Source organism: Impatiens glandulifera, unplaced genomic scaffold, assembly GCF_907164915.1.
Source record: "Impatiens glandulifera unplaced genomic scaffold, dImpGla2.1, whole genome shotgun sequence".
NCBI classification, from domain to species: domain Eukaryota; kingdom Viridiplantae; phylum Streptophyta; class Magnoliopsida; order Ericales; family Balsaminaceae; genus Impatiens; species Impatiens glandulifera.
The window spans coordinates 869,173-941,261 of record NW_025919140.1 but is presented as its reverse complement, the minus strand read 5'-3'; the positions used below and the strand labels follow the sequence as shown (position 1 = coordinate 941,261).

The window sequence follows — 72,089 nt, the reverse complement described above, 5'->3', positions numbered from 1 at the left end:
AAAAATAAATATTATGGATATAATAATTAGTATATTATAATATAATATATTACAAATAAAAATGATTAATATATTATATATATATAATAAAAGTTTAATATATAATATTGAAAAAGAGAAAAAAAATGTTAATATATTTTATATAATAAAAGTATAATATATATAATATTTAAAGAGAAAAAAAAATAATATATTTATTATATGTAATATGGAGAGAAAAAAATATATATATTATATATAATATATTTTGAGAAAAAAATAATTTTTAAGGTTAATAATATGTATTGTAATATATAAAAATAATTAATAAATTTTTGTTATAAGTTAGATTCTTCTTATAAGGTTAGAATCTTATTACACTTGTACCAAATAATTCAAATATATATAATAATATCTAATAGAAAATATATTAAGTTAATAAATTGAAAACATTATTAGTTAATTATTATATATCTACGAAAATACAGTGCAAACTCTACTTTGTGGGGTGATTGACTTCGATATATAAATAAGTTTTCATTATTAAATACTTAGGTTACATACTGAATTTTATCATTTATTTAATTGATTTTTCACTTTTTGAAAAAGAGAAGACATACCAAGAAATTTTGTTGCCGGTATCTACCTTTTAAAGTAAGTTAAATTTTAATTATTTATTTTAACATTTATCGTACGTGTTATGATTGTTATGATTGAAGAATATGAGTTAAAAAAGATTAATATATTGGATGTTCAAACAATTTATATAATTTTGTTCTTTAAATTTTAAATTTTATGTTTTAAAATTTTGATTAGTAGTGGTGATTTAATGTTTTTAAATTATTATATTTTAGAATTTTGAATAAATATTTAATATGTATGAAAGTTTGATATTTTAATTTTACAAATAAATTTGATTTGAGTTCGAACTCGAGTTCGAGCTTGAAAATTTAATTTTTATTCAAACTTTCGAGTCGAGCCAAACTTGTAGGTAATATAGTCGAGTCAAACTCGAGCTCAAATTTATAAATTTATTCGAGCTCGAGTTCGAGCTAATAAAATACTTAATCGAGTCGAGCTCGAGCTCCAGCAAACTTAAGCTTAACTCGATTCATTTGTAGCCTTTAATACTAACCCTAACCTATCAAACTGTTATATCATCCTCAAGTCTACAAGCTTATTGAACTTTTTCCAACTAAATTAGCAATAAAGTTTCAGCTATCAGTTCAAAATATTGAAAATAATAACCCAGCAGATAATAAACACATGAAATTTTGTGTATGAAATTTTGTTTATGAAGTTGAAATAATCTCCAATTAATGGGGTTGCAGTTGAATATTGTACTATTCTCCTCCAACACTTCATCAAGAGAATGAAACTATATATGAATTCTAATAGTCATTAGGAAACCTTTATCTTTTCCTTCTAAAGGAGAAAATAAAAAATTACATATATGTCCTCCACATGTTAGACAAATGAGAACCCAAAAATGCTAGATAATAAAACATTCTTAACAAACACAAATTTCCCATAATTGTAGTATTTCGACATATTACAGAAATCTGAGACGGTCACCATCGTCCGAATCATTAAAAAGGATGGCATGCTATAAAGGAAAAACCTCGCCAAAATAATTGAGGCATTTGATTTATATTTAATCTCCCATTCATTCTGCTTCTTTTGTCGTCGTACAGTGGAATATAGTTCAGTCTATTTTCTTACCAACTAGTAATAAAAATCTATGTTTTCATAAGTGCTTCATTTGTAAAAAAAACAGGAAAAAAAATGAAATTGAAAAGTTGTCACATTTACAGTTGGAACCATTTCCCTTGCCAAGAGACGTTCTACTTAACTTTCCAACCATTGGTACCATATTAAGGGTGGTGATGGAAAACAATAATCAAGGTCTTTAATTAGTAAACTGTGACAGATGGGTAAAATTGATAAATGTTACATGTGAACAGCATGTTGGACTCTGGCGGTGTATGTCCTAGCAAACTTCAGTATCTGTCCGACACCAAAAAAAACTCATATTAGAATCACAAAAGTGTTGATTTCTGCTTTATTTTTCTGTCATTTTGTTGTTTCCTAAGAATATCTAGATTTAGATTTTTGCTTGGCAATAAATACATAGTAACTATGAAAAGCGGTTAACCTTAAAACGACGTCGAGAGCAATTTTCTGGCCACTTGCCTCCCTCTTCAATAATGACAGGTTGCCTTTGTTAGTTCCCCACTTGTCATTTTTATCGGTATAATACGATTTTAAACAAAACTGCACCCACGGTAGTTTCCTGCGGACGCATTGTTGTTCTTCATTGCTCCTCCCACTTGGAGTCATCACTCCAAGCAAAGCATTCCTAGTTGTTTTCAATGACTCGTCAAGAAGGATAACTCTCGAAAAAATACTTTTATCATAACAATATATTAGGAATCCAATTCAATCTCAAAAGAAAAAAAAAAGGATGGTTGGTCTGTTACCGAATTTTCTGCAAATAAAAAAGCATGGATTCTGGCAGTTGCATCCTCTAGGGTCATTTTTATCCTGTATATTACTTGTGGAGAGCAAAAATCTTCAGACTGGAATGGACGTATTGCAATAACCCTAACCGCACACTTAAACTTACCATTTCCTGCAAATAAGGCTCCAACATTAAGAGGGCTTCAATCTTTTCAATAATAAGCCTTTTTATCGATTTTTCTTTCTATTAGTTTGTGCTGAGTTTGGTTAATAAAAAATGCATCAACTTTTTGTTTATGCACAGAATTCAGTTTCCAAATAGAATAACATCTTAATCCAGATCCATATGAGAAATTGACACAAAAAAATAAAGTGACAAATAAACTAAACAACTGCACCCTAAAACCTTACTAATAAAAGAAAAAGGGCATCTTCAAAAAAATTATTTGATTATTTGTAATGGCGTGGGAATATTACAATACCTTTGGATGGGTGATAACATCCATTAAAGTGACAAAAGGCATCTTTATGTAACATGTCTTTGTAAAGAAAAATACAAATCATTAGTCCAAAGGGTTATGAAACCTCTACATTAACAAAGAAATCAAAAAATGTAATATTAAGAGAAAAACTCAGGATTATGTAACAGCAGAGTATTATAGGACAAAAAACAAAGATAACCTGTCATTATTGAAGAGGGAGGCAAGTGGCCAGAAAATGGCTCTCGACGCCGTTTTAAGGTTAACCGTTTTTCATAGTTCCTATGTATTCATTGACAAAGAAAAATCTAAATTCAGATATTGTTAGGAAACAACAAAATGGCAAAAATAGAAAAATAAAGCAGAAATCAACACCTTTGTGATTCAGATATACTGAAGTTTGCTACAAGGCATTAACATACACCGCCAGTGTCCAACATGCTGTTCACATTTACATTTATCGATTTCACCCATCTGTCACAGTTTAGTAATTGAAGACATTGATTATCGTTTTCACCACCCTCAATATGGTACCAATGGTTGGGAATTTAAGCAGAACGTCTCTTGGCAAGGGAAATGGTTCCAACTGTAAAGGTGGCAGCTTTTCAATTTCATTTTCTTTCCTGTTTTTAACAAATGAAACACTTATTAAACATAGATTTTCATTACTAATTGGTAAGATAAATTAACAGAGATAAATTTACTGTTTTTTTTCCTTTCTATAAGCTCTTTCACTGCAAAACATGTAGTAGTATTTTAGGCTAGCAGTAAAACCAGGATTACTTACTTTCGTCCGGGTTACGATTAAGCAGCCACTTCCTTAGGCAGTCCAAAACTTATTATCCTGTCTCTTGGATGAAAGTTTGCTGATGCCTGATAGGGTAGAAACTGAGTGCCATGTTTTCCCTCAAATATGGCAAATGAGGAGAACTTTTTGTTGAAAACAGCATTAACGTCACCACAGTGAGATTTTATCTGCAAAGGTTAAGCCATATTACTGGATATCCTTCTGGATAACACACACAGCTGAACAAAAATGTTAAAACAGTAGACATTGGTGACTCCAAACCCAAGAATAACAGAGTTCACCACTGTCTAGAGGCAAGGCACTCGCTACAATAATATAACTGACTTACGAAAAAGAAGGCAAAGTGGAAAAACAACATTAAAGGACAATAATAATAAGAAATCAAGACTCTGTATAAGAACAAACTTCAGCAATTTACATAAAGTATACTTCCTAATCCTTGCATCGATCAAAGATGATTACTTGAAGAAAGCAGATTACAATAAAATACCATAACACGAGAGAAGAGTATTATGTCTCCAGCTGAGTGCACAGAGGGGAGCTTTTCCATATTTTCTCCAAAGCAGTTGACAAGTAGCCCAGGAGAAGAATATGATTCGTCTATTATCTTGACAGTGCAAAAACAATCTGCACAAGTACAAGAGAGTTGGATTTTAAGGATGATCCATTTCATACCATAAAAATGGAAACTTCAATCAAAGAAGGAAACATTGAGAAGGAAATAGCAATATGTTACCGGTGCCCTTTAACTGACGAGGAATACTTGTTTCTAAAACGACACCAACAAGGTTAACTTTTTGATTGATGGCGGAAATGGCGTCAACTATCGAAGAAATCTATAATTGTCATCCCTACAAGCCAGCCATTGTTCTCGTTATCTGAGTTCAAACCCCTTGAGTTCAAACCCCTTCAAGGATTCAAGGATTGAACCCTAATATAAATGTCGGCGACTGAACAAACCCTAACAACGTAAGCCCTTTTATATATTTTTTTAAGGGCAAATTAACTGGGCGGCTCTCAAACTATCTTGATCATCGTTCATTTTTGGCCCTCAAATTAATTTTTAAAACAAATTACCCCTTCAACTTTTATAAAGGTCATCAGTGGCCCTCCGTCAACTTTTTGGTTAAACCTAACCATTTAAGTTTAAAATATTATTTTTTTATATATTATCTTTAATATTATAGTTTATATTTATATATATAATTATTAAATCGCTTATATATAATATTATATATATATAATTATTAAATTTTATATAATTATTAAATCTTTTATATAATAAATAAATAATATATATATTATTTATTTTTATCTATATATATAATTTATATATATTGTCTTTAACTAATTTATATATAATATTTATATAATATATATTTTAAAAAATAATTTTTTTAGTGTTAAAAGTATTTGAGTAATTAGAAGGTTACAATTACTTTTAATAAATTATTTTTAATATATATAAAACAAAGTTATAATTACTTTTAATCTTTCAAATTATTTTTTAAAATATATATTATATAAATATTATATATAAATTAGTTAAAGATAATATATATAAATTATATATATAGATAAAAATAAATAATATATATTATTTATTTATTATATAAAAGATTTAATAATTATATAAAATTTAATAATATATATATATATAAGCGATTTAATAATTATATATATAAATATAAAATATAAGATTAAAGATAATATATAAAAAAAATATTTTAAACTTAAACCGTTTAACTAAAAAGTTTACGGAAGGGCCACTAGTGACCTTTATAAAAGTTGAAGGGGCGATTTGTTTCAAAAATTAATTTGAAGGCCAAAAGTGAGCGATCGATATAGTTCGAGGGCCGCCCAGGTAATTTGCCCTATTTTCTATTATTGTTAAATTTAGGAAGTACTACAAAATTATTTAACTAAGTGAGAGTTGGTAAACATATCTTAATTTTTTTTTATAAATTATACTTTAGATATCGGTATTATACATTTATATTTCAAACCATTTTAACTTAAATAAAAAAATCAATTTAATATAGTTATAATATAAACTTTTCACAAAAATAAAAATTAAAAATATTTATTATAAAATAAAATATATATATTTTAAATTTAACATTCTTAAAAATAAATAAATATTAAGAATTAAATTTATTTGAAAAATTAGAATTAATCAAATATAATTAAGTATAATTTTCTTAGACTAAGGTGGAGTAAATAGAATATTTTCTGTTTAAGATGAATTTAATAATATTATATTCTATTAAATCTTTTTTTTAAATAAATCAAACACATTATAGTGAAAGTTTTATATTGTTTTATATATTGTATTGAATAATATTATAATATAATTATATTTTAATTTGATTTTAAATAATAATATTTTTATAATTAAATTAATTTTAATTATTTTTATAAATATTATATATATATATATATATATATTATTTATAAATATTATTTTAGTATTTCGGTATATTTTGATATACCAAAATTTTAAAAATATGATACATTTATCTTATCTTTAATTTCGGTGTCGATATTATACTTTATCTTTTTTTCAATATATCATAAAAATCGATATTTTCAATATACCTATAATATTAGTAATTTTCTTTACCTTACCGGATAAATTTTTTTAATATTAATATTAATTTGTATTATTATTATAAAGTTTTTTTTATTAAAGTTTGTTCTTAGTTAAATAAACTTTTTTTTATTTAAATAATATTGTTTTGATAATAATTTTGAGAAGATAAATATTTTTGGATAAAAAGATTTAATTAATATTAATATATAATTATAAAATAAATTATATTATTTAAATATAGTGTATTCTAATTAATGAATCGGTGATTCGAGACTTTATGATGTGATATTTAATTATAGTTGAATTTGTTTAAAATCAAAATAACAAGTTTTGAAAGAGTATTAACATTTATTTTAAAAATAAAGAATTGACTATAATAATAATAAAAATTATAAAAGTATTTTAACAATTTAATTAAAGAATGTAATGTGATTGATAAGAAATTAGATGAAATATTGTGAATTATAATTTGAATTTTTTAAAACAGTGAATTATGTAAGATTGAAGTCACATATAACCATTGTTATCAAAATAACTATAGTACCGATTTATTAATGGGTTACATTCATATTGTGGATTGACATTGTCTATATGTAATATATTATAAAAAAAAAATATATTTTAAGCGTATCGAGATTGTTTGATGCAATGAACTCTTCGTCTTCTACGTTAAATAGCCGGACAACTCCTTCGGAGAAGATTTTTTAACTAAGAAGGGTCCTTTCCATTGGGGTCGAAACTTTCCCTTAGTGTCTATGAGGTCCCGGGTTCTTTTGAGAACTATATCACCTTCTTTGTGGTGTCTAGGTTTTACCTTCCAATTGAAGGTGTCTGACATGCATTTTTGGTAAGCTTGGATTTTACACAAAGTGTTTAATCTATTGTTCTTTGTTAACTTTAGTTGGTCATATCGAGATTTGAGATAGTCTTCTTCAATAACATGGCTCTCTAAGAGTATTCTTAAGGTTGAAAACTCGATTTTGATGGGTTGTACAGAGTCCATACTGTAAACTAAGAAGTAAGGAGTTTCGTTTGTCGAAGTTCGAGTAGTTGTACGATATCCCCATAAGACATATGACAACTTCTCATGCTAGTCCTTATAAGTGTTGGTCATCTTCTTGATCATCCTAATCACGTTTTTGTTTGCCACTTCAACCACACTAATGGTTTGGGGTCTATATGGCAATGATCTGTGATGCTCAATCTTGAATTCGTCGAGCAATTGCAATACTTTTCCTTAGAAGTGCAACCATTATCGAAAATTAGGGCGTGAGGAACTCCATATCTAGCGACGATGCTAGTTCAGATTATTTTGCCACTTGAGATGATTTCGAGACCTTGTAGGAGGCTGCTTCAACCCATTTGGAGAAGCAGTCTATTTTGACGAGTATGAACTCTTGTCCATTTGACGCGTGGGATAGATTTTCTCGATGACGTCAATAGCCCATGTAGAAAAGGGACAAGGGGATGTCATGTTGTAGAGGAGCGAAGTTGGTGTATGCTTCAGGTTAACATTGATTGGGCACCGATGGCAGCTCCTTACATTGCTCACAAATTCTTGTTCGATGTTTTGCCAATAATATCTTAAACGGAGTATTTTTGGATAAAGACATTTCATTCATGTGTGGGCCGCATGTTCCTGCATGTACTTCTTCAATGATTCTCTTTATATTAAGATTATCTATGTAGAGCATATTTTGAAAGTCGAAAGATCGACGGTAAAGCCTTTTGGCGATATTGTTGACATTCATTAAATGTATGTTGCAGAAAATAAGATCCTATCTTAACATCTATTCAGGATGTTCATGCATTTAGCGATTAAAAGTATTATCGAAAAGGTGATACGTTTATGCGTGAATTCGGTATATCTTGTAGTATAAAGGATGAGAGCCCCACGTGTTGCTCCTCTAGTTGGTCCACATGAGCTCGTCAAGATTCAGTTGACTTCGATTGCTAAGACGAAAGAACAACAAAAGCAATCTAATTGCTTAACGGAAAAATGAATTTTTCAATCACTACTTCTCTCTCTCCCATATCCCTATTTTAAGCTGTTAAATTAGAGAGTTAGGGCAAAAGAAAACCAAAAAACCATCTATTGGCATTCCTCCGTTTTGCAATTAATATTAATGATAAACGTTTTATTTCCTAAATAAAATCTATTTTAAATCATTATATTCATAATTAATTTGATATATCATGTTTCCATAATCAATTTATAATGGTTAATTATTTTATTTTATAAATAAAATATTATTTCTATCATGTTTCCATAATCAATTTACCATGGTTAATTATTTTATTTCATAAATACAATATTATTTCTAATTATTAATAATATCTAATATATTATTAATAATTGGATTTCATTCTCATTAATCTATTATGCCAACTCTAAGTGTATGACCTCATAGGACCCAATTATAATAGCTATGGGTTTAACCCCATTAATCGTAGTTGGCTTCCAGCAAAGCACTACGACTCCTAACATAATTAGATTAAATTATTACCGTTAATTGTCTTATCCATGTTTAGTCATTGCACATTAAATTACAGGACATATTTCCATCAGATACAAACATAATTTTTGGTATACTAGCACAAAACTCATTGTTCCTTAGCTTGGAAGTGAGAAGGATATTCACCATACTCAATATACTTTTGGAGAGCATCGTACTAGGGTTTAATAGCATTCTCATAGGATGTGACTACTCCTGATTCAAAAGAAGGTCGTTGCTTTCATTGGATTTTTAACGATTTGACTTTGATTCCGTTAGGAATTTGAGTCATGGTTGTCAAAGTAGCCAGGGCATCCGCGAAGCGGTTTTGGCTTCTTGGAGCATGAACAAATGATACTTGATCAAATTTTTTCATGAGTTTGGTCAGGTGAGCATGGTAGGGTTTCAAGTTTTCACATTTCACTTTCCATGTGCCATTGGTTTGGGATATAGCCAAGTTAGAGTCACCAATGACTTTTATTTTAGTTGCCCCTTTTTCATAAGCCGATTTGATACCCAAGAGACATGCCTAGTATTCGGCTTCATTGTTGGTGATAGGATATTCGAGTTTTATGGATATTGGGTTATACGTCCCTTTCAAGTCAACTAACAAAATCCTAATTCTGTAATCATGCTTTCCGGAAGCTCCATCAAACATATTGTCTAATGTTATACTCATAATTCCTTCGTTGGGGAATTTGAGTCCGTCCTTTGACTCAAGAATGATGGGTTGGTCAGCAATGAAGTCTATAACAACACTTCTTTTGATGGACTTATGTAATGTATAGTCTGTGTCGTATTCGGATAACATCATCATCCATTGGGGTAGGCTTGGTGACAGAAGAGTTCGTTGGAATAAGAAGTGTCTCAACCTTTTGGTGACCCATGCCAAGGCTCAACGGATTTTCTCAGCTGGAGTATAATTAAGTTCACACTCAGTCATCCTTTTCTGATATAGTACACAGTCATTTCGAGTTTATCCTCGTTTTCTTGAGCCAATAGTCTTCCCATGGATGTGTCTATAACAGTAAGGTATAGAATGAGAGGAATGACGGTTCTGGGTGGCATGAGTATGACAGTGAATTTTAAATAAATCTTGATCTATGAAAGTCTTGTTGACAGTTTTCATCCCATACAAATTTTTTGCTTTCTTCAGCAGCTTAAATAGTTGATCGCATGTCATAGTAAGCTTGATGATGAATCGGGTAATGTATTAAATTTTACGAAAAAATCTATGGACCTCTCCTTCGTTTCGATGGACCGGCATAGCCATGATTGCTTCAATCTATGAGGGATCGGCTTCGATGTCCCTCTATGTGATTAAGAAGCCAAACATTTTACCATATGTGATTCTGAAGGTACATTTCTTCAGGTTGAGTCGTAACTAATATTTACTAATTCGTTGCATGAATTTCTCGAGGTTTAGGCCATGTCCTTGTCGATCCTTTGATTTGACAATCATGTCGTTGACATATACCTCCACTTCCTTGTGGATCATGGTGGTTTCCCTTTGATAGGTGGCTTCCGCATTCATAACACTAAAATTCATGATCTTATAACAGAAGGTTTTACCTTTGTTATGAAAGTGGTCTTTTCCTTGTCCTGCGGAACCATTAGGATTTGGTTGTATCTTGAAAATTCATCCGTGAATGACAACAGTTCATGACCGACAACATGATCAACCAATATGTCGATGTGTGGTAGCGGGAAGTTATCTTTAGGGATAACCTTGTTCAAATATCAATAATCTACGCACACGTGTATCTTCCCGTCTTTCTTTAGGACGTGTACTACGTTGGCTATCCAAGTAGGATATTCTAATATCTCGAATTTTGTTCACGACTACCTCTTTTATTCGTCTGAGCTTTTGCTTTATTGGTTTAGCGTTAGGATATAGAGGAATGTGATGTCGTTTGATCCTTGTATCAATGCATGGCATGTCCTTATATGAACAGGCGAAAACGTCTTTGTTGGCTTTAAATAACTCAACTAACTCTAAATGCTCTCGTGCCTTTAAACTTTATCGATCGGTATGATCTAAGAATCATCGACTGTGTTTAAATTGATTTCGATTGTCTTTTCAGCTGTAGAGACAATCTCATCCTCAGTTTTTAAAAAGTGTTTGGTTTCAAAGTTCAAGTCAGAGTAAAAATAAAGTTCATGTTTATTCATAGATTTGAAGTCTACTTTTGTGTTACATCGAGGGTTTATTACCTGTAAGAAAATATGATCCAAAAAAATCATTGTTCTTAGATTTTTTATATGTATAGTATTTAACATCTCTCTACAGATGAGGAGAAAGAGTTATACTTTCATCGATTACAATATCGACGGATGAAAGGGAATCAGTTTCTTGGGAATTGAGAGTTGGATCAGTTGTCTTGGAATTCGTGCCAAGTTTTCTAGGGTGTCGCGTCAATAGTCTGTTCTTTTCATAATCGTGCGAACAGAAGGGTTAGGATTATGAGGACAATCTGAATTTGAGACCTAGAAAACGTCTCTGTAAATTAGGATTGGTGAAGGGTTCGGGAAAATCAAAGCATATGGTGCATTGTCCTTAGCGGATGAACTGTCCATTCAAGGTTGGTGGAACAGCCGTTTGGATATCCCTTGCATATTTCTTCGAATCCTATAAAAATGTATCATAGACCGTAGTGAACCATGTTACAACATGATTGCGGGAAAGATGTCATGCCATTGGCGTTTGGGCCTAAGCCCATGCTAGAGAAATATCATATTTTGTACATCATTCTAATGGAGGGGATGCTAAACATACTAAAGTTACGGTGTTTGAATTAGTCTTTACCTTCTTAATGGAATGGACATAACTCGAACCCGCTTAGTTCAACCTTAGGAGTGTTGATATGGGTAGACCCAATGAATGTTGTGGTGTCAAGTATCGTCGTCGTTGACTGTGATAACTTGGTCGTTCACGAAGAACCTGAGTTTTTGGTGCAATGTAGAGACTAAAGTCTTGTCTTGATGCAGCCATAGTCTTCCTTAGATCAAGTTATAGGAAGGCTCATATTAATGACACAAAAGTCAAATGGAAAGGGTATGCGGGACACTCGGACGGTGCACTTAAGGCAACCTATTATCTCACGGAAAGAGTTGTTGAAGCCTCTCACACAAGTCAGATGGTATGAATTTGTCTTAGGATCCTAAGGATTTAATAAAGAAGTGGCTAAAGATGTTCAGACATGGGAAAGGAATGTTGATTTATGGAAACCATTGAACTGTCGGTCTGGTTGAAGTCACAAATAGGACCAAGCCTTCCAAATTGTGTCATCAAGATTTTCCTTTCTCAGGGAAACTTGAGCTTCCTGTCTGTCTAAGACCAGAATAAAGGAACAACCGCAAAAATCTAAATCTCAGCAAGATAACAAGATTAACAACGAATTAAACCCAGTTCACGAAAGACCTGTTAAAACGATCAAAATAATGCATCTGGTGGACTACTGAGTTCCTCCTTGGCAAAATCTATGATTAGCATTAATGGAGCTAAAGAAAACAGACCAAACTGTCCAATTTGGTTCTCTTTAGTTGCCTCACGAGACCAGTAAGATGGTCTTTTATTTATAAAGATAATCCGAAATTATAGGCCTGGTTCGTTTTGGGTTATTTAAAAGTAATCTCAAATAACCCACAATTTCATCTTACATCTTCTCATTAATAACATCATTTAAATCCTTAACCAAAATAACTTGTATTTTTTATTTTTAAATATATATTTATACCCTTTTAAGTGTTTTTATCCCAATAACTCAGCTTTTTAGTAACCCAAAACGAAAAAGGTTATATGAACAAGGCCTATACCTTAATTCTTGATGGGATCCCAGCAGGTTATTTGAGGGTAAAGTAAGTCTTCTAACACCACATTGCTATTATTTGTTTGCAATCATTTCTTTTGAATTCATATTTGATGTATGTTAATTGTGAAATACAAATAATGCCTATACCTGAAGTGTCCTTTTGCCTTCCCATGATCCATTATGGTTTGCCTTCTCAATAAAGACATATTAATGTTTATTTAGGAAGTTGTAATGTCATTTATTCTAGTATTTGCCTATATATAAATTACAGCCTTCGTTCTAATAATAGTTTAATCATCCTAAAAAATATCAAATTTTAGCATTCTCTCCAGCAATAGTATTATATGAACCACAACATTCCTGTATTTTGAAGATGCCTTCGTATACTGGCCCAGAGTTGAACGACTTGTTGTACCCGCTGCAAGAACGGCAATCATAACCACACATAAGGGTCTTGTGTTGGGTAAGTTCCATACAGGGTGCCCGACTATTAATGTACATCATCACATTCAGAAAATGAGCGGCCTGGGCGAACGTGATCTGTCTGGAAAGAGGACCACTGAGTTAAAATGGTTCCAGGATGGGTGCACGCTCTTCTTAGAACCTATAACAGGTAGAGGACATGAACAAGTAGGGCTCTTCTTTTCGTTCTGTCCCAATTTGATCAGATAGAAATGGGGCGGAATACTGGATGGCCTCTCAAGTGGGGAGAACTACACGTTTCTGTTCTTAAAAGGGGTCTTGATACTCCGAACTATTAGTGTGGCGTACTCGGTTGAAGGTGCTAAATTTCTAGGCCCCAAGATCATGCCTGTTTATGTTAAAGGTGACATGAAGGCTAAAGTGAGGCAGTTAGGTAGGGCATAAGCCTTGCTTTATTGACCTTGACTGCTTGAACAATGAATGAAAAGGCCTTAGTGGCCATGCTATGCTCACTGCAGTACCCCTCTGTTGCTGCCCGACTTGACGATGTTCCATGCGTTTGCAGCAGAATATCCCTGCCTGAGTGTTATGTTACATTCATGGGGAGGGGAGGGATCGCATCTGGTTGATGAAAAAGGTGATTCAATCGCCGGAGAGTTGGGTGGAATGCTCTTGTGGTTTTGGCTTGTAAGTTGGGGGCAGTTCAGGACCTTGTCCGTGCTTTTAGGGCAACTCGTGGGTTGTGTAGCTGGCTGGATAGGTAGTGAAGATTGTTCTGTGGGTGATAGTTTGATGAGAGAATCAGGATTCTTTGAACTGCTCTGCAGGGTTGTCTCCAAGATGAGGGAGTGTGCTGCAGGTGACTTGGCAGTTCACAAAGAGATGTGAATGCTGAAGAACCCTAGTTTCACAGCTTACTATGGAAGGCTCTGGTGAGAAAACGGGACTTGTATGGTCGGTGAGGAAGGAGTTATCGACCAACACAACTCGACAATGAAGAAAAGTGAAAAGTATATGCTCTCAAGAATTGGCTGGATGTGTATGGCTTGAGTGATGAAGTGATGGTTCTGTGGGTACAATGCAGTCCAGAAGTCTGAGCTTGATAGAACTAGTGTATCACAAACTGAGCTTAGAAAGAGGCGCCAAAGGTGTGTATGTTTAGGTGAGCGGTGAGGCGCATTGGAAGGATGTGTGGAAGACCAGGGAATTGAGGCCCCGAAAAGATATTTTCTGGTGCTTTTGAACAAGAGTTATCTAAGAATGGATGGAGGATAGAGGCAGTTATGAATGATGTAAATTTGTTTCTCCTCTAAGGTTAGGTTAGGTTGGGCCGATTTTCTTCACTAAATCTAAATATATGGAAAATGTGTGATATCGGTTGAGTTTGTTTTGTTCTTGGTCTAATGTCTTTTTATTTCTTTCATTTGATTTACTCTCAAGGCATTTCTTTAATTTCCAACAATATCACATTCATGTCTTGGTAGGTATCTTTATTGCATTATTTAGATATTATTATTTCAATTCCAGTTTAATATCTTTTGTAATAACAACAGTCATTCAATTTGCCTTGAAGATAGATAGTTGTAGTGTGGTTGGTTTTCTACATAGTTTCGATATAAACATTAGGTCGGTTTTTGGTTATTTGAGTGATCAAACCGAGTTTTCAGAAAGCTTCATGTCTATTTTTAAATCAAGTTTGTATAATTCTAAGATAGTTTTTAACAACATAATTAACCTTAAAAATGAAATAGGACTGTCTCTAGCTGACCCAGACATGATTCATACATCTTCCCTCAGTTGTCTCATCGGAACAAGATTTACAGCAACAAAAATGGAAGCATATGAAGATTTGCAACAAAAAACATTGTCAAAACTTGTTGGCAAATAACATTGGACTCCGACCTAGAAAGTTCTGCAAATATCATCATGTTCTTCAATTTGCAGAAGTTCACCCCCCATCAACAAAGTTATAGATGCATGCAAGCTGCATTACAGAAAATCAAAGTCAATAACCATTTACAAATTACTAATATATAAATAACATGGAATTTCTGCATTTCAAAACCAACCACATTTAACCATTCAATTTTTTCTTTTTCCAAATAGTTTTAACATCTGCTATGCAATACTGAGTTGAAAAGTAGCAGTTCAAGCTTATAAATATTTGTTATAATAAAAGAGAAGCTTTAGCTATGCTAGTCATACCTCTAATCATAGTGTTGAAGATCTAAGCTTGAATCGCAAGAACCTTAACTGTTAGTTCACTGGATTCTAACCCAGGAAATTGCCCAATATCTTTCCCTTCAAGAGGCCAAAATTAACTCTTCTGGGGATGAACCATCACTCCCAAAGTAATCTGCAAGCTGCATTACCCAAAATGTTCAATGCTGTTAAAAAATAATTTCTAAGTACAAAAAATGGAGATAAAGGAGAAAATAGAGGAGGACTATGAAATATTACATGGTTAGCTAAGCCCATGCCACTCAAGGGAGCTGCCTCTAGGCTCGAACCCAATAGCCAATCGCCACATATTCCCGCCCTTCCTTGAGGATCAAAGATATGGGATACGTGGACTATTAGTTGGAAGAGCAGCACCCCTACACAATTTTAAATAGAAACAAAATTACTATAGCAACTTCCAACTCACAAGAACCAAACTGAGCAAATAAAGTAAAAGAAGTGCAATTATGCTCCCATTAGCCTGTCATTTACATTTCCTTGATATATGAAAAGGAAAATATGACTCAAACTTGATAATAGATAACTGTTGTTCTCAAACGATTTACTTAACACTCAAACAGAAGTGAAAATACTTCATACTTTATTAAACATAACTTGTTAGGTTTTAAATAGCCAATAAATGAAGACTCAGTCTTCTACAACCCACGTGGTAGAACTTACGGAAACATAACAAAATAATAGGACAGTTACTTGACTCCTGATTAGCAGGAGATTATTTCAAACTCATAAACAAATTTTCACGTGTGTTGGGTTATTATTTTCAATATTTTGTACTGATAACTGAAACTTTATTGCTAATTTAGCTGGAAAAAGTTCAATAAGCTTGCAGACTTGAGGATGATATAACAGTTTGGTAGGTTAGGGTTAGTATCATCATTATCATTCTTGGTACTGAAAATTGTATAGCCTGATTTTAGATCAGACCTCCCTTTCTCTCTCTTTGTGTCTTTTGTAGATCATATTGATTGATAGTAATATTTTTGTTTCCAAACAATTTTGTTTATGTTAATTCAATCGATGTATTCTATTACAATATGAACTGGGAACTAATTTCGAGATATTAAATCTGGAAGGATCTGACATTCTTTTCTTAACTCATACCTTAACTGGGCTTCTTTGTGAATGAGCATTTTCTGCACCTGCCTTTTTGGTCAATCCTCTATGATCGGGATCTTTTGACTTTGACAATGCTTGGCACAAACCTTCGTTACATGTATCTTGCAGTATGTGAACACTTCTCATTTCTCCTTGTTGATAACTTACATGTTTATTTGATTTTTGAGATCTCTGCATGATTTTGAGTATTTCTTTTTCTCATTTTTGTAAATGTCGCTTGTTCTGCTCATTTATTAAAGAAAGACATTATTATTGTCTTTCCTATAATAAAAACCCGAGTCAATGGGTTGTGCTCGGGTCAATATGAAGTGACAAGTTAGCATCCGATTTGGAGATACAGATCATGTGTTGACTTTAGTGAGTTGGTTTACAAAAAAAGGTATGATATTCTGCAATGCATGTATTAGTATTGAATCTCATGTTGAATTGGTGTCAACTTTTGTAGTTTGTTCTAGAAAATCTAGAAGATCACTTTCTCTCTTTGTTTGTACAAATTATATTTTTTTTAGTATGTTTCTCGATTTTATTGAAAGAGTGAGTCTAAATTAACTTACATTTCACCAGGAGAGTGAGATATTAAATTCTTAGATATTAGATTTTGTGTAAATTGAAATTCAAATGATAAAGGAGCTATAAGCCTTAAAAGTTGTAAAACTCATCAAAATTAAAGATCCAAGTTTTAGTAAATTAATTTGAAAATTGAAGTATAATAAATTATATAAATTGTATATTTTTATAATTTTAAATTTGTCATGTGATACAAAAATATTGTATAATAAAAGAATGACTTTATCCTTCTAACTAATTTTGAAAACATATAATTTTATTTTTTATTATATATTGTAAATTTTATTTATTATTATATAATAGTAAAGGTAAGAATAATGATGAGAAAAAATGGAAATTTGAAGTAAAATCAGAGAAGCAAAAAAGATTTGATATTGTTAACTTCAAACAACCAACTCCCATTGTAGCAAAACAAAAATAATGTTTTACAACTTTTGTGAGCCCACTACCTTAGTTGCAAAAAGGTCTGCAGCAATTAACTGCAAAACACCAAATCCCACCGTTGCAAAACAAAACATTTACATGATTAAAAGGTCAGTCCACTCAGTCCACAACCCTAGTTGCAAAGATCCTATACTTCCTGCTTCCCCACTTGTCATTTTTATCGGTATAATACGATTTTAAACAAAGCTGCACCCATGGTGGATTCCTTTGGGCGCATTGCTGTTCTTCATTGCTCCTCCCACTTGGAATCATCACTCCAAGCAAAGCATTCCTAGTTCTTTTCAATGTCCTGTCAGAAGGATATCCATCGAAGAAATACTCCTATCATAACAATATATTAGTTAGGAATTCAATTCAATCTCAAAAGAAAAAAGAAAAAAAGGATGGTTGATCTGTTACCGAATCTTCTGCAAATAAAAATGCATGGATTCTGGCAGTTGCATCCTCTAGGGTCAATGTTATCCTGTATATTCCTTGTGGAGAGCAGAAATCTTCCGACTGAAATGGACGTATTGCAATAACCCTAACCGCACACTTAAACTTACCATTTACCTGCAAATAAGGCTCCAGCATTAAGAGGGCTACATCTTTTCAATAATAAGCCTTTTTATCGATTTTCCTTTCTATTAGTTTGTGCTTAGAGGTTACAGGCTTGTTTGGTTAATAAAAAATGTATCAACTTTTTGTTTATGCACAGAATTCAGTTTCCAAATGGAATCACATCCTAATCCAGATCCATATGAGAAATCGACAAAAAAAGTTTCATTTAATAAAGTAAGTGACAAATAAACTAAACAACTGCACCCTAAAACCTTACTAATAAAAGAAAAATGGCATCTTCAAAATAATTATTTGACTACTTGTAATGGCGAGGGAATATTACAATACCTTTGGATGGGTGATAACATCCATTAAAGTGACAAAAGGCATCTCTGTGTAAGATGTCTCTGTAAAGAAAATTACAAATCATTAGTCCAAAGGGTTCTAAAACATCTACATTAGCAAAGAAATCAAAGAATGAAATATTAAGAATAAAAACTCAAGATTATGTAACAGCAGTATATTATAGGACAAAAAACAAAGACAACCTGTCATCATTGAAGAGGGAGGAGGCAAGTGGCCAGAAAATGGCTCTCGACGCCGTTTTAAGGTTAACCGCTTTTCATAGTTCCTATATATTCAATGCCAAGTAAAAATCTAAATCCAGATATTCTTAGGAAACAACAAAATGAAAAAAATAGAAAAATAAAGCAAAAATCAACACCTTTGTGATTCCGATATGAGTTTTTCGGTGTCTGACAGATACTGAAGTTTGCTAGAAGGCATTAACATACACCGCCAGAGTCCAGCATACTGTTCACATTTAACATTGACCAATTTCACCCATCTGTCACAATTTAGTAATTGAAGACCTTGATTATCGTCTTCCATCACCACCCTCAAAATGGTACCAATGGTTGGGAATTTAAGCAAAACGTCTCTTGGCAAGGGAGTTGGTTCCAATTGTAAAGGTGGCAAGTTTTCAATTTCATTTTCTTTCCTGTTTTTACAAATAAAGCACTTATGAAATCATAGATTTTCATTACTATTTGGTAAGAAAATAGACTATTACATCAAGAGAATGAAACTATATCTAAATTCTAATAGTCATTAGGAAACCTTTATCTTTTCCTTTTCAAGGAGAAAATAAAAAATTACAAACCTCTTTAACTTTAACATACGCAAATTATGTCTTTCAAAAAAAGAAATATGTCCTCCATATGTTGACTGACACATGAGAACCCAAAAATGCTAGATAATAAAACATTCTCAACAAACACAAATTTCCCCTAATGATAGTATTTCGACAAATTGCAGAAATCTGACTGTCACCATCGTCCGAATCACTGAAAAGGATGGCATGCTCTAAAGGAAAAACCTCCTCAAAAAAATTGAGGCATCTGGTTTATATTTAATCTCCCATTCATTCTGCCTCTCTTTGTTGTCGTACATTATGTTACAGTGGAAAAGAGTTATCCAAGTGTTACATCTCTTGGAGGAGAATAGTACAACATCCAACCGCAATCCCCACTTCAATCAAGGTGCTTCCAGTGGGAATCGAACTGTAGACCCCAGCCTCTTATGTTCAATATTATTATCAAAATGCAAAGGAATACAAGATTTGGCAAATTTATCGTGGATGTAGGATAAGTTCTTGATAGTTTTATCATTAGACTAGATATAGAGATGGATTTGATTGTAAATTAGAGATTTTTGTAGTGGGCATTCCATAACTTTGTGGTAAATGAAAGAGAAACGGTGGGACGTAACTTGGAGGCAAAGACAAAGGCAACTAAATCAAAGAGCACCCACATTTTACAGTTCATACCTAACAAACTTAATCACACAACAAAACTATCCCAGCTTCCTAACTTATAGCAACAACGAAAGAGGTATCTCATGATTTATCCTTTCAAAATAGTATACATTAAAGTAGATAAGACCTTTTCAAAGAAGAGGATGATGAATTCAGAAGGAAGATAGAAGAAGAAAGGATTACATGTAATTATTTATTTTTGTTTAAACAACTAACACATGAGACAACTTCTAATGAGTAAGACATTAACTTGATTTGAACATTTTTCAACACTTTATGTCTCACTATGGGATGCAAATAAGCTCAATTAGGTATTACGGCCTTGAATTTAATAAGGATGCTATTATCTAATGGTATCCATAGATGATCTCTATTATGTAAATGAAACATATTTCTAACAATACAATTTTGTATTGATTTTCTATAATTTCAAATAGATACTCGAAAGATTTTTGTAAATCTAGACAAAGGAAACATTTAAGAAAATATATGGTATTTAGTTTCCAAAAAGGAAACAACCTAAACCCCAACAGTGATATCTGATGAACTAGATGATTGATGGTATTTTAACTGATCATATAAGACAAAAGAACACAATGTTGCCCTTCCTATGATAAACACAAATAATAAGCCTTACTTTGCTCGCATATTAGCTCGTGGAGCATCAGTGCCATCCCAAACAAAGGCCATCCATTTGTTTTCTTGAACCTTACATATGTGAAGCACCTGGTTATGAAAAAGAGTTCAATATAAAGCATAACAAGACCATAAGAAATCATAGCAAAAGTTGCCAGAAAATTCATATTGAAAGAAATGGACAAATTCTTGGATATGAACATTTTACACACTGCATAATCACTGAATATGGTAAGCAAACTGTTGCATTACCTTGCATATCAAAGTAAGGTGTTCTCCAACTCTGATATCTTCCAAGGGTAAATACTCATTCAACCCGAACAACGAAATGCCTTGGAATAAAAAAAAAAGTGTTACAAGATTTTTATCCAGATGTTACATAATGTGGCATTATGCTAGAAATTAGCAACATATTTTGCGATAATTTTGACAAAATATAAACAAATATAAGGAATATGTAAAACCTCATGCTCAAGGATATAACTCTGTGCTATATATTCATGGCCCAGGTCTGAACTAAGATGCATAATCCTAATAATTTTATCTTTTGATTAAGGTGTCGAATAAAGCTCTAACATGTTTAAAAATAAGTCACCTATATGAAATCAAGTGCTACTAAATGCATTGCCGAGGATGACAAAATAATCCTATATTAGTAAATAAAAAATAAGATAATATAGTTTGTGTTTAGCTTGCCAGCCAAAGAGAACTGGCAGGAAGTTGTTATGATCAATTTTATACAAGCACACTTTCATTAGTTCAAGGAGCAATTTTATCTCCCACTAGAAGTTTGAGGAATTATTGGATCTAATTTGCCAAAAGTTCAAATAGTCACTGAAGATGCACGAAAGACCCAAATAGCCCACTAAACTTTTTGTTCACTCAAATAACCTATTGAAGTGTATAAAAAATATCCAACTAGAATAAATGTAACTTTGCCTAAAATGTAATGTAGTCACTTATTTCATCAAGAAGTGCTCAAAATAATCATGATCAAATACAGTCACTTCTCCAGGAGCTCTTTGTTCTTATTTTTTAAGTTGATGCTTGTATTAAATGAATGATAGAGAAATGCATTCCATTGATAATCAACATTAATTTTATTTGTTTGTGGCCTATACATTCCTTCCTTTCACATCATCCTAAGGATATTACCAATAGGCATCTGGCCATATGTTACAATTACCACTCTGGCAAAGGGTTGCCATGCCATATAATGTTTGCCTCTAAAAACAGTGAATCCTTTGTATACATAAAGTAAGTAACTTCACAGCTATGTAAAAGCAATGAAAGATAAGTTAACAGAGATAAATTAACTGTTTCTTTCCTTTCTATAAGCTCTTTCACTGCAAAACATGTACTAGTATTTTAGGCTTGCAGTAAAACCAGGATTACTTACTTTCGTCCGGGTTACGATTAAGCAGCCACTTCCTTAGGCAGTCCAAAAACTTATTATCCTCGTCTCTTGGATGAAAGTTTGCTGATGCCTGATAGGGTAGAAACTGAGTGCCATGTTTTCCCTCAAATATGGCAAATGAGGAGATCTTTTTGTTGAAAACAGCATTAACGTCTCCACAGTGAGATTTTATCTGCAAAGGTTAAGCCATATTACTGGATATCCTTCTGGATAACACACACAGCTGAACAAAATGTTAAAACAGTAGACATTGGTGACTCCAAACCCAAGAATAACAGAGTTCACCACTGTCTAGAGGCGAGAGCACTCGCTACAATAATATAACTGACTTACGAAAAAAAAGGCAAAGTGGAAAAACAACAATAAAGGACAATAATAATAGGAAATCAAGACTCTATATAAGAACAAACTTCAGCAATTTACATAAAGTATACTTCCTAATCCTTGCATCGATCAAAGATGATTACTTGAAGAAAGCAGATTACAATAAAATACCATAACACGAGAGAAGAGTATTATGTCTCCAGCTGAGTGCACAGAGGGGAGCCTTTCCATATTTTCTCCAAAGCAGTTGACAAGTAGCCCAGGAGAAGAATATGATTCGTCTATTATCTTGACAGTGCAAAAACAATCTGCACAAGTACATGAGAGTTGAATTTTAAGGATGATCCATTTCATACCATAAAAATGGAAACTTAAATCAAAGAAGGAAATAATGAGAAGGAAATAGCAATATGTTACCGGTGCCCTTAAACTGACGAGGAATACTTGTTTCTAAAACGACGCCAACAAGGTTAACATTTTGATTGATGGAGGAAATGGCGTCAACTATCGGAAGAAATCTATAATCGTCGTCCCTACAAGCCATTGTTCTCGTTATCTGAGTTCAAACCCCTTCAAGGCAGCTTCAACCCTAAATCCTCGTTGAGTTGAGTGACACTGTGACTACAAACCCTAGCAACGTAAACCTTTTTTATATGAGTTGAGTGACTACAAACCCTAGCAACGTAAACCCTTTTTATATTTATTATTATTGAATTTAGGGTTATGGGGTACATATACTTTAATTTTTTTTCTATACCTTGTATCTTTTATCTTATTCAAAATTTTAGTATAAAAAATTTCATACTTTTATCTTAACTTAATTTTAATATACCTTAATTAATTAATTTAATAGGGTTATTACATAAATATTACACAAAAATAAAAAATAAAAATATTTATTATAAAATAAAATATATATATTTTTTAAATTTAACATTATTAGAAACAAGCCAATATTAATAATTAAATTTAATTAAAAAATTAAAGTTAATAAAATATAATTAAGTATTATTTTGTTAGACTAAAGTGGAGGAAATAAAATATTTTTAATTTAAGATGAATTTGATAATATTATATTTTATTAATTTTTTTTTTTAAATAAATCTAATATATTATAGTGAAAATTTTATATATTTAATTAAATAATATTATAATATAATTATATTTTAATTTGATTTTAAATAATAATATTTTTATAATTAAATTAATTTTAAATTTATTTATTTTTTATAAATATTATATATATAATTTATAAATATTATTTTAGTATTTTGGTATATCTTAATATATCAAAATTTTAAAAATATGATACATTTACCGTATCTATAATTTCAGTGTCGGCATTTTTTATATATCATAAAAATCAATATTTTATATATACCTATAATATTGGTAATTTTATTCACCCTTAAATGTAAGGATAAAACTTTTTAATATTAATATTAACTTGTATTATTATTTGAAACTTTTTTTCTTACTAAATGAAGAATAAAATATTGCAAATTGATCCATTTTATTTTTAAAAAAGAGACATATTACAATATATTATACCTAATAAAAACTATATGTTGAACAATATATTAGGTGATTGATTATATGGAATATTAAATAAATTTTTAGATAACTATATATATATATATATCCAATCATTTATATTAAATAGAATTATATACACTAATTTTAATTAATTTTATTATTAATAAATGAAAATACCACCAATATAATATCAATTTTAAACAAACTTTTTACTATTAAATATAAGAAAATATATAAGGAACGAATTGGGGTAACGAAACCTTAAACGAATCCACCTGGTATGCCACGGAGGAAAGAGAAAAAAATTACATATTCTCTCTCTAGTAAACCCTCATCTCATTTCCCGCTCATTATCAAACAAAACTCCCCTTCTTCTTTTTTTTCCATTTTCTTCACTCTCGACACGTTGTTTATCATCTTCTCCTTCCATTATTTAGATTCGTCTTCATCTTCGCTGTTTAACTTCTTCTCCTTCCGTTCTTTATATTCATCTTCATCCTCGTCGTTTAACTTCTTACTGTTCTTTTGTTCGTTTGAATAGATCACTACTTCTAGAGATCTGCGTTTTGTTTAAATTCGTCTTCGTCACTGTCCGACTGTTCGTTTAGCTTTTTCTTCTAATGGTATATCTTCTCTTCCATCATAGTTTACTTTTTTCTTTGTTTTATTGTTCTTCTATTTGTTTCAAGAGATTCACGTTTTTCTGTTGTTTTGTGATTGTTATGTGTAGGAACCAACAACCGGGACATAAATAGATATATCTTTTTGTTATTTATGTAGCTAGACTGTTAATATTTTGTTGTTTTCAAGAACATGTATATAACTGTTAATATTTTTGTTGGCTTGTGTTGTTCTCTGTTTTTTTCTATGTTGTCCCGTGTCTTAAACTATGACGTCCCGTGTAAATATTTAAGTTGCTCGAAATGTTAATATTCTGATGTCATTTGTGTTATTATAATATGTTATTCTGTGTTTTAAACTATATTTTTTTTGCGTTTTATTCAATATGTCTTCCTGCATTTTATCCAATATGTTGTCATGTATTACTGTAATATGTTGTTCATGTGTTGTCATGTATTCTTTGTGTTGATTTCTCTTTTTTTGTCTTATGTAGCCCTATGGATGAACCATCATCACCGTGTACCGAAGATAAAATTATCAAGATTGGGATGTCGTTTATTTTTGAAAATAACTTACCAACAACTGGGGACATAAATAGGTATATCTTTTTGTTGTTTATGTAGTTAGACTGTTAATATTCTATTATTTTCAAAAACCTGTGTAAAATTGTTAATATTTTTGTTGGCTTGTGTTGTCCTCTATTTTGTTTTATGTTGTCCCGTGTCTTAAACTATGATGTCTCGTGTCCTAAACTATGTTGTCCTGTATTTTTATACGTTATTGTCATGTGTTGTAAATATTTAAGTTACTCGAAATATTAATATTCTATTGTCATTTGTATTATTGTAATATGTTGTTCCATGTTTTAAACTATATTTTCACGTGTTTTATCCATTATGTTGTTCATGTGTTGTCATGTATTCTTTGTATTGATTTCTCTTTTTTGTATTCTTATGTAGCCCTATGGATGAACCATCATCACAATGTACCGAAGACAAAATTCCAAAGGTTGGGATGTCATTTGTTTCTGAAAATGACCTTCGAGAGTTTTATAGATTGTATGCCCAATCAATGGGTTTTGGAGTCCGAAAGTTGGGAACGAGGAATGGACCAGATGGAAACCATAAATTTTTCTCTATTGGATGTGCAAAGAGTGGTTTGTTTATGCCAAAAGGGAAGAATATATTTCAACTTAGACATTCCACCAAGACCGATTGTAAGGCCAGGATCAACATTGTTGTGAGGAATGATTTTGATTTTCAGATTAGTAGTGTCATTCTTCAGCATAATCATCCTTTAAGTCCTTCAAATTCTAGACATACTAGATCTCAAAAGGTTTTAGATCCAAGTGCGCAGAGAAGATCGCAATTAAACTATGTGTCCTATGTTCAATACCATGTTGTCCCGTGTATTACACCATGTTGTCCCATGTATTACACTATATTGTCCTATGTATTACACTATGTTGTCCTATATATTACACTATGTTTTAAGACTCCGTTGTCATTTTGTTTTAGGATATTACCGCAACAAGTAATCCTTCTCCAATATCAATGCAAGAGCAATGGAATCAACACTTCAACACCCATTCAGTCTCGACTCAACTATCATTTACTTCGTTGTTGTCGGGTCAATTACATCATGTATCTGATAATATGTTTCCCAAAAATAATTCATGTGGGGACAACATCAGAAGATAACTTTGCTTAATAATATGTTTCCCAAAGATAACTTTGTTTTGGATAATATATTTCTCGTTTTAATTGTTTTTTAACTTCGATTTAATTGAAAAATAAAACGATTACAGAAATGTTATATTCATTACTTTATGAATGAAATTTAATAAATCATTACTTTACATTTAGATAGAAAAGAAGAAATCAGGTTCTAGAAATATCGTTAGTGTCGAAAATTATAACGGTTCTAGAAACCAATACTATGTTGTCATGTTGTCCCGTATTTATAACGGTAATGTCCTGTGTCTTATACCATGTTGTCCTGTATTTTGTACTATGTTGTCCTGTGTTTATTATTATGTTGTCCTGAGTACATAAATGTTATATTTCTACAACAAGTAAATGGTAAGTACAACTTGTTGCTTCACATTAAAACGTTAAGTACAACTTGATGGTTCACAAAAAGTAAATGTTTTAATTCTACTAACATAAAACCATTACATTAATGTTTCGGATAATTTGGTTTCGTACAATATTATGGTCTTGTATTTTGTACAATACCTTTCGGGAGTGGCCTATTGTCAATGATATCCATTATCTTCGACTTCGTATTGTAAACGACCAAATAAAAATGAGAATCATAACCTATGGGTAGAAAAATCTGCATCCAAATATCACAGCACAATAAAGTTAACATAATATAGTGACAACACACAGTAACAACATAGGACAACATAGTTTAGTGTAAGACAAGGGACAACAAAGTGTAAGATACTAGACAACACAGTAAAATAATAAAAAAGACACTAATACTGTAATAAACATAGGACAACATAACTAAAATCACATAATAACATAGTCTAACAAACAAGACAACACAATATTAACAGTTTAAGCTTAATATTTATCAATTATCTTTCTTCCTGTCTTATTTCATAATAGTTGCTTGATTGTTTAAACTGGAGAATACAAAGTGAAGTTAATAATATATTGGTTGTGAGTTTTTCTTTACTTTTTCATACCTCTATTATCTTTTCCATTTCCTTCTACCACTCACCTAAATTTTAAAGAGTTATCCAACAAATAACTTTCATATATTGAACTACGTGATGTTTTTTGAATGAAGTTGGTTTGCGCAAATTATTTGCTTAATAAAATGGTATATAGATATCGACAGTCAATCATATACCAGAAAATAAAGAACTGATTCAATGAAGAATAAACAAGTGCAGATCACAATCTCATGAATAAAAACAACCATGGTTTAGATTCAAATTCATCTAAATCTTCAGATCTTTAATTCCTAATCCCAACAAAGTTAACGTTGCAATAGATCCACAATGAACAAGGGACACAGTAAATGAAAATAGTGCAACAACGATAACTTACCTTTCATCTTTTCTGAATTTTTTCTTTTACCTAAAGTTTTATTGTTCTTCTTTGTCATTGTTTGAGCGGATTCCGTTTGAGCGGATACTTAGGGTTAGAGTTTGAGTGGATACTTAGGGTTAGGGTTTGAGCAGATTTGAGAGTGAGTTTGAGCGAAAATGGGAGTGAGTTTTAGCGGAGATATATTGAAGAGAGGGTTGTTTAGCGGAAATGAGAGAAGTTTGAGCGGGAATAGATTGAAGAGAGAGAATGCTTGAGAGGAAATAAGAGGAGTTTGAAATGAGGTGGATTATCTACGTGGAAAAAGAAAGCAAAATTAATTATTATTTTACCTACATGGCATGTCACGTGGATTCGCTTAAGGTTTCATTCCCCTATTCGTTTCTTGTATCATCCTCTAAATATATATATATATATATATATATATATATATATATATATATATATATATATTAAATTGATATATCTCTAAACATTCAAATATAAAATATGATTTTATTAAGATTATTTTGTTTATCGGCATTAAAAATAACTGGATAAACAAATAAATATATAAAAAAGAATAATTTTTTAGGCAATTTTAGAAAAATTAAACATATGATCATAATTTATTTTAAAAAACTTGAGATGGACAAGACTTGCAGCCCAAAATAAAAGAAAGTGATTTTTATTATTTTTATTTTTTTTAAAGTAAATAATTTAGAGTTTGTTCTTAGTTAAATAAACTTTAGTGACTTTTATTATTTGTATTTTTTTAAAGTAAAATAACTTAGAGTTTGTTCTTAGTTAGATAAACTTTTGCTTATTTAAATAATATTATTTTGATAATGAATTTGAGAAGATAAGAATTTTTGGACAAAAAAAAATTAATATTAATATATAATTATAAAATAAATTATATTATTTAAATATAGTGTATTTTAATTAATGAATTGTGTGATTTTTATGATGCAATATTTAATTATAATTGAATCTGTTTAAAATAAAAAAAAATAAGTTTTGAAAGAGTATTAACATTTATTTTAAAGAATTGACTTATAATAATAAAAAAAAATTAAAAGTATTTTAACATATTAATTAAAGAATTGATAAGAAATTAGATGAAATATTGTTAATTATGTAAGATTGAAGTCACCATATAACCATATAACCATTGCTTTCAAAATAACTATAATATTGGTTTATTAATCGGTTACATCCATCTTGTGGATTGACACCGTCTATATATAAATTTGTGATGTTGATTCAAATGATAAAAGTTTCGTTTTTAAAAAGTAAGAAATTAATGTTTAATTTTATTTAACTCTAAATTATTAATGTAAATATCATAACTAACTTCTAAAAGTTAATATTAGGTCCAGAACAATCAGATATATCGGTGAGAAGCCGTTTGTTTCCTGTCATATGCCTGGAACAGCCGTTATCCAGATATCACACAGATTTCTCAAGACCATCATTCACTTGTACCTACACAAAACAATATTTACAATCTTTTGGTACCCACATTCAATTGGGTCCTCGGTTAATCAGTCCCTTAGGAATCCATATTTGAGTTATTCTAATGGATTTCCCGTTTTGTTTAGTAATTAATGCGTAAGATTTCGACATAGCAAACGCCTTCCTGCTAGCCACTGATCCTATAGATTTTGAAGAAAATTTTCTTTTAAAACTCTTTAACTTTGAATCAGGTTTTAAATTGTCAGACCAGCTAGCTGTTTCTAACTTATTTTTCAGTCAACTCACAGTTGACGGAACATAAGTTATTTCATTCTTCAAAACTAATTTTTCATGAATGGGATCAGATTCAATGTTAGTTAAACTCTCTTTAACAAAGCTTATTGGCTTAAGCTTGTTGGTAGCTGAGTTTGACTTTTTGCAGGACTAGTTTGGGTCATTGCTATCAAATCCTAAACCGGATCTAGATCCAGTAGGTTTTAACATGCTGATCTGATATTTGACAGCTTCTTCAGACCTTGTCCATGCACTAATAACATAGTTTAGCTTTTTGTTTTCAGATAAAAGAGTTTGAATATGTTTCTTGAGTATCTCATTCTCCGACGAAATCTCCACTTCTTTCTTTTCAAAAGCATTTGTTTCAGAGGTTTTATGAGAAGAAGAAATATTGGCCTCATATTTTACTTTCATCTCATAAAATGAGTTCTGATAACTTCTTGTACTCAATGGTCATTTCATTGAGTGCAGTAGTTAACTCCTCGTTGGTAAATTCTGGTGTAGAAATATCATTTACCTTGGATTGGTCATCTGCCATCAAGCATGTTACAGCTTCAGTCTCTTTTTCAGTAGGAGAATCCTCTAAATCGTTGTCGGCCCATTTGGATTTGTTTTCAACACACATAAAAACTTTCTAGTCCTTCTAATTCTTCTTGGCTTGAACATTTCGACCATAGATCTGAGTCAGCTTCTCCCATATTTCCTTAGCAGAGGAGCATGACTTGATTTCGTAGAATATGTTCATGTTGATCGATTGATACAGAATATTTCTGGCCACATTATCCAGGTTGTTGGTCATCTTGTCTTCAGTGGTCCACTCACACCTTGACTTCGAAATTTTTATGGGGCCATCAGTAATGACACTCCACATATCACAATCAAGAGCAGCCAAGTGAGCTTGCATTCTCATCATCCAATAGTCATAGTTGTCTCTTGACAGAATAGGGATCTCGTTGATGATAGACATGATTCAGGTTCTTGGAGCTTAAGAATATAAAACAGAGCTCTGATACCAATTGATAGGATCAGCGTAATCAATAGAGATGGGGGTCTGACTATTAATAATGGCTTATGAAAAATGGTTTGATAGAAATCTTGTTAAGAATTTAAATCACTTCTATTTTTGATCAAGGGGCTATAAATTTTATGATCCCAACTTAAAGTCAATTTTCGAGACAGGAACAACTGTATTCTTTGAGGATGTTGAGTTTGGGGTGAAGAATCAAATAAATGATTTTGTCTTTAAGGAAGAATCAACTTCTAATTTGGTTAACAAGGAGTTGACTCCTATTCCGATTTGTATGGACAATGATCAAGATTCTCAATATTGGAATAATTCCAGAAAATCAAGACAATGTTGATCTCCCAGAGGTACAAACTCAACAACCTCAAGAAGAAAGTATTATTGAGGAACAAGTGCCATTACGGCAATCCACAAGAGTAAGGAGAAGTACTATGCCGGATGAATATGTATTTCTTTGAGAACATGAGAATAATCTTGGCATTATGAAAGATGATCCAATAAACTTTCATCAAGTCATAGATAGTTCTAATTCAGCAAAGTGGATTGATGTAATGAATGAAGAGTATAAATCTATGCAAGACAATAAAGTTTGGGAACTTGTCCCATTACCAGAAGGGGTGAAGCCTGTTGGTTGTAAATGGATTTTTAAAATCAAACGGGATTCTAAAGGTAATGTGGAAAAGTATAAAGCACGTCTTGTGGCTAAAGGTTTACTCAAAAATACGGGATTGATTATAAAGAGACTTTTTCTCAGGTTTTAACTAAAGACTCTTTTAGAACAATCATGGCACTCGTTGTACATTTTGATATGGAGGTACATCAGATGGATGTAAAGACAATATTTCTCAATGGAGAAACTGATGAAACAATTTATATGGTGCAACTAGAAAACTTTGTGTTAGGAAATTCAAGGAATATGGTTTGCAAATTAAAGAAATCCATCTATGGGCTCAAACAAGCGTCTCGTTAGTGGTACCATAAATTTCATGAGGTAATTCTCTCATTTGGTTTTGGAGGGAATTTAATTGATGATTGTGTGTATCACAAATTCAGTGGGAGTAAACATATATATCTAATTTTATATGTTGATGACATTTTGCTTGCCTTAAATGATATAGGCTTATTGCACCAAACTAAGACTTTTTTGTCGAGAAATTTCGAGATGAAAGATCTTGGTGAGGCCTCATTTGTATTATGGATCCAAATACATCGAGATCGTTCTCGAGGAATTCTTGGATTGTCATAGATGAGCTATATCGATAAAGTACTTAAAAAATATGGCATGCAAGATTGTAAATTAGGGAATACCCCAATCGCTAAGGGAGACAAATTTAGTCTTCAACAATGCCCTAAAGGAAATTTGGAAATTCAAGAAATGCAAAAGATTCCATATGCTTCGGCAGTTGGAAGTCTAATGTATGCTCAAGTTTGTACGCGTCTAAATATTGCATACATAGTTGGCGTATTATGAAGATATTTGAGCAACCCAGGTTTGGATCACTAGAAGGCAACTAAAAGGGTAATGAGATATCTAAAGAGAACTAGAAGTTACATGCTCACATATCGGAGGTCGGATTATCTTGAGATCATTGGGTATTCTGACTCTGATTTTGCGGGATGCCAAGATAGTTTAAGATCCACTTCGGGCTATGTATTCTTGTTGGCTGGTGGAGCGATCTCTTAGAAGAGTTCCAAACAGGAACTTACAGCTTCCTCCACCATGGCAGCAGAGTTTGTAGCATGTTATGAGGCATCAAATCAAGAAATATGGCTAAAGAATTTTGTCACTGAGCTGCGTATTTTGAAAGGGATTGAAAGATCTCTTAGGTTATTTTGTGACAATAATTCAGCTGTGTTATATTCGAATAACAATAGGAGCTCGACTAAGTCAAAACATATCGATATAAAGTTCATAGTTATGAAGGAAAGGGTACAAAGTGGTCAAATTTCTATAGAACACTTGGGTACAAACTCCATGATAGTTGATCCCTTGACAAAGGGTCTGCCGCCTAATGTCTTTCATGAACACACTACTAACATGGGTGTTTTATAGATGGATGGTCTCTAGGTTAAGTGGGAGTTTGTAAATTCAGTTGTCTTTCAGTTTGTTTTATGGATATTTATGTAATTTAGTTTCTGATCAGATAAAGTATTGTACGGTTTATTGCATTTTGTACAATAAAGTTAAAGTTTGATCTTACTAAAGTTAAGGTAGGACTAGTTGAAAATTGACATGAATAGATCACCTTACATGTAATTTTTCATGCCACAAATTCATGATTAATCTATGTCATTTAGTCATATTGATATTTGTGATCATTGAAGGTTTAGTTGTGATTGATATAACGAAGACCGTCTTGATCCTTGTTAATATGATTAATGGACGAGATTGTTAATGTTCTCGAAATTGATGAAAATACTGTGCACAATAAGGATATATTATTCATTTTTTAAAATATATATGTCCAGTGGGAGATTGTTAGAATTTAAAGGGATATTTATATATTTAAATGGATATATATGGTCATTGATTATAATAAGTCAATATTATGTGATCTAAGAATGTTTGGGATTTGACTTAATGACGTTTTTGCTATGAATGTTAAATTGTGGATACCTTGTGGCATTTCTAATTTGATGAGGGGCTAAATTAGAAATTAGCGTAATGATGCAGTCATGACGGTTATGGTTCCCAAAAGGCAGAAGAAATTATAAAAGGGAGGTTGGTTGATAAAAAATAAGAATGAACTTATTTTTATCACACGCTCTCTCTCTCTGAATCCCCATCATTGGAGAAATAAGGCTAAAGGATTTCTGCCCTTTTGGAAAACCATCTCATCTAATCATGTCTAAGGATCCAGGTATATATATATTCCGTTTTTGTCTTTCATATCTCAGGAACAAGAATGAAGATCTAGGGTATTATAGTTTATGATTTAAGTTTATTATGGAATTATTTTAATTAATTCCAACAGATTGTAGAATGAAGATTTCAAGAATTGGATATATTTTTGAGAAAATGTATTTTGAATTTGATATAATTTGGAGATCTATTATTTTGTTTCGGTTAGATATAGTATTTTGAATTTGATATATTTTGGAGATCTATTATTTTGTTTGGGTTAGATCTAATATTTTGAATTTGATATATTTTGAAGATCTATATTTTGTTTGCGTTAGATCTAGTATTTTGTTTGCTAAATTTATTTTTGGATCTATTGGTGTGAAAAAAAGACTTAAATTGTATGCTATATTACTATATTAAATAGATATAGATATGTAATTTTGTGCCAAAATAGTAAAAACATATATATCTTTTATGTTATTGCTGGATTTTTCTAAAAAAAAATTAAAAATTATAGATTCTATAATTGTTAAACAACTAGTTTATGGATTATGTATTGAAATTATGAATTCTAATTGACTAGAACCAATAGATATAGATTTAACATTTATTAGTTTTCTTTAAATTTGTGTATAAGATTATTTAAAATTAATTTTTGTTTATCTTATTTTAAAAGTGAAAAAACTTTAAAAGATAAAAATCAATATTATGTTATTAATTGGATAAAAAAAACTAGATATATTTTAAAAATTATAAAAAAATTATGAATTTTTAATCTAAAAATGGGTTCGGGTCGGGTGACCATCGGGTTGGAACCGGTCAGGTTCGGGTTAAATATGGACCCGATTTTTCGGGTCAACTTCGGGTCCGATTTGACAAATTTGCCATGCCTACTTCTGATGCTCAGAATCTGGCTTTTAAGGAAGTTGATCCGGTCTAAACGGCGATTTTCAAGCAACAAGATTAGTGAGACAACTCTTAATTCATCGACTTGTGTTGTCAATTGACGAAGTTAGGTTGGTTCATTTGAAATGTTACTTTTCTCTTTTCTGATCAAACCGCACAACATTCTCTTTATCATAACTAGTAGGATATACTACGTTGTACGTGAAATTAAAATATTCTTACATAATTACTAATTGTAAAAATAATTCTTTCAAGTTACTTTTTTTTTTCTCTAAAATAAAGTTGCAGAGAGGTTGAAAAAATATTTTTTCTTAGCCCTTCGATGACTTTTTTAGCACTTGAGTGTCATATTTTTTTAAATTACTTAGATTTGAGTTGATGTTATATTTTGTTTGATGTGACATTTTATTTAGTCGGATCAAGTTTTTTATTTAGAAATATTTTTATCCGAATAATTCTCAAAATCTTCGATGGATCGTTTATTGTTTATATCCTCGAAGTTTTTATAAAATATTTAATTTAGTAAAAGAGAATATATTTATATGAAGAGAAAATATAATATATATATATATATATATATATATATATATATATATATATATATATATATATATATATATATATATAATTAGAGGAAAACATACCAAAAGAAATTAGTTAGTTAGGTAAATTGTATAAAATATTTATAAATATATATATATAATATTATATATATATATGGAAAAAAATTATGAAACAAATTTGTATGAAGCAAATATTTTTATATACATATAAACATGAATTTTGTAATATTTTTTTTATTTATTTTTATATTAAATAATGATTTTTTTTAATGTAAATTTAGTGGTGTTTTTTTTAATTAATAGTCATATAAATTATATATATATATATATATAATATAAATAGTGGGGAAAATTTGTGTGAGGAAAAATATATTTATATAAAATTAATTATGAAAGATAAGAAAGACAACTAATTCTAATTTAAATTATTGAAAACAAAATAATTTTTTTTTAAATTAAAATAAATTATTCAATATGAAATATTTTATAATTTTAAAAGAACCATATATAAAAATTGAAAGACAATAGTTTAAAATATCATATATTATCGAAAAAATAAGACAGGTTGAATTATATATTAATAAAAAATAACTTTCATCAACTAAATTAGAGAATGTAAAATAAAAAAGAGAAACTAAATCTTCTATCCTTTTCGTCCTATTAAATTGTTATTCTAGCGATTATCTCCAAATTTGTTTGTATTTTTAACAATCTAATTAAGACAATAAAATATTAAACAATTATAAAAAAACAATTTATTTAATAAAAAAAAATTGAAAAAATATCTCTTCAACAACTTTGTCCGAAGTTGATGTTCTTTCCTGATAAAATTTAATTTAATATATAAACACGTTTTAAAAACCTAAATAAGACATTAAAATAGATAAAAAAAAAACAAATTATTTGAACTCAAAAAATTAAAAAAATACAACCTAATTAATATATATATATATATAATTAAGATATATATATATTTATAATTAAGTTTCTTATACAAAATTTATTTAGGATAACACAAACTCCATCAACTACAATAATAAGTTGGAGGATTAAATTATTAAATATTATCAATATCTTCAAGCCCTTCACGGAAGATTGACTTCAATCTTATGTTTATTAAAAGCAATCTCGCCTTGGTCATCTCTAGCATCACAGAGAGAGAAAACTCCAGTAGTGTCAATAGAAACCATCTCCACCTTCACCGGCCAGCTCCATCCAAAATCCTTCCCATACAACTCAAAACGCAGCAACCCACCAATGTCATACAATTTTGGACCGACAAAGGCTGGATCCGCATCCGATAACCATGCATCAGCATCAGATAACCAGTTCTCTACCCCCTTCACAACTCCTTTAGCCAATCTTACAATCGCCTCTAGAATCGCAGCAGACGCCATCGTCATCCCAAACCTTCTCCCCTTTCAAAGATGCAACCTTTATCGTTGCTATCTGAAACTTTACGCAGTTTCCAATGTAATTGGTCAGAATCGGAGGATCCAATTGTGCTCAACAATCCATGGGGACTCCGAGTTGAATATTCTCGGTTGTAATATCTCCCCCATCTGCTTTAACAAGACAAAAAAAATTAAAAAAAAAAGAAGAGCAAGAGAGAAGAGGGAGAAAATATTAGTTTTGATAACTTTGGAAGCCGCCTAAGTCGTCGCCATCGCCAAACATTCTCCCCTTTCAAAGACACAACCTTTATCGTTGTTATCTGAAACTTTACGCAGTTTCCAATGTAATTGGCCGGAATCGGAGGATCCAATTGTGCTCGACAATCCATGAGGACTCCGAGTTGAATATTCTCGGTTGTAATATCTCCCCATCTGCTTTAATCAGATAAAAAAAATTTTTTAAAAAAGAAGAGTAAGAGAGATGAAGGAGAAAATACCAGTTTTGATAACTCTGAAATAATTCCATTAAGCTTCCTTGTTCTTGTAAAATATTTTTTAGATGGTGTGCTTTAAGCCGCCTAAGTCTTCAGTGTTCTCTCCTTACTTTGACTCTTTTACTTTTCGCTCTAACTATCTTTTACTTTTTATTCTTTAATCATGTCTTTTTGTAAGCTTTTCTATACTAATATTTTTTCTGTTCTCACGAATTAGATTTGAATCAATATCTCCTCTAGGCTACTTTCATTTTAGCATTCAGAAAATTTTAAAATAAGAGGTTGATCATCAAGACGCGAAATAACATACAATTTGATGAATTAATTTCAAGATATAAAGTCATATGAGTCACCAACTATTTTATTTAGAAAGAAAAGTAAAAACTTCACCTGTGTCAATGAAAACCATTTTCACCGGCCGGCTCCATCCAAAATCCGTCCCATACAACTCAAAACGCATCAACCTACCAATGCCATACAATTTTGGACCGGTAAAGGCTGAATCTGCATCCGATAACCATGCATCAGCATCAGATAACCAGTTCTCTACTCCCTTCACAGCTCCTTTAGCCAATCTTATAATCGCCTCTAGAATCGTAGTTGACGCCATCGCCATCGCCAAACCTTCTCCCCTTTCAAAGATGCAACCTTTATCGTTTCTATCTGAAACTTTACGCATTTTCTAATGTAATTGGCCAGAATCGGAGGATCCAATCGTAATCAACAATCCATGGGGACTCCGAGTTGAATATTCTCAGTTGTAATATCTCCCTCATCTACTTTAACTAGACAAGCAAAATTTTTAAGAAAAGAAAGTAAGAGAGGAGGAAGAAAATATCAGTGTTTGTTGACTTGGTTGTTGTAGTTGGACTTTGTTGATCTAAGATTATTTATAAGTAGAAAAAAATATTTGGGTGGAGAAGAAAATGAAAAGTCTAGTTTAATTGGTTTAATTGCAGAGGTTTTATAATTAATATTTAATACTAAATTAATGAAAATTTATATTGTTGGAAGTTTTATAATTAATATTTTATTATACGGTTTTTGTTGGAGGTTTTATAATTGATATTTAATGAAAAATTTGAATTAATAGGAGAATTATATTGAATTTTTATTATTAATTTAATAAGTTATATTAAACGTTATTATATATAAATATAAATAAATATTTATTAATATATGATGAGTTTGTATATAAATCTCCACATTAATACATTAAGCATTATTATATATATATTTTATTATTAAATATAAAAATAAATATGTTATGTAATATTATATATTTTAATATAAAAATTATTGATAAAAAAATATTTTATATTATTAATGTGAAAAAAAAATATAAATATCTATATGGTAAAGAGAGAAAAAAATACTGAAATATATATATATATATATATATATATATATATTAGGAAAGAAATATATATTAAGAGATAGAAACTAATTAAGATAAATAAATTAGGGAAGAGAAATTATTTAATTTGTGGATAATTATAGAAACCCTAACCCATAAACCTTAAATCTTAAACTCTAAATCCTAAACCATTGGCATCTGCAACTAAGAGGGGAGTAGTAGATCATCAATTAAAGAGCCAAGTTAGTTTGATTCTATTGATTATTGATTCGACTAAAGAGACTCCTAACAAACTTGTAATCATTTAATACCATAAGAATTTTATGAGAAATATGATATACGGTGATATTTTTATATATAAATATTTATAATATATAATAGTACTATATAATTAATAATTATGATAAAAAATATAAACTAATAATTAATTATGTTAGGAGAGAGAAAAAATACTTAATAATTAAATTAAGAGAAAGAAATTTATATTTATATATATATATATATATATCGAGAGAAAAATAATAATTAAGATAAATAAATTAGAAAAGGAAATGAGTTAAATTTATAAGAATGATTATGAAAAACACGTTGATATACCCTTCCAATATTATAAATTAAGCTTCATTCAATATATATAGATTTCTTTTTGTTGAGTTCGAATCGGTCAAACTAGGTTAGCATTTTGGTCTCGAACCAGTTAGATATTTTCTGACGGAGAAAGGGAAAATTTTTAATCATGGAGAAATTGAAACAGTGAGACATTCTTCTTAACCTGTCATTAACAAAAACAGTTCAACAAAAGAAAGATGCCTCATTCATGTCAAATCATCCTGAGGCCCTCTTTGACATCCATTAAGGACGTCACTCAAACCCTAAACTTCATTCTCAACCGCCTCGAGATTCGTTCAAAGTAACTCAAAGAAGATCTTTTTTCATTGTTCTAAAATGCCTCAACTGTCTAATTAAGCTCAACAAATCGGCTCTTAAATCGTTTGGAACTCCTCATATATAGCCGTGCCTCCTCGCCTTAATTCAATGGTTGGTCCAAATCTGTATGTATGATGGCTATTTAACCGAATCCACGCAGGTCAGGTCGATCTTCGATGACAATAAGATGTTTATTAATGAGGTGAAGATTTATGCACTCTTCCTTCAAGGTGATGATGATGCAGCTGACATGGTGGATCGGGAGTTCATTGATAATTTGTTGCAAGAGAAGGATGCCGTGCACGAAGTTGTGAATTTGGTGGAGGAAAACTTAAAGAGTCTGGATGCAAAGCTGAAAAGTCTGAGGTCGGGGCCATCTCTCTTAGAATTGAGGGAAAAAGAGAAGAGTTTTCTGGAAGAAGATTTGGGAAACTTCCAGGTGATAGTTGATCAATAAAATGGACATATAACTTGCTACTAGTTGCTAAAGCACAAAAGATAGTAGAGAATGTTGAAACAGATACTCATTAATTGGAAGCTGTCGAAAAAGAAGCAGAAACTTTTATTAACGTAAGCTGTTGTATTTCGACGCTAATATTTTTTCTTTTGTTTTTGTGTGAAGAATTTAAAACTAGAGTTCCAAGAAACAGTATGTTATATGTTAGACTTTAAATTATGACCGAGCCTTTCAAGTTCTTTAATTCAAGAAACGGATTCTTGATGATCGGGACCGATGGTGAAATTTAACACTCTAGCGCAGCGGACATAGAATTATAGGAGAATTCGAGGTTAGGGAGAGAAGAGCCGAAGGGGAGGAGAGAAATACCACTAGATTACACCTAGCGGTCCAAGAAGAGGGAAGAGGGCCGAGAGATAACTTAAACACCAAGTTCCAAAATATTCAATTCATAGCCCCAAAAAGTGGGGTGGGCATCACCATTTAAAGAGGCTGGTTTACTCAAGAATATTCGGTTACACCAAACTTTCAAAATAACAGAATTCAGTTCAAGAGAAATAAGAGAGAAAGTAAAACAAAACAGAATTATTCATAAAAAACATAAACTGGCCCATATGCACACTTGGGCCGAAAGACGGATGCATAAAATATTTTAGGACCAAGGTTTTTGATGAGCAGATCGTAACACAATATTACAAGATGAAGAAGAGATTCAGATGTATGAAGAAGAGATTCAGATGTGTGCACATGAACCTTTTGCATTAGTGGATTCAGTTTGCAATTATAAGCTAATCGTCTCATCAAAATTCAATGACCGTTCTGGCTATCTCAGACATGCACATTAGTTAATAGAACACAATTTGGTAATGTCTAGGAAATAAATGTAAACATGAATGACATATTCTTCTATTTCCCCTAGAAGGAAGTGTGATCTCTTTCTTAGCCTGAGAAACTATATATTGAAAGCGGAGTTCTGATAACTATTAAAATGAAAAGAATGAGGATACATCTGGCTAGTAGATTGCCTTTGCATGAAGAGTGAGGAAGTATGGACTGCATCCTCCTCCACTGCGACCTTGCTAGAGGTATATGTTCTCTTACCCAGAACCTTCTAAATTTTCAATGGGACATGTCGCTTAAAGTGGCGGACTTCTTGGACAAATGGATCGGCTGAGGAGGTTGCAATACTATAGGGATTATTGGAAACGTCGACGATTTGGCATTCTCTTCCCGCTTTCGCTTGTATTTGGAAAAGAGTGGGAAGATGATTCTTTGATCTTATGGCATTTAACCTTTCTTTTTGTTATCTGGTTTTTATTTATTTATCATTCCTCTACACCCCTTTTGATGTATGTTCAAAACGCTTTTCAATAAAAGTTACATTTTAAAAAAAGAAAGTTAATTTTCAATAAAAAAAAATAAGTATTGCATATTTATATCAATTTGTTTGTTTGCCTCATTAAAGTTTTCATGGGCTAAGTAAGTCTTTAAGCAAAATGGATGTGGTATATTTTAATTTTCAGAAATACAGGTCTTTTGAATGAATAAAGTGATCCCCTTGATCTTCTCTTGGGAGTTAAAGCTGTCTGATCGGGGTTTATCTTTGGTTTTTTTTTTATTGAAAACTCAACTATAATATATCTTTTCAATCATTCAATTTATAATTAAAATATTTTTACTTTAATTTTATAAAAATTAATGATAGGATGCAGGAAAAATATTGACAATAAATTATAAAAAATAATGTGCCAAATGAATTGAATTAGTAGGATTGAAATTTTTTAATCAATTTAAAAGGTAACACATCATTCATATAATTCTTGTCAATAGTTTTCTTGGTCTCTATTATTTTCCTTTTATAAAATTTAAATTTAAAAACATATTATAATAATTTAATCAATTAAAAAAAACTTATATTTTTATTTATCAACTTTTTGATAAAAACAATACCTTAATAAAACTTATTTAGGAGTAAGAATTATAATAATTTATTATTATTTTGTTTAGCTCATAGTTTTTTTAATACTTTTTTGTATGCTAATTTTTGTTTTTGTATGCTAATTTTTGTTTGTGTTTTGTTTGGTTTTCTTAAACGAATTTTATATTTAAATATTTAATAGATTAAAAAAAATAAGGATTGTAATAATTTGTATTATGTTTAATTTATTGTCCTGAGGCAACCAACTAACTACTTGACTTTTATAAGCAATAAATAGAAGTTTTGTCCTTGAGTGTTGTGCCATGGAGTTCACGGGAGTTGAACTACTTGCTACTAAGAAAAGTCATTTTTATAATGCTTTTCTTTTTAAGTTTACTTTTTATTTTGTTAAATTTCCCTTTTTATTTATTAAAGAAAATAAAAACTTTAAACATAGCTGTCTGCCTCTTGATTTTGGTTGACAGGTAGAACTAATCTCAAACTGGCATGACTATTTTTATTTTCTATCAAAAATCAATAAGAAACCGATTAAGCAAAAAAAAAAAAACAATGAGTCAGGATACAAGAATTTAAGTTTGGGTAGGTTTCAAAAATATTTTAAGGGTGGGCTTGAATATTTTTGAAAGAATTATGAATAAAACAGTTAGATTAAGGTAAGTTTTATATGTTTTTGAGAATTATAAAAATAAATAATTATGGGATTATGTCATATTTTTTTAATGTAAAAACAAATATTTAAGATGAGTTTAGCCCACCTCATTCTGTGACAAGGGCGATACTATAAAAAAAAAATATATATCAACGAGGATACGGGTTAATAAAGAAGGCGATGTATCCAAAAACAAGTTAGTCAAGTGAGATATCTTATTAGTTGAAATTGAAATGTAAAATTGGTTGACTATATATTAAATTAATCTAACATGAGTTATTTATTATTCATTAACCATATCTACTAAATTATCCAAACTTAACTCCAATCATAGAAAACATTGTTCATCATATTCACGAATACTTCTCATGTATGTTGATACATGTATATATAGGTACCTAGTATTATTATATATACATAAAAGAGATCAAAGTGGTTTTTTGGATTCCATGTCTACCCAAGTTTTTCCATTATACTAACATATTTTTCAAAAAAAACTACTTCCCTAGACTAAACCATTAATTAACCCCTTTTTTTCTCAACCCATTAATTATTTACTTTATAAATATATATAATTAAAATTAATAATACTTAATAAAATAATTTAAATATTATATATTTAAATAAAATATGTTAACTTTGTTTGATAGAGATTATTTAAATAAAAGAGATACAATTTGTTTGAACTTGGATAGACATGAAATTGCCCCAGTTTTTGTTGTGTCCAGCCAGAGCCTCAAGGGTCAAATCCACATTACACGTGATACATTCAACTCATTATTAATTATTAAAGGATGAAAAAAGCATTTTTTGTCGTTTCTTGTGATTTTGACTCTTCAAAACTCCCCCAAGTACACTGAACCTGCCGCAATAATATCATCATCCTTAACCTTAACCTAACCCACACGGAACAACTGCTTATAATTTTTAATTTCATTATAGCCGTGTTTAGATTGGGTTTTTGAAAAAAATTTAAAAGGGAAAAAAAGTAATTATTAGTGATGATTTTGAGAAAATAATGATTATCTTTGGTTAAAAGATTTAAAGTATTAATATATAAAATAAAATAAATAACAATAATTTAAAATATAGGATATTTTAGTATTTTTGTTAAGAGAGCTGCTTTTCCCACCCACTCTCATATTCCCACACCCCTCCCTCACTCCTTAATTAACTCCAAAATTACATATTTATCCCTATCACCTTTATATATTTACATTTTTATTTTATTTATTTTACTTATTTTATTTTATTTAATTATTAAGTTTTTTTTATTAAATATAATTAATTAATTAATTTTTAATATTATTTTAACTTTATTTATTTAATTAAAAATACAAAATATTATTATTTTTATATTATAATTATTTAAAATATATTAAATATAATATTATTAAGTAAAATATTATGATTAGATTAATTATTAATTATTATTAAATAGATAATTTTATTTATAAAAATATTAATAATTATTAATATTATGTTTGAATAATTATTAATATATAATATTATTAATTAAAATTAAAAATAATTATTAATATATAATATTATTAATTAAAATTAAAAATATTATGTTTGACTAATTATTAATATATAATATTATTAATTAAAATATTATGATTAGACCAATTATTAATTATTATTTAATAAATAATTTTTATAAGTATTTTAATATATATATATATATAATTAATATAATAAAATATTAAATATTTATATTTTATTAAATTAATACACATTTCAATGTTTAATATATTTTAAATAATTATAATATAAAAATAATAATATTTTGTATTTTTAATTAAATTAATAAAGTTAAAAAATATTAAAAATTAATTAATTAAATTTAATAAAAAAAACTTAATAATTAAATAAAATAAAATAAGTAAAATAAATAAAATAAGAATATATAAATATATAAAGATGATAAGGATAAATAAGTCATTTTTGAATTAATTAAAGAGTGTAGCGGGGGTGGGAATATGGGAGGGGGTGGGAAAAGCAATTTGCTTTTGTTAATGAAACAGTGATGCGATTGTTGAGAAGTGATTTATTGAAAAATTGATTTCGAATGAGTTTTTTTAAAAAATAAAAGAAAATAAGGTCTATGTTATTCTTATTGTGATTTTTTTCGTCACAATTTCACAATTATATTTTCTAAATGATTTTATATTCAATTTTCATAAAAAGTTAAATGAGAGTAATGACCAACCATTTTCATTCTCACCTAAAACTTGATAATTTATTAATGTAAATCCATTGTTAGTGACAATAATAATTTTTAATAAATTAAAAGTTATAAGTTTGATTTTTAATTAGAACACTTTAAGTTTACAAAATTTTTGTACGGTAGTTTTTTTTTTAAATTTCAACAAATTCATTATCTTTTCATCCATTATATAATCAATTATATTATATAATTTATTAATCCAAATATTATATATTTATTTTATTTAAAAGATATATATTATATATTAATGTATTTTAAGATTTTTGGAAAAACTAACTTTTAAAAAGAAAATTATACTTAAATATTAACTTCTTTTTCATATTAGATCAAATTGTTGTTTGAAATAATGTATGATCTATTTTGCTATTTGATTAGGTTTAGAAATAATATTTGTTTGATTATTAATTAATTGTCAGCTTTAATTGATAAAAGTCTTATTTAAAAAAATAAATATCTTGAATTTAATTCTCATTAAAAATATTTTAAATTTAAGTGAAAGTTGTCACAAATTGAGTTTAAATTAATCCCTTCAATTCAATAAAAACAAGATTTGAACTTAATTTTTTTTATTAGGAACATCGAACATGTATATAATATATTTTTTTACAGGTTTTGTAAAATTAATAATGTAATGGTTTGAATCGATAAGACGTCTCAAAACCGCATAGATAGAAGACTTTGCTTAAATACAAGACAAATAACGCCTTTTTGACCTTAATAAAGAGTTCAACAAGAAATTATTGACTGCCCATGCTGTGAAATAGTCTACATATATATATATTATAAAACTTAATTTCTATAAATCAGATGAGTTGTAACCATTGACTTTCAATTATGTGGATGAGCAAAGTTTGATTTTTAATCTTAAGTCAAACATATTTTTCTTAAGTCGGTTCGTTTGGGTTTTTTAAAAAAACATAGAGAGAGAAAAAAGTAATGATCGGTGATAATTTTGAGAAAGTTATGATTATTTTTGATAAAATATTTAAATGGTATTGATATATATGAATAAAATAAAAAATAATAATTTAAAATATAAAATATTTTAGTATTTTGATTAATGAAATGAGTGATATTAAGGAGTAATTGAATGAAAAATTAATTTTGAATGAGTTTCATACAAAAAAAAAAAAAAAAAAAAAAAAAAAAAAAAAAAAAAAAAAAAAAAATAAAAAATAGGTTTTAATCATGTCTTCAACTCAAATGTGTACCGTAATGGAAATAATTAACTTTTTTTTCATTATTTTTCATTTAATCAATGAATACATATTATTATCTAGTTATCTTATTTTTGTTTTATACATGGATGGATTGAACAATAAATAATAATAGTTTTGAAATAACTCTAATCTCTCAATTTACTAAATAGTTCAAGTTCCAAAATTTTAGAAGTTCATCAGGACTAAAAACAAATATGAAAAAAATAAAAATAAACATTATCCCTTAACAAAAATAAAATAAAATATAAAAATATGTCTAATCCAAAAACATCCAAGACTATTTAATTAATTATGGACGAAATAATAATTATAATTGACTATTCAAAGTTAGTCTATTAGAAAGAGGCATACTGATTTGAAAACAATTAAGAGATAGAGTCAAAATTAATTAAGTTTTCGCACCATTTTTTTAAGTGGTTTGGAATGCTAAATTTATTTATCAACTCAAATACTTGGCAATCGATTTTATATATTTACTAATTTGTTAAAATATATTAAAAAATTATATAAATAACAATAATTCTATATTCTAAATTGGACAACATCACTTTCGACTACATTAATTTGGTAAAAAAAGAGAATTTGGAGGCTTATTTACGGAGGAGGAAGTCGAAGAGGCTATTAAGGAGTGTAGTAGCGATAAGGCTCTAGGGTCCAATGGTTTTATTTGGACGTTCTTTAAGAAAACGTGACATTTTTTTAAGAAGGATATAATGGAAGCTATCGACCACTTTTATCATTTCTCATCATTTGATAAAAGTTGAAATTCTACGTTGATTTGTCTTATTAGCAAGACTCCAAAAAATTATTGATGTGAAGAATTTCAAGTCTATCAGTTTAAATTTTCTTTTAATAAGATCGTGTCAAAATGTTTGGCTAATAGACTATGTGGGGTGCTAGGAACGATAATCTCCGGGAATTAAATGACGTTCATTACGGAACGTTAAATCTTTCATGCGGTATTAATTGTCAATAAATGTATTGACTCAGCTAATTTGGGAGGAAATAAATTTTTATTTAGTTAAGCTAGACATTGAAAAAGCTTATGATCAGGTTAATTAAGAATTTTTATTTAATTTTAAGGACATAATGAGATTGAGTGAAAATGGATTGGTTAAATAAAATTTTGTATCTCGACGACCAAGTTCTCAGTTATTGTGAATGTGAGTTCTCGAGGGATTAGACAAGGTGATATGTTGTTTCTTTTTTTGTTCGTTATTGTCATGAAAGCTTTATAAAAAATGATGGTTTTTGTAGAAAATGTGGGACTTATTCGCAGGATGGATTGTGGGGCAAGGAGGACTTTGTTCTCCATATCTCATATACTTTTTCCTGATGATTCACTCTACATGATTCAAGCCACGTACAAGAATTTCAAGCACTTTCGTGATATCCTTTGATTATTCGGAGCTTGTTCTGGCCTACAGGTAAATCTTGGTAAATTTGTTATTTTTTTGGACTTTATTTCATTGAGGACAAAACAAGGCTCGCCAATATTCTGAGTTTCAGTATTTGTATCATCTCGTCGTTATATCTAGGTATGTCATTGGGGTGCTAAAGCTCGTTCTAAGAGCTCTTAAGACCCGATTGTCACTAAGATGGAAGATAAATTATCAATTTAGAAAATTAAATTGATCTCGAAAGGGGGTTGTTTAGTTTTCATTAAGAGTGCTTTGACATTTATGCTCACCTATATGATGTCCTTATTCGTTTTGCCTAAGAGTGTGACGGTAAAATGCAAGAAAATTATGTGTACATTTCTTTAGGATCGTCTAATTCCTCATTTAGTCATTTGGTTAGTTGGGATAATATCGAGCGATACAAGAATCAGGGAAGATTGAGTATCCATGATTTAGTTTCTTTTAACAAATCAATGCTCTCAAAATGGTGTAGTAGATTAGCATATGAGTCGGATAGTCTTTGGGCATCACTAATCAAATATAAATATATGGTCAGGATTCGTCTAGATTGTTCACCAAAAAGTCTAATCGCCCTACGGGCGGTAGCATTTAGAGTGAAATAATATATTTATTATGTAAGAGTTATTGCGAGAAAACTAGATTCAAGTGGGGGACGAGGCCTCGATTTACTTTTGAGATAATGCCTGGCGTGGGGTTTAAGGTTTTGCTTTGGCGTTTTTTGAGCTCGCCTCCATTGCCATTTGCATGAATACTTTGAGGGACTTACAGTTTTGCTAGTCGCATCAGATATAGAAGGAGGTTGAACACCTTTAGCTTTTCTCCTTATATATAAATAAATAATAATATTATAATTAAGGTGTAATAGTACCATTCATATTTTTTTTAAATAAAGTTATATTTATATTTATAAAAATATTATCATAAATTAATTTATTATGAATAGCTTAAGTGACAATCAATGTATAAAATATTTAGATAAAAAATGCATTTAAACATGAATGTTATAAAATATAATTTATTATTATTTTGATAATGGTTAAATTAGCCTGTTAAAAATAAATAGTTTCAATAAATTCAAATACGAGTTACATATGAGAAATTGATTAATAAATAATATAATATAACATCTAAAACTCAAAATAAACAATTGATAATCTAGATATCAAATTGTAATTTACAAAAATAAAACTCCAAAATTTTCAACGATCATGCAATTTGTTGATGATTCCTCCAAATACGAACTCATTTGAGTTTCTACACATTGAGTATTAAAGTAAAACAAACCGAACGAACCAATGAAACAGTGTAAGAAGAATCTTTACAAAATATTATGAGCGACAGTTAAAATTATCCTTAGTCAATGGTTGGTAAGCAACGGAAGAAAATGTCATGTTAAGTAAAAATAGATCATCTACATATATGACCAAAGTAGTGAAAATTCATACAAATAATGAAAAGATACATGTAAGAGGCCATTCATATGAAAGATCAAATCTAATAACTTTTTATTAAAACATGAAAAATAACACCAGATTCGATTATTTAATCTTTTTTGCTGCTAAGAAGAGACGAACACAGACTCGAGAAATGATCACCAACATAATCAGAGGGTATGAGAAACAAACGACCCATCCACAATTAAAAATATTATTAGTACTATAAAAATTCGAGATGAAAAAACCGATTCAACTAAACAGAATATCAGGCTAAATAAAACCAATTTCAACTTAAATACTAGTAATGTAAATATGTAATGCTAAAAAAGTAATGAGACGAACTAAAACAAATTAACTTTCAATTATTTTTAGAGTTTAATTTTGTAAATAGAGAAACTAAAAATAAATAGTTTTATTTGAAAACTCTATTCATTGATACAATTATATAAATTTAATTTTCAAATAGGGTCCATATATATATATATATATAAATATAAATAGAACATGCTTAAGCAATTATTCTAATGACAGATCAAACAAATATAAATAAAATAAAAATAAACGTGAGGAGATTATCTTTGACAGCCTGTATCTATCTATAATAAGCTCTTTAACCACAAGAAGAGGCATTTGAACAATAAGCCAAGCTGATTATATATAATTAATTAATTAAGTGCTTCTTTTAATCTTAATCTTAATTTAGAGGCCGCCCGCCTTTACTAATAATACCGCCTGCTTATCTTTCTCATCCAATCCGGTTTCGTTATTAAGTCTAAGCGGTATTTTGACTTATAAAATGGCATGACCCCGTCATTATGGAGGGTCATCGAGGGTAATTTAAGAATTTTTCTTCTATAAATTTCTCAAATCCCAAGAACTCGGGAAAACTACCCAATTTTGAAATAGTAACAGAGAACTCGAATCCAACTCACCTTCTTCTTCTTCTTCATCTGTTAAGTTCATGTGATGATGGCAGCGGAAGGATTCTGTTGGTGATCAGGATTCAGGTTACTGTTTATAGTAGAAAGTTTCTAGTGAATTTCTGTTGTTTAGCTTCAACAAAGCAATATTGTTCTAATTTTAGTGTGAGTTCAAGAGATGTATACTGTTACTGGTTCTCAGACGACGAAGACGGCGAAAGATTCAAGTCTCTTGCATACACATACGCAATCTTACGAGTATTCACACGGAGTAGAATTCATGAAGAAAGAAATAGCAGTGAATGCCGATCATTATCGTCATCAAACTACCGGTCTAGTGAGTTACCGATCTGCGCCGAGCTCGTTCTTCGCGGATCTCATGGATGAAGGCAACGGATGTGAAGATTTATTTAGTGCCGATGAAACTGCATCGATGATCGCCAGTTTCATGGACTCGACCGGCTCTCTCAGCGAGTCAGGTTCTGGTGATTTTCTGTTTGAGGCGAAGGTGAAGCCGGAAGAGGCGGATGAGTGTCCATTGGTAGTGGAGAACGGGCATTTAATGTTGGCGTCATGGACGGTTTGCGAACAGAATCAGACGGCTCGTGAGTTAGAGAGATCAATTGGTGCTGGCGGATTTCACAGGGTTAAATCGTCGGACGGAGGAAACTACTCGAATTTGATGCGGCAGAACAGCTCTCCAGCTGGATTCTTCTCATGTCTCAACGATGGAAACGGTAATCTAGCTAACCATATATTATTCTTCAAATTAGCATATTAACAATTTTATAATTCATAGGTTGAAATTGTAATGTTTAGTCTGGATTGAACTGGAATTGATTATAAAAAGAGATGAAGATGCTGTGTGCACATTTTCTTCAGAAGGAAAAGTTTGTTAACCTAATTCATCTCCGTTCAGATCCAGGAAATGGGGAAACAGAATGAAGTCGAATCTTCTGGGATTAATACTATAGTATTCGTAGAAACAAAACCATGAAATACTATTATCCATGAAAGAGGATAGAAGCAGTTTGTTTTCATTTTTAGCAAATGAACATAATATGATAGTGATTGATCAAATTTAAATTTACAGGGAAAGCAGATGAGAACTTTAATGGCAATATTAGGGAAGAGAATCAACCAATTGCCAGGATAAGAGAAGTAAATTTCTCATCAGCCCAATGCTTTTCATCAAGGTTTATTCCTCAAAATGAAGAGGAGGGTGTTATGGATAGTAATCTAGAAAGACACTATCTAGAAGAAAGTAGAAACATCAATGGATATCATGTTCCAGAAGTATTCCAGAGTGATTCTTGGATCAATCCTTCCTCTACTGGAAAGAAAAGAAGAAGAGAAGGAAATGATATGAACGAGGTAAGCATGTTAAGGATAGATCATTTGTGTTTTTGGTGTCTTATGATCCAACATTATTAATGCGAGTTTTATTTCCAGAATGGAATATTTAACCATTCAAGCCATCAAGAGACTTCATCAGAGTGGTTGCAGTTTCAGCAAGATTCTGTCCCCTGTAAGCTTCGTGCGAGAAGGGGTTTTGCAACACATCCCCGTAGCATAGCAGAAAGGGTAAGAGCTCAGATTTTACATAACAGTTGGGGTTTTCTGATTGATTTAACATGTTTTTTTTTTTTGTTTTTGTTTCAGACGAGGAGAACACGAATTAGTGACAGAATGAAGAAGCTGCAAGATCTATTTCCAAATATGGAAAAGGTAACACTTAATGTCCATTCCATTTTATAACGCTGTACAGGAGCATTTTCTTGATATTTGTTAAATCTCTTTCTTCTACTGATATACAGACAAGCATATCGGATATGTTAGATTTGGCAGTTGAACACATTAAGAATCTTCAAAAGCATGTGGATGTAAGCTTCAGCATAACTATTTTCCCCTTTAATAGTAATCACATGGTTCATGTCTTTTGATCATAACATTTCTAACCAAATTTTCACCTTCTTTTTTGTCTTTTCACATTAAAAGTGTTTTCGTTTCTCATGTTTCAGATGCTAACAGACAACCAATCAAGGTGCACATGTTCGACTAGGCAGGCTTGACTATGTGTATAGGTAACAAATTTTAAATGATTTTAGTTTATGTTATTTGATCATCACTCCTCTTCTGTTAATTTGATGAACACTAAACGAGCAGAAAAAACAACAATAGCAGTCAATATCACAAGGATGCTATATTTTTGTTCAAATTACAAGCTGGAAATATAGTAAAGAGATTTATGGCTAAAAATCTGCACATACGACAGACTCTTTTATTCATAAGTCACAAGTCATAACTCATATATTATTTTCACCTCTTATTTCCCAATATTACCTGCAAAAAGAAACAATTTATTAAATATGATTTCTACAAGATCCACATATAAATCAGAAAATGTCACAAAAATATGTTTGAAATGTATAATAAAGAGATTTTATATATACATTACATGGTTCAAAGTTAACGATACACTTTTCAGGTAGCTGTAAGACCATGCTGCGATCAAAACCATAAATGGGAGGACCATTTACTAGGAAACATAAACAAGGCTGACCAAGAGTTCTAACAGCTTGACAACATGCCTGGCTCGGGCCAATGGGACTAAATGAGACTACTGCCGGTCTGCAAGGGATCAGTTGAATCATGGTCGAGAAGAATGATCTGGAACAGGTTTGGCTTTCGCCTTGATCTGCTAGACAAACCATTACCAACAGCAGTACTAATGAAAATGTGTTTGTATCCTTAAGGAACTTCTTCATTTCTCCTTCTCCTCTTCTAACACTAAGAAATCTGGTAAATTGGTAATGGGTTTTACATAAGGCTATCATGGAGTTAATAAAAAGGTCATCTTTTTGTGGAACCAAAAAAAAAAGAAAAGGCATCATGACTTATTGTGTTTCTCTCCTAACCCCACCTTTTTCTCCTCACACACTAAATCTGCTGAGAGCATATTTATCATGTAATTTCAAGGATTTAGTTTAGCTTTTTATTCAAATATGTAAGTTTTGATCTCTTCTATATAAATATATCTGGCTAAATTGAGAGGCTTTGATCATTTGCTTGCAAGATTGTGAATTGAATTTATTTATTTAGATATAGAAATCATTTTATTAAAAAATTCAATGGAAGCTTAACATTAAGAATTTTAATTATAACTAGAATAACTTATTCAATTACCTAATTTTCATAAAACGTAGTAATGGCTTCATGAGTTTTTATTTATTTATTTTTTAATTAAGGAAGGTGTGACCCTCCACTTCCATTCAAAACATTTTCATTGAGAATCGAACTCGTGGTATTTTGATTTCTTAAGTCGACTCTTTCATTAGACCAAAACCATTCTTATTCATCCGAACAATTTCTTCAAGAACCAACAATATCATTTTCCTCTATATCGAACTTGTCAAATCTAATCTGCTCGAAACTTGCAAATCTCAAAATCATTTTCCTTACTCACAAATTTGTCAAATACATCATATAGATATTAGTAGAGTATTTACTTATAAGATTTATTTATATTTAGGGTTTCATTAATTTTCATAATAAAATATAAAAAAGTTGAAAAAGTCCAACATTAATATAAAGCTTGAATGGGCAAGAAAAGTAAGTGATCAAATGATATTTTGTGCTGTATCTCATTCTTTACATATATATATATATACAGTTTTAAATTCAATCTCTTATCTACATAGAAGAAGGATGCCCTCATTTTTTTATTTTCTCTCTTTGTTCAGTAAAATCTGCTTTTCCAAAATTTATGTTTGGTATTGTACCACCTCACAAAATAGGTGGAATTTTCTCTCTTCATTATATTTGACGTATTAATTAATTTTTGTAAAGGTGGTAGAGGGTGGAACATAACATTTGAACCCGTCAAAAACTCGTTTTATAATTTGGAACTGGTTGGTTCAGGAATCTAGCGCCGGAATATTCAGATTTCAGACAATAAAAAGAAAAAAAAATTGAGATTTCATCTCCGTCTCTACTATTTATACTTCATTTCTCCTTCACTACCGTCCACTGCCTTTTAATTTCAACATGATTTCGTCATCAATTTTCAAAACCTTTTCTACTCGCCAAGACTTCGTCGTCTCTCAGTTATCCGAATCCCAATTGCTAGATGTGTGCGGCTTCGAGGTTCGAGCATTGCCTGGTCGATATGAAGCTAGAAAGAGTTCTCAAAGATCATTCATAGCTACATCAAAACCTTGACCATGGTTGTTGGCAAGTTTGATCTTGTTATTTTCTATTTCCTTTGTTCTATGCATTTGCAAGTTCTTGACAAACATTCTGTTTCTCATTTTAAATATTCATATTCTTCAAAAGAATGGTCTGTAATTTATATAACATCTGTTGGCTCAATATTTGTTATTTTCTTGGTTATTTATCATCATTCAATTACAGCGAGATGAAACTATGTTGAAATCGTACTTTCTCTCAACAAAACATTATTTTGCATTTGAAACTCTTGTATCTGAAGAACTATCTTACAAAATAAGAAGTTTGATTCATAAGCAATATTTCAGGATTGTCTACATTTGTCTCCCTTTGTGTTTAGTTTTTGGAACTTTAACCAGATATTTTTGCACACAGAATTGCCATGAGTTGGTTGAGTGCTTCCACTCATATTTGGATGTTAGAAATAAAGACTATGAGGTATTTCTGCTCTACTTCCTGTTCCATTTATGGAGCACTAGATCTAGATGACACAACAAAATATAGTGGATATTTTCTTCTGTGTCATATGATTTTGAATTCTGTTATGTTTGTTGATTCTAGAATAAAAAAAATAACGGTTGAAAAGTAAAGTAATGTAATATCATGACTTGAAAATAAAAAAATATTTGTTAACCATCCATATAATTTCAAAAGATTAAGAAAATAAATAAAAATTTTAAAACCAAAATCTATCAAACATGAATTATTAACCATTAATATTTGGAATATTTGGAATATTTATATTCTTAAAACAAACTAAAGATATTTCTTATAAACTTATTACAAAACTTAAAAAGAATGTTATCTTTATTCAGCTATAGGCAATTCCAGGAGATTTGCAGACGGGACAAATGTTGTTTATAAGTATCCATCTCTTTATGCAATCAACATGGAATTCATGCCCACAATCAAGACCTCCAATCTTCTCTTTCATCATATATTCCTCCTATAAATTCAAAAAAAGAAAGACAATTAGTTGTTATCATAATAAAAGGAGATAGTTATTGTATTAATATGATTTACCTGACATATAACACAAAAATCATTAGTTCCTCCTTCATTTGAAGAAAAAGATGCTTGAGTCTCGGGAATTAAATGGTCCCGTGTTCTAAGATTGATGCTCTCTTCTGATATGCCTGTTTCAACATGTCTACCAATTTGTTCACCCAATAAAAGAAGCTCCTGAAATTAAACATTTTGAATCATAAGACACAAAAATTACGACATAAATGTAAACAACAATTAATTGTTGAATTACCTCATAAGAAATGTTGTCTATATCCAAATACATATCAATATCACTTTGACGATCAACAACAAAATGATTGTTAATCATTTCAGAAATGTCGAGCACCACAACTTCCTATTTTATTCAAAAAACAATATTTTTAATTAATTAACTACTACTAAATAAACAATCAACCAAGCTAATCTAGTCTAAAGACAAAGGTAAAAATAGTACATCTGCTATGTGATATGGTAAGTAGTTGTTTGGTGTTGGTGGCGTGTGGTCCGTCAACTCCAAACCAGTTTGGTATGCGACTGAAGATGTGTGTCTCATTGGATGATGATTATGAACATTAGGGTAATATCCGTAAGATGAGTGTTCTTGATATCCTGTAACATGAGAAAATGATTAGAATTCTTGATATTCATAATATCCACATTTTATGCTCACATTAAGAGAAAAATTAAAACTCATGGTGAGTGGATATTTTGTAAGATTTACCTGGCATTAGTTGTTGAAGTCTGAAATAATTGTAATAATAGAAGAAATCAAGTTGTTCATGATAAGGCCACATTGCACTTGAAGAATCGATTGCAGAATATTGAAGATGAAGATCATGATTCATATTGAATGAATACTGAAAATCGTATCCATATTCATCATGATTAGTGGATTGTATAGTCGTATCATCTATAATAGAAACATTATCCACCAATCGAGTCATGAAAAAATCAATCCATTGATCCATGACGAAGATGATGATAATGTTGGTTTCCCGTCCAACGATGGATTATAATCGAATGCGAAAAAGAGAGAAACTTGAACTTCAAGTATGCAATGGATGTCTTATGTTTGTATGTAAAAATGAGAGAAACTTGAACTTCAAGTGTAAACAATTGGTGTCTTATATTTAGAAAAACTTGAACTTCAAGTATGCAATTATGTCTTATATATAAACCATTTTTCCCGCTTATAATTTAACAGCCATATTTTTCAAATCAAATAAATTCAAATTTTGAATAGCTTTATTTTAAATTTCTACGAACGGCACAAACGGCACGAACGGCACAAACGGCACGAACGGCACGAACGGCACGAACGACACGAACGGCACGAACGACACGAACGACACGAACGACACGATCGAGAAAAACGACAATTTATAATACATTTATTATGTTTTTTACTCGTTTAATATTTAACACATTTTGTTCCGTTTAATAATTATTTAATTCATTTTACATATTTTAATACATTTTTAATTTATTCACCACGTTTTTAACTCGTTTATCCAGTATTTGATTCGTTTATTCTGTTTTGACTCGCTTAATACGATTTTAGTTTTAATTAGTATGTAACTCGTTTTAATCAATTTTACACGTTTTTTGAACGTTAAACACATTTTTGCACGCCTAACATTTTTATGCATGCTTAACAAGTTTTTGCACGCTTAACACGTTTTGAAATTCTTAACACATTTTGGACATATTTAACACGTTTAAAATTTATCTCGTTTTTGCCACGTTTAACGCATTGTTGACATATTCAACATGTTTTAACACATTTTTGACATGTTTAACACATTTTGGGCATGTTTAACACGTTTTTTTTACATATTTAACATATTAATGACACGCTTAACACATTTTTGGCATGTTTAAAATATTTTAAACATTTTTGGCAATTCTAACACGTTTTTGATATTGTAACATGTTTAACACGTTTAACATATTCTTGAAAATTTTGGCACTTTTAACACGTTTCTGACATATTAAACACATTTAATATATTTTTGACATAATTAACACGTTTTTAACATGTTTAACAAATTTTGGCATGTTTAACACGTTTAACATATTTTGACATGTTTAACACATTTTGGCACGCTTAATACCTTTTTGACATGTTTTACACGTTTGACACGTTTAACACGTTTTTGGCACGTTTAACACGTTTTTGGCACGTTTAATACATTTTTGACATGTTTAACACATTTTTGGCATGTTTAACACGTTTTAAATATATTTAACATGTTTATGACATGTTTTACACATTTTTGGTATATATAACACATTTAAAACGTTTTTGACAAGTCTAACACATTTTTGAAATTTTATAGCATGTTTAACACGTTTTAACAAGTTTAACATGTTTTCACGTTTTGGCACGATTAATACGTTTTTGACATATTAAACACATTTAATACGTTTTTGATATATTTAGCACGTTTTTGGCACGTTTAATACGGTTTTTCTACGTTTAATACATTTTTGACACGTTTAACACATTATTGACACGTTTAACACGTTTGTGCACATTTAACACGTTTTGACACATTTAATATGTTTTTTATATGTTGAACATGTTTTTGTATGTTTTTGACATGTTAAACAGGTTTTGGCCCGTTTAACACACTTATGACACATTAAACAATTTCGGTCCGTTTAATTTGTTTTTTGCTCCGTCTAATATATCTTTGACATTAATATATGTATTTTGATCCGTTTAACATAATTTTGATTTTTTTATAATTATTTTGATATTTTAATTATTAAATTTTCTATTTGACTGTAATGGAGATCAAAATAGTAAAAGTTAAAAGAATATATTGGAGTTTAAAAAATGTAAGTTTATATTGGATTGATATGAGAGAATTAAATTAAAGATATTTAATTTGGATAATTTAGTTAACCCTTACCCAACCCAAATTAAACCCAACCCAACCCAAATAACTTACCCAAATTAATATTTTAGGTTAGGGTTTGTGTCAATCCAAGATATGTTCACCCATAGATTCTAGGATAAAAAAATAACGGTTGAAAAGTAAAGTAGTGTAATATGGTGACTCGAAAATAAAATAGTTTCTTCAAAAAATGATTTGTTTAAGAGATAACAAAAACCTTTCTTCTAATGCTGTGAAACTTTCTTCTATGTAATGGTGCCTACCTGATTTACTAGTTTTTTTTTTTTGTGTTAAAAAACCTGATATCGAAAATAAAATAGTTTCTTCAAAAAATGATTTGTTTAAGAGATAACAAAAACCTTTCTTCTAATGCTGTGAAACTTTCTTCTATGTAATGGTGCCTACCTGATTTACTAGTTTTTTTTTTGTGTTAAAAAACCTGATATTGTAGTTGCTCAGTTGTTCTTTTTGTTCAGAGTGGTATGCGAGTCTCATGATTTGTGAGCAATTTCTTTTTAAAAGAATCTTTACCCAAATATTGTTCCCGAAAGAGATGTGTCACTAACAAATTATAATTAAAAATACTCTTCTTATTTGTTTGTTACGAATTTTTAATATATTTTCTACATTTCTTCGCTTTTCCTATGTATTCATGTTTTATGTTTTTATAGTACATGTTGAATCTTGAATCTAATATCCTGTTTTAGTTGTGAGATTTTAACTTTGCATCAAATAAATGCACCATCTTGGGAGATTGTTTGTTGGTATGATGGATAAAGATCATTATTATACAACTTATTTTTTATTATTTTGATTATTATTATTATTAATGTTGTAGAATGAATATTGCTAACCATCCATGACAATTTCAAAATATTGAGAAAATAAATTATAAATTTTAAAACCAAAATCTATCTAACTTGAATTATTAACAATTAATATTCTGAAGATTTATGCTCTTAAAACAAACTAAACATATTTCTTATAAACTGATTACAAAACTTAAAAAGAATATTATCTTTCTTCAGTTATAGGAATTCCAGGAGATTTGCAGATGGGACAAATGTTGTTTATAAGTATCCATCTCTTTATGCAATCAACATGGAATTCATGCCCACAATCAAGACCTCCAATATTCTCTTTCATTATATATTCCTCCTATAAATTCAAAAAAAGAAAGACAATTAGTTGTTATCATAATAAAAGAAGATAGTTTTTGTATCAATATGATTTACCTGACATATAACACAAAAATCATTAGTTCCTCCTTGATTTGAAGAAAAATATGCTTGAGTCTCGGGAATTAAATGGTCCCGTTTTCTAAGATTGATGCTCTCTTCTGATATGCCTGTTTCAACATGTCTACCAATTTGTGCACCCAATAAAAGAAGCTCCTGAAATTAAACATTTTGAATCATAAGACACAAAAATTATGACATAAATGTAAACAACAATTAATTGTTGAATTACCTCATAAGAAATATTGTCTATATCCAAATACATATCAATATCACTTTGACGATCAACAACAAAATGATTGTTAATCATTTCAGAAATGTCGAGCACCACAACTTCCTATTTTATTCAAAAAACAATATTTTTAATTAATTAACTACTACTAAATAAACAATCAACCAAGGTAATCTAGTCTAAATACAAAGGTAAAAATAATACATCTGCTATGTGATATGGTAAGTAGTTGTTTGGTGTTGGTGGCGTGTGGTCCGTCAACTCCAAATTAGTTTGGTATGGGACTAAAGATGTGTTTCTCATTGGATGATGATTATGATGTTGGAATTATTTCCAATATTTGGGTACATATATAATTTAATAATTGTATATTAGTTGTTATCATAATAAAGATTAAAGCCCAAATAAAGTGATCTATTAAAGTATAAAGGTTATGGGCTTATTTGGACATCTATAATAAATATGGGGACATATTTGTGTAGAAGCAGAAATACCATTCATTATTTCGTTGATGAGCCGAATAATAAATGGGTATATTAGGGCTAGGTCTCCAACCCATATAGATAGTCAGCCTATTTGTTTCTCTCATCGAACAATAAGGATTTAAGTTCATCTCTCAAGAACTCTCAAGAAGGCTATCGATATAGGGTTGGAAGACTTAAACCCCACCCACATCAAACATTCCGATCCAGGTCCAGATCCAGAACGAGAAGATCCACATTCAGATTCAGGTCCAGATCCAAGAACAAGAATAAGAGAATAACGATGAACGGCTTAATGAACAGTTCTTCATTAAAGATCCAGGTACGTTTCCGCAATTACAGTTTATCTCGATTTATTGACATAGAGAATTAAGAATATAGATTTAAGGATTAAAGATCTAGACTATAGATTCTAACAAGTGGTATCAGAGCCCTCTCTATGTCGATCTATTGAGATTTAAGTTTATAAGAATTTTTAAGAATATGATTAGACATTTTTTTTTTGTTCTTGATCTAATTTGGCTAGTTATGTTCTTTATCTAATTTGGCTAGAACGGATAATGATAGAATGAATTAATGAATAGTAACAACAATATTTGATGTATATATTAATCTAAAATTTTGGATTAGATTAAAATAAAGAAAAGACATCAAGTATCTAAATAATTTTAGATATTCAGATTAATATATTTTGTTTAAAGAATTATGATTAAAGAATGGTTCATATCCTCTAATTAGATATAATATATGAATATTTAATTAATTAGAAAGATATAATAAAGAAGTTAAAATAAAGAACTGATCATATGTTATAAAGAAAGATATCAAATATTGAAAAGGATTTGTTAAAGATTATTTGTTAAAGCATGAGGAAGATGAACAGTTTAGAAACGATCTTTATTAAATTATATGTTATAGTAAAGAATTAAAGACTCTAGACATCTAAACGATTTTTCAGAAATCATAAAGAATAAACAGTTTTAGAATCATAAAGAATAATAAAGAATAAAGAAGATGGAAAAGTTTTATTTCAAGAATTGGATTTAATTATTAATTTGAAAATAATAATTCAAATTAATAACCTGAATTTAAGTCATAAAAAGAGAAGTATATGGTACAGAAGTTGAATTTTTTTTTAAAGAATTGGTCAAATTAATATCTATTTATTATTAATTAGATAATTAAAGAGATATTAATAAATATATTATATATATTTCGGTTATATATATATATTTTGAGTACGAATTAATTAATTAATTAAGGAAATTTGAATTTTAGAATAATAATTTATTATCATTCTAATTATATAAGTATGTAAGGAATTAAGGAATTCAGTTTTGGAATAATATTATACTTATTATAATTAATTTAAGGAAATAATAATAATAATATATATAAGAAATTAAGGAATTCAAGTTTTGGGATAATAATTAATTATTATAATTAATTTAAGGAATTAAAATAATAATAATAATATATATAAGGAATTAAGGAATTCAGTTTTGGAATAATAATTAATTATTATAATTAATTTAAGGAATTAAAATAATAATAATTATATAATTATGTAAAGAATTAAAGAGTTTTAGAATAATAATTAATTATTATATTTATTATAATTAATTTAAGGAATTAAAATAATGATAATATTATTTTAATTAGTTAAAGATTGAATAAATATTTATTCATGAAATAATTGTTAATGTATTAATACATTTATATACAATTAAGAATAAAGTAAAATATATTATGCAATTCTAGAATTTTAAAACTTTAATATATATCTACGATATAGGTTATGATTTGAGAATTAAGTAAAGAAAAATAGTTACTTATCATGTTTATAATCTTTTATAAATATTGATTACATTAAGTTTGTAATATATTTAATGAATTAGTATAAAAACGGATGTATCATCCATTTAATTTATGACTTAATTAATGTATGGAATATATTCAGAAATTAATAAAAAGTCAATTTATATAAATATATTCAGAAATTAAGAAAAGACAAGAATAAAGAGATTATTATTTTATTAATAATAATAATTTACAATTAAAGAATAAATAAATATCAATAACTTATTTATCAAGAATTAAGTTATTTATTCAGAATTAAGGAAATCAATTAACCTAATAATTGATAAATTTAGAATTTTGAGTAATCTGTGTAATTGATTATTTAATTATTTATTATATTTGGATGAATAATCAATCATGTTATATTACACATTCAAATATATATACATATTTCGGTCTTTATGTATATATTGTGTTGATTGATATTAAGAAATAATTGAGTGATTAGTAAAATCACAATTATTTGTTTTGTGTAACACATATGGAATTTATGCAATTTTGATACATAAAACAACATTCGGATTTTCGGTGTTAATAACACATTCAAAATTTGGTACAATTTTAGGCCCACTTAAATTTGTAATTATGCGGTTGTTAATCGGCCCAAAGGAAGGTTAATAATTGGTCGGATTGCAAATTTAAATAATGTACAAATTATTAATTTATAGAACATATTTGTTTTATAAGATTAAGACGGTTGTGTTTGTAACTATGCGATTATTAATCGGACAAAAGAAAGTTTAATAATTGGTCGAGTTACACACTTAAAGTATGTACATAAGTTATTAATTTATTAAATCAATTAATTGAAGCAACATCCTACCAAAGTAGGCTCTCTTGTGAAGGTTAATATGTTTTATAAATTAAGAAGGTAGTGTGTATGTAATTCATGCGGTTATTTAATCGGCCCAAAGGAAGATAAATAATTGGTCAGAATAACATTATGCACATGTGGTAATAAATATGTAACAATTATTCGGTGGGCCATGTGAATAATTGGAATATCCAAAGATAACCAATTATTTGACAGGACTTATTGTTAATATTTTATTACTACAAAAGAGTACCGTTTGCAAGTTAATATTTAATGTCCAAAGACTAAATATTAATGTTGCGTTTGGTATCTTATGATGAGACGTACTATTATTTTGAATTTATGTGATTATTAAAATTTTGTGAGTATGGTTGTTCATTTGTTTTGTTATCTAATCAAGTTAACACTTCTGCTTATACGGATTATTTTTTTGTCAACATCTTAAGTTCATTTTATATGATATAATTTTTAAGACATATTAGAATTTGTTGTATTTTTAAGAATTATATCTAAAATGGTTAAAATTGCTAAGGGTATTATTAGAATAAAGATTTCATAAATAATATATGTTTTATTTTGTTTCAAAAGTAATGCATTAAAGTCAGAGTTACAATAATGTATTCTCATGCATCTAATTTGGATTTTCTTATTTACACTTAAGTTAATTGATGTGAATTGTAGTTGTCTAAAGGGAGACATAGTCTCTATATGAACTCACATCAATTGTGTGTAAGAAAAATAAAAGATTGAAACAAAAATAACATAAATAGTGTTCACTTAGCAAATACCTTAATACATAATAAAGAAATGAAGTTGTAAGAATTGCAGATATTGTACCTAAAAGAAAATTACTAAAGAAAGTGGTGCATAAAAGAATACATATTATAGTTTGTTTTGTTTGTTCTAAGAGTAATTTAACTTCAGTACTCATACACATTTAATGGTAACTTCAGTATTACTAAAGTAAATGTGTTGATGTACGGTTGAGTTAATTGTCAAAAATCAATTGATGGTGAAAGAAACATCGGCGTGGGCATTGACAATTCATATTAAAGATGAAGAAATAAAGAATTACTTTAGATATTTTTTTTATTTGGAAACAAATATTTATGGAATATCTTCATGTAATTGATTCATTTGGAAGGAAGAGTTAAGAATTACAACTTATATATGGAATAAAGATTCAACTAAAACAACTAGTAAATTCTTTTGGGGTTGTCCAGTTAAGGTCAGGCCTTATAGGTCTAAACAAAATAAACTAGACTAAAGAATTTCTAGATGTTAATTATTGGATATTTTGAAAGATCTAGAGATAAATTTAGTCTCATAAGTACTTCAAGATTAGCCTTGAAAATAAATATATATACATAATACTCCTTAAACAAGAGTTTAATGTATGCTCTAGATTATATGAATCAAGAAATTAAGAATATTTATGATGTTGGACAAATACTTGAAGGATCCTGGTTTGGATCATTAAGAAAGCAACCAAACAACTAATGTGATATTTTAAGAACAAAACATTGCATACTCATATAGTGAAATCGAATCGGATAGAGATCATTTGGTATATTGATTCGAATTTTGTTGGATAATAAAACAGTCGAAAATTCGTGCCACATCATTTTAGTTTAAAGAATTAATTTTTGGAAGAGTGTTAAGTAGACACTCGAATTATTTCAAGTTGATGGCAAAATTTATTAGGTGTTTTGTGGTATCCAATTAAAGAATCTGACTGCAAAATTTTGTCACGAGGTTGCAAATTATGAATGATATAGAAAGACCACTAAAGTTATTACGTGACAATAATTTGCAGTTCTTTTACTTTAATAGTAATATGAGTTTGACTAAGTCGAACTATTTGGAAAATAAAGAATTCAGAATGTTTATTTATCTATTGAGCATATTTGGACAAACTCTAAAATTACGGATCCGTTCTCTAAATATTTGCTATCCGAGGTCTTTCATGAACATATTGTTCATATGGATATTACATATTTAGATGATATACAGTTTTAGTGGGAGTTTGTATTGTGATGCTTGTATAGATACAATTTGGAATTTATGTGCACATTAAAGAATTAGTTTCTAAAGAAATTAAAGATTTAGTTTTTAAAGAAAATCAAGATTTTAAAGTTATTCAGATTGATCTCTATAAGGAATAAAGGAGGACCAATTGGTATTAGACATGTTAAAGATCACACTACATGTTAATCCACACTACACACCCATGTTTAATCTATGTCATTTGATTGTATTGACATATGTGACTATTGAGGGTTTAGTTACGAATTAATGTAACAAAACCGCTTTAATCCTATGTTGTTATAATTGATGGACGAGATTGATATAGATGTATTTGTAATGATAACAATATTTTGAGCTCTTAAGGTTATAATATACAATTGAAGGAAATATTATATGACCCAAGTGGGAGATTGTTGGAATTATTTCCAATATTTGGGTACATATATAATTTAATAATTGTATATTAGTTGTTATCATAATAAAGATTAAAGCCCAAATAAAGTGATCTATTAAAATATAAAGGTTATGGGCTTATTTGAACATCTATAATAAATATGGGGACATATTTGTGTAGAAGCAGAAATACCATTCATTATTTCGTTGATGGGCCGAATAATAAATGGGTATATTAGGGCTAGGTCCCCAACCCATATAGATAGTCAGCCTATTTGTTTCTCTCATCGAACAATAAGGATTTAAGTTCATCTCTCAAGAACTCTCAAGAAGGCTATCGATATAGGGTTGGAAGAATTAAACCCCACCCACATTAAACATTCCGATCCAGGTCCAGATCCAGAACGAGAAGATCCACATTCAGATTCAGGTCCAGATCCAAGAACAAGAATAAGAGAATAACGAAGAACGGCTTAATGAACCGTTCTTCATTAAAGATCCAGGTACGTTTCCGCAATTACAGTTTATCTCGATTTATTGACATAGAGAACTAAGAATATAGATTTAAAGATTAAAGATCTAGACTATAGATTCTAACATATGAACATTAAGGTAATATCCGTAAGATGCGTGTTCTTGATATCCTGTAACATGAGAAAATGATTAGAATTCTTGATATTCGTTTCATGATATTCATAATATCCACATTTTATGCTCACAATAAGAGAAAATTAAAACTCATGATGAGTGGATATTTTGTAAGATTTACCTGGCATTAGTTGCTGAAGTCTGGAATAATTGTAATAATCCAAGAAATCAAGTTGTTCATGATAAGACCACATTGTACTTGAAGAATCGATTGCAGAATATTGAAGATGAAGATCATGATTCATATTGAATGAATATTGAAAATCGTATCCATATTCATAATGATTAGTGGATTGTATACTCGTATCATCTATAATAGAAACATTATCCACCAATCGAGTCATGAAAAAATCAATCCATTGATCCATGACGAAGATGATGATAATGTTGGTTTCCCGTCCAACGATGGATTATAATCGAATGCAAAAAAGAGAGAAACTTGAACTTCAAGTATGCAATGGATGTCTTATGTTCGTATGTAAAAAAGAGAGAAACTTGAACTTCAAGTGTAAGAAATTGGTGTCTTATATTTAGAAAAACTTGAACTTCAAGTATGCAATTATGTCTTATATATAAACCATTTTCCCGCTTATAATTTAACGGCCATATTTTTCAAATCAAATAAATTCAAATTTTGAATAGCTTTATTTTAAATCGCTACGAACGGCACAAACGGCACGAACTACACTAACGACACGAACGACACTAACGACATGAACGGCACGAACGACACGATCGAGACAAACGACAATTTGTAACACATTTTTTACGTTTTTTACTCGTTTAATATTTAACACATATTGTTCTGTTTAATAATTATTTAATTCATTTTACATAATTTAATACATTTTTAACTTATTCACCACGTTTTTAACTCGTTTATCTAGTATTTGATTCGTTTATTCTGTTTTAACTCGCTTAATACGTTTTTAGTTTTAATTAGTATGTAACTCGTTTTTAATCAATTTCACACGTTTTTGGAATGTTAAACACGATTTTGCACGCTTAACATGTTTATGCATGCTTAACAAGTTTTTGCACGCTTAACATGTTTTGAAATACTTAACACATTTTGGACATGTTTAACACATTTTTGACACGTTTTCACATGTTTAAAAATTATCTCGTTTTTGCCGCATTTAACGCATTGTTGACATATTCAACATGTTTTAACATCTTTTTGACACGTTTAACACATTTTGGGCATGTTTAACACATTTTTTTTACATATTTAACATATTTATGACAATTTAACATATTTTGGGCATGTTTAACACATTTTAAACATTTTTGGCAATTCTAACACGTTTTTGACATTATAACATGTTTAACACGTTTAACATATTCTTGAAAATTTTGGCATGTTTAACACGTTTTTGACATATTAAACACGTTTAATATATTTTTGACATAATTGACACGTTTTTGACATAATTAACACATTTTTGACATGTTTAACAAATTTTGGCATTTTAACACGTTTTGACACGTTTAACACATTTTGGCACGCTTAATACCTTTTTGACACGTTTTACACATTTGACACGTTGAACACGTTTTTGGTACTTTTAACACGTTTTTGGCACGTTTAATAAATTTTTGACATGTTTAACACATTTTTGGCGCCTTTAACACGTTTTATACATGTTTAACACATTTTTGGTACGTTGAACACGTTTTTAATACATTTAACATGTTTTTGACATGTTTTACACATTTTTGGTATATTTAACACATTTAAAACATTTTTGACAAATCTAACACGTTTTTAACATTTTAACATGTTTAACACGTTTTAACAAGTTTAGCATATTTTTCACGTTTTTGGCACGTTTAACATATTTTAGACATATTAAACACATTTAATACGTTTTTGATATATTTAACACGTTTTTGGCACATTTAACACATTTTTTATATGTTAAACATATTTTGGCACGTTTAATACGTTTTTGGCATGTTTAACATGTGTTTGACACGTTTAACACATTTTTGGCACGTTTAACACATTATTGACACGTTTAACACGTTTGGCACGTTTAACACGATTTGGCACGTTTAACACGTTTTGGCACGTTTAACACGTTTTTGACACATTTAATACGTTTTTTATATGTTGAATAAGTTTTGGCACGTTTAACACGTTTTTGGCACGTTTAATAGGTTTTGGCACGTTTAACACGTTTTTGGCACATTTAGCATGTTTTTGGTACGTTTAACACATTATTGGTACATTTATCATGTTTTGGCATATTTAACATGTTTTTGACATGTTTAAAATGTTTTGGCCCTTTTAACACACTTATGACACATTAAATAATTTTGGTCCGTTTAATTTGTTTTTTGCTCCGTCTAATATATCTTTGACATTATTATACGCATTTTTGATCCGTTTAACATAATTTTGATTTTCTTATAATTATTTTGATATTTTAATTACTAAATGAGTTAAAGAAATAAAAAGTGAGATTAATATGGATTATTTAAATAATATTTAAATAATTCATACTAAATAAAGTCTTGAATAAGGTAAACTCTATTAATTTTCAGAAACAAATTAATTCATTAAAGTGTTTTAGAATATTAATGATATGTTAGTTCTGTATGACTAGACTATAATTAATAATTGTATAATAATGAGTTTTTAAAATTTTAATTATTTTCTATTTGACTGTAATGGAGATCAACGTAGTAAAAATTTAAAGAATATATTGGAGTTTAAAAATGGTTAGTTTATAATGGATTGTTATGAGAGAATTAAATTAAATATATTTAATTTGGGTAATTTGGTTAACCCTTACCCAACCCAAATTAAACCCAACTCAACCCAAAATATCTTATCCAAATTAATATTTTAGGTTAGGGTTTGTGTCAACCCAAGATATGTTCACCCTTAGATTCTAGGATAAAAAATAGCTATTGAAAAGTAAAGTAGTGTAATATGGTGACTTGAAATTAAAATAGTTTCTTCAAAAAAATAATTTGTTTGAGAGATAACAAAAACCTTTCTTCTAATTCTGTGAAACTTTCCTCTATGTAATGGTGCCTACCTGATTTACTAGTTTTTTTTGTGTATTAAAAAACCTGATTTTGTAGTTGCTTAGTTGTTCTTTTTGTCATTTTTGTTCAGAGTGGTATGCGAGACTCATTGTTAAGATCGGGATTGCCGAAGGAGATTGGTACTTACCCTGTTAGAGGTTAATATCGGTCTCTATACTTGGCATGTTTTCACAAACTCTTGAACCAAGTTCAAGTGCAGAACTTTTCATTTGAACTTGAAGCAACACAAGCACGATTTAGACAACAATAAGAGGACACAAAGTGATAGAAAAATTAAGTAAGTTAATTTTCAAAACCGGCCACTCGTTACAAGTTTTGAATATTTATTCTAAATAATCAAAAAGGGAGAAATTGATAGAAAAATTAAGTAAGTTAATTTTCAAAACCGGCCAGACAAACTAAACAGTTGCTAACTTTCATGTGCAGGTACAGATCAAAATCGTATGAACCGGTTGGGGGCATCAAAAACCGGTTGCTGTTATACTTCAAAGGAATCAGTCTCAAGTAATCAAGTTAAAGATCAGAGGAACCGGTTTTACTTTCTCAAAGCAACCGATTAGCAAAATCAAAGGCTTACGTACCAACCGGAGCATACTGCACAAGACACAGAAACCGGAAAACTCAACTTCAAGAGTGACGTACCATGACGAAAGAAACATGTCTTGAAAGAATAAAAGAAGATCGGATCCGATCGGAAGCATGCGAGGAAAGCTATGATGCTTTATTGATCCGAAGTTGACAACCGGAGGTGCATGACCAACACGTGTCCAAATCTGAAAACCGGCTATGTCATCTTTTGCTCAGAACTGCCTGCATGACTGCCAGGTGTTGAGGAAAGTGAAGCGTGCAAGCAACCTCTCTGCACCAGGCGTGATAACGATTAACCAATCCAAAGGAGAGAGAAGAAAAGTGACCGTTGGCTCTTCTCAGCTATAAAAGGAAGGCGAGACGTCTTCATTTTATGCATCATCAGTTATGAAAATTGTAGATTACGAATTACGAAAAGCATTAAGTTCTAGAGAGATAAAGTCCTATACTGTAAAACCGGTGTGTCTAAAACCGGAAGCTCTTTGTGTGTTGTTGTGTTGAGTTGTTGTATTACATCAAAGAGTGAGTTTGGTGTAACCGGCGAGTAGCGAAGTTGGGCTCGACCGGCAGTATTGTTGTAACTCTAAGAGTTAGTGGAAATCCTTCTCATAACCTGAGAAGAAGGGGTGACGTAGGAGGGTTTGTTCCGAACATCCATAAACAAATCTTTTGTCTCGTGTTCTTTCGTTGCTTTCATTATCTAAACTCAAACCAATCATACTCCTAAAACCGGTCACTCACATCCATAAAACCGACTCCTCCTAAAACATCATCTAAAGTCGTAAACGTTGCTTCAACCTGAAACAGACATTTCCGCCCTTGAATCCGGTTCAAGAGTCTGTGACAGTTTGTGCAGTGCTGAGAACGGTTTTAGTCTCTAACCGGACTATCACCAAAGTGGTGTGTGTGTTGTAAGCGGCCACCCTTCTTGAAACCGGAAACACCCCGGTCCTCCAAGGGCGTCCCCGATCCTAACAAGTGGTATTAGAGCGAGGTTCTTAGCACTCAAGCAACCAAAGAAGATGGGAAGCATGACCCACAGCGACAAGCCGCCAATGCTAAACAGCGAAGCATTTAGCAGTTGGAAGAAACAGATGTATTTACATCTGATTACATTAGATGATGAGATGAGCCGAGTCCTGAAAGAGGGACCGATCAAGATCAACAAGGAGGCAGATCTATGGACGAGTGAAGATCGAAGACAGAGTAACCTGGACAACCATTGCATGAGGCACATCTATAAGGCTATAGATGATAACACTTTGAATAAGATATCAGAGTGTGAAAATGCAAAGGAAGCCTGGGAAACGATTATTCAGATTCACGAGGGAAACGAAAGAACCAAGGAGAACAAAATCTTGGTGGCTACACAGAAATATGAAAATATAAGGATGAAACCGAGGGAAAACATGAAGGAATTCAGCAACCGGTTCACCAGTGTAGTCAACGAGCTTCAAACACTCGGAAAGAAGTATGACAACCGAGAAGTGATCATCAAAGCCCTAAGATCTTTGCCAAACACTTGGGATATCAAGACCATGGTGATGAGGGAGTCAAGCACCCTTGGGCAGATGAAGTTGCATGATGTGTTCGAGGATCTAAAAGCCTACGAGTTCGAGATCAAGTCTCGGATCGAAGATGAAGCATCCACATCAACCGCAACCAGAGCTTTGGTTACATCGGTGGAACCGGCGGCTCAAGTATCAACCGCACCGGCTCCAGTCAAAAATACCGATCAAATTACTGAAGATGTGATGGCGATGTTAGCTCAGAAATTCGGAAAATTCATGAAGAAGAGCCAGCCACCATCTAATAACGATTTTAATTATAACTATGTAGATAAATCAAACAAGAGATGTTATAACTGTGACGGTTTTGGACATTTCAGGTCAGAGTGTAGAAAACCAAGAAGAGACGATAGAAAACCGGAAGGAAACTATCAAGGAAACAATTATCAAGGGAATAACTACCAAAGCAACCGGTACCAGGGAAACAATTATCAAGGGAATAACTACCGGGGAAATAACAACCAACGAAACGACTACCGAAGAAACGATGATCAACGTGCTGATGAAGGAAAGGAAATTCAAAAGGCGCTCATTGCATCCGACGGTGGAAGCGAGTGGGCATACTCCGATAATGAAGATGGCGAAGAAAAAGTGACATGCTTCATGGCAAACGACGAAGAGGTATTTGACTTTTCCTCTGATGAGTTTACCAAAGAAGATCTGGTTTCTGCACTCAACCAAATGGTTGCTGAGTTCAGAAACATATCTGCTTACATACCAATTCCAATAGAAACTAAAACCGAACGAATAAATAATGTATATGATAAAACATGTGAAATCGAAATGTATGAACCGGATGAACTATTCTCAGATAATGAGAAGACAGTTCAACCGGTAACCGAAACCGATGAACGAGCAATGTATGTCACGGCTGCGTGGGAGAGATCACGACAAGCGGTAAAACAAATGTGTAACTATAAAAGACACCCTAAGTGTAGGTATGGCATCGGTTATGAACCAAATAAACAAAATGAAACAAAACAACCTAACGGGATAAAACTCACGAAAAATAATCTTCCGTTCATAAAATTTGTCAAGAGTTCACAAACCGAAAATGATCTAAAACCGGAAGAAACACTTAAATATGTAAGTCCTAATGAATCTGAAAAATGGCTTCATCCCGAGAGAAGGAAAGTCAACCGGAAATCAAGTAAATCAAATAAAACCCGACATCAAAGAAACTCATCACAACATAAGGCATTCTTGAGCAACAGCCAAGAAGTTAAGCCAAATGTTATAAAGACAGATACCGGGAAAGTGATCCGACTTATTCAAGTCTGGATCCCAAAGGGACTAATCAACCGAGGACCCAACTAAATGTGGGTACCAAAAGGGTGTAAATAATTGTTTGTTGCAAGTCAGGAGAAGCAACCGGCTAAGGAATTCAGAATGGTACTTGGACAGTGGATGCTCAAGGCATATGACCGGAAACAAGGAGCTACTAACCGACATCAAGTACGAAACCGGAGCGGTTATCACATTCGGGGATAACTCAAAAGGTAAAACCGTGGGCAAGGGTAAGATTGTCCATGGTAATCTGTCTATAAATAAAGTACTCTTAGTAGAAGAATTGCGTTTTAACCTGTTAAGCATAAGCCAAATGTGTGATGTGGGCTACAAAGTTGAATTTCATAAAAACTCATGTTTAGTCAAAAACCAAGATAATGACATTCTTCTAACCGGTAACCGGATAGGAAACATTTACAAAGTTGATTGGAAAACTGACTTTGAAAAACCTGTGTGTATGATAGCCGGAAATGATCCAAACTGGCTTTGGCATAAACGGTTAAATCACTTGAATTTCAAAACAATTAACTTTATTTGTTCCAAGGAACTAGTTCACGGTTTTCCAAAAGTTAAATTTACAAAAGATAAAGTATGTGCTGCATGTCAGATGGGTAAACAAGTAAAATCATCTTTCAAAAATAAAGGAAATTATCAATCTGAACGATGCTTAGAACTCTTACATATGGATCTGTTTGGTCCGGTCAAAGTAACTAGTTTAGGAGGCATGCATTATACTATGGTAGTTATTGATGATTACTCCAAATTTACTTGGGTCACTTTTCTAGCTTCTAAAAATCAAGCAACTCCAAACCTGATTAAACTGATTTTGAGAATACAAAATGAAAAATCCATTCGAGTGAATAAAATC

The 72,089-nt window shown here is 30.2% G+C and overlaps 4 protein-coding genes and 1 pseudogene across 4 annotated transcripts; 1 reads left to right on the top strand and 4 right to left on the bottom strand.

Moving 5' to 3' along the window:
• Nucleotides 1–1,869: 1,869 nt before the first annotated feature.
• Nucleotides 1,870–12,805, bottom strand: LOC124917588 (annotated as a pseudogene).
• A 4,541-nt stretch (nt 12,806–17,346) lies between these two features.
• LOC124917594 (protection of telomeres protein 1a-like) lies at nt 17,347–22,788 on the bottom strand. The gene is made up of 10 exons (XM_047457987.1): nt 22,568–22,788; nt 22,322–22,458; nt 21,809–21,998; nt 20,662–20,741; nt 20,411–20,499; nt 18,682–18,957; nt 18,506–18,588; nt 18,306–18,364; nt 17,817–17,969; nt 17,347–17,738 (listed from the first exon to the last, which is right to left on the bottom strand). Exons 1-10 carry the CDS (start codon nt 22,692–22,694, stop codon nt 17,517–17,519), a joined length of 1,416 nt encoding a protein of 471 aa, XP_047313943.1. The 5' UTR covers nt 22,695–22,788; the 3' UTR covers nt 17,347–17,516.
• Nucleotides 22,789–38,800: 16,012 nt separating this feature from the next.
• Nucleotides 38,801–51,783, top strand: LOC124917587 (transcription factor bHLH130-like). The gene is made up of 9 exons (XM_047457984.1): nt 38,801–39,052; nt 48,841–48,972; nt 49,088–49,622; nt 49,979–50,259; nt 50,338–50,469; nt 50,548–50,613; nt 50,703–50,768; nt 50,907–50,969; nt 51,374–51,783. The coding sequence occupies exons 1-8, from the start codon at nt 38,801–38,803 to the stop codon at nt 50,955–50,957; spliced, it is 1,515 nt and encodes a 504-aa protein (XP_047313940.1). The 3' UTR covers nt 50,958–50,969; nt 51,374–51,783.
• On the bottom strand, nt 51,212–51,653 carry LOC124917586 (putative lipid-transfer protein DIR1). The gene is made up of 2 exons (XM_047457982.1): nt 51,344–51,653; nt 51,212–51,228 (listed from the first exon to the last, which is right to left on the bottom strand). The coding sequence occupies exons 1-2, from the start codon at nt 51,651–51,653 to the stop codon at nt 51,212–51,214; spliced, it is 327 nt and encodes a 108-aa protein (XP_047313938.1).
• A 2,140-nt stretch (nt 51,784–53,923) lies between the features above and the next one.
• Nucleotides 53,924–55,088, bottom strand: LOC124917585 (RING finger protein 44-like). Its single transcript, XM_047457981.1, has 5 exons — nt 54,842–55,088; nt 54,575–54,729; nt 54,371–54,475; nt 54,136–54,294; nt 53,924–54,058 (listed from the first exon to the last, which is right to left on the bottom strand). The coding sequence occupies exons 1-5, from the start codon at nt 55,086–55,088 to the stop codon at nt 53,924–53,926; spliced, it is 801 nt and encodes a 266-aa protein (XP_047313937.1).
• Nucleotides 55,089–72,089: the final 17,001 nt, after the last annotated feature.

Coding starts and splice junctions, on each gene's coding strand:
- LOC124917594 (XM_047457987.1), bottom strand. CDS start 22,694: ATGGCTTGTAGGGACGACGATTATAGATTTCTTCCGATAGTTGACGCC. Junction 20,500..20,661: donor ACCTTACTTTGATATGCAAG/GTAATGCAACAG, acceptor TTTCATAACCAG/GTGCTTCACATATGTAAGGT. Junction 17,970..18,305: donor ATGTTATCACCCATCCAAAG/GTATTGTAATAT, acceptor CCTTATTTGCAG/GTAAATGGTAAGTTTAAGTG.
- LOC124917587 (XM_047457984.1), top strand. CDS start 38,801: ATGTTTATTAATGAGGTGAAGATTTATGCACTCTTCCTTCAAGGTGAT. Junction 49,623..49,978: donor ATGTCTCAACGATGGAAACG/GTAATCTAGCTA, acceptor TTAAATTTACAG/GGAAAGCAGATGAGAACTTT. Junction 50,260..50,337: donor AAGGAAATGATATGAACGAG/GTAAGCATGTTA, acceptor TTTTATTTCCAG/AATGGAATATTTAACCATTC.
- LOC124917585 (XM_047457981.1), bottom strand. CDS start 55,088: ATGGATCAATGGATTGATTTTTTCATGACTCGATTGGTGGATAATGTT. Junction 54,730..54,841: donor ACTTCAACAACTAATGCCAG/GTAAATCTTACA, acceptor CTCATGTTACAG/GATATCAAGAACACTCATCT. Junction 54,476..54,574: donor TACCATATCACATAGCAGAT/GTACTATTTTTA, acceptor TGAATAAAATAG/GAAGTTGTGGTGCTCGACAT.
- LOC124917586 (XM_047457982.1), bottom strand. CDS start 51,653: ATGAAGAAGTTCCTTAAGGATACAAACACATTTTCATTAGTACTGCTG.